Here is a 70,342-nt window from a genome sequence, read left to right as displayed (position 1 = left end):
CTCTCCCACCAAGACTGCTACATTCTCTCTCTCTCTCCCCCCCTCTCTCCCACAAAGACTGCTCCATTCTCTCCCTTCCCCCCCACCAAGACTGCTCCATTCCCCCTCTCTCTCCCACCAAGACTGCTCCATTCTCTCTCTCTCTCTCCCACCAAGACTGCTCCATTCTCTCTCTCTCCCACCAAGACTGCTCCATTCTCTCTCTCTCTCTCTCTCTCCCCCACCAACACTGATCCATTCTCTCCCTCCCTCCCACCAAGACTGCTCCATTCTCTCTCTCTCTCTCTCTCTCCCACCAAGACTGCTCCATTCTCTCTCTCTCTCTCCCTCTCCCACCAAGACTGCTCCATTCTCTCTCTCTCCCCCTCCCACCAAGACTGCTCCATTCTCTCTCTCTCTCTCCCTCCCACCAAGACTGCTCCATTCACTCTCTATCTCTCCCTCCCACCAAGACTGCTCCATTTTCTCTATCTCTCCCTCTCTCCCACCAAGACTGCTACATTCTCTCTCTCTCTCTCTCCCTCCCACCAAGACTGCTCCATTCTCTCTCTCTCTTTCTCCCACCAAAACTGCTCCATTCTCTCTCTCTCCCTCCAACACGGCTTCATTCTCTCTCTCTCTCTCTGTTTCCCACCAAGACTGCTCCATTCTGTCTGTCTGTCTGTCTCTCTCTCTCCCACCAAGACTGCTCCATTCTCTCTCTCTCTCTAACACCAAGACTGCTACATTCTATCTCTCCCTCCCACCAAGACTGCTCCATTCTCTCTCTCTCTCTCTCTCTCTCCCACCAAGACTGCTCCATTCTCACTCTCTAACACACCCACCAAGACTGCTCCATTCTCTGTCTCCCTCTCTCTCTCTCTCTGTCTCCCACCAAGACTGCACCATTCTCTCTCTCTCTCCCACCAAGACTGCTCCATTCTCTCTCTCTATCTCCCCCAGCAAGACTGCTCCATTCTCTCTCTTTCTCTCTCTCTCCCACCCACCAAGACTGCTCCATTCTCTCTCTCTCCCAATAAGACTGCTCCATTCTCTCTCTCTCTCCCCCCCACCAAGACTGCTCCATTCTCTCTCTATCTCCCACCCACCAAGACTGCTTCATTCTCTCTCTCTCTCTATGTCTCCCACCAAGACGGCTCCATTCTCACTCTCTCACACACCCACCAAAACTGCTCCATTCTCTCTATCTCTCTCTCCCACCAAGACTGCTACATTCTCTCTCTCTCTCTCTCCCACCAAGACTGCTCCATTCTCTCTCTCTCTCCCACCAAAACTGCTCCATTCTCTCTCTCTCTCCCACCGACTGCTCCATTCTCTTTCTCCCTCCCTCCCTCCCTCCCTCCCTCCCTCTCACCAAGACTGCTCCATTCTCACTCTCTCACACTCCCAGCAAGACTGCTCCATTCTCTCTCTCTCTCTTTCCCACCAAGACCGCTCCATTCTCTCTCTCTTTCCCACCAAGACTGCTCCATTCTCTCTCTCTCCCACCAAGACTGCTCCATTCTCTTTCTCTCTCTCTCCCACCAAGACTGCTCCATTCTCTCTCTCTCTCTTTCTCTCTCTTCCACCAAGACAGCTCCATTCTCTCTCTCTCCCTCCCACCAAGATGGCTCCATTCTCTCTCTCTCTCTCCCACCAAGACTGCTCCATTCTCTCTCTCTCTCTTTCCCACCAAGACTGCTCCATTCTCTCTCTTTCTCCCCCACCAAAACTGCTCCATTCTCTCTATATCTCTCTCTCTCCCAAGACTGCTCCATTTTCTCTCTCTCTCTCTCTCCCCCACCAAGACTGTTCAATTCTCTTTCTCTCTCTCCCACCAAGACTGCTCCATTCTCTCTCTCTCTTACGAAGACTGCTCCATTCTCTCTCTCATTTTCTCTCTCTCTCTCTCCCAGCAAGACTGCTCCATTCTCTCTCGCTCTCTCACCAAGACTGCTCCATTCTCTCTCTCTCTATCCCACCAAGACTGCTCCATTCTCTCTCTTTCTCCCACCAAGACTGCTCCATTCTCTCTCTCTCTCCCACCAAGAATGCTCCATTATCTCTCTATCTCTCTCCTCCAGCAAGACTGCTCCATTCTCTCTCTCTCTCCCACCCACCAAGACTGCTCCATTCTCTCTTTCTCTCTCTCTGTCTCCCACCAAGACTGCTCCATTCTCACTCTCTCACACTCCCACCAAGACTGCTCCATTCTCTCTCTCTCTCTCTCCCACCAAGACAGCTCCATTCTCTCTCTCTCTCTCTCCCACCAAGACTGCTCCATTCTCTCTCTCTCTCTCCCACCAAGACTGCTCCATTATCTCTCTCTCTCCCCCCCACCAAGACTGCTCCACTCTCTCTCTCTCTCTCCCCCACCGACCAAGACTGCTCCATTCTCTCTCTCCCAAGACAGCTCCATTCTCTCTCTCTCTCTCCCCCCATCAAGACTGCTCCATTCTCTCTCTCTCTCCCACCCACCAAGACTGCTCCATTCTCTCTCTCTCTCTCTCTGTCTCCCATCAAGACGGCTCCATTCTCACTCTCTCACACACCCACCAAGACTGCTCCATTCCCTCTCTCTCTCCCTCCCACCAAGACTGCTCCATTATCTCTCTCTCTCTCTCCCACCAAGACTGCTCCATTCCCTCTCTCTCTCCCTCCCACCAAGACTGCTCCATTATCTCTCTCTCTCTCTCCCACCAAGACTGCTCCATTTTCTCTCTCTCTCTCCCACCAAGACTGTTCCATTCTCTCTCTCTCTCTCCCACCAAGACTGCTCCATTCTCTCTCTCTCTCTCTCCCACCAAGACTGCTCCATTCTCTCTCTCTCTCTCTCTCTCTCTCCCACCAAGACTGCTCCATTCTCTCTCTCTCTCTCCCACCAAGACTGCTCCATTCTCTCTCTCTCTCTCTCCCACCAAGACTGCTCCATTCTCTCTCTCTCTCTCTCTCTCTCTCCCACCAAGACTGCTCCATTCTCACTCTCTCACACACCGACCAAGACTGCTCCATTCCCTCTCTCTCTCTCTCTCCCCCACCAAGACGGCTCCATTCTTTCTCTCTCTCTCTCCCAAGACTGCTCCATTTTCTCTCTCTCTCTCTCTCTCTCTCTCCCACCGACTGCTCCATTTTCTCTCTCTCTCTCTCCCCCACCAAGACTGCTCCATTCTCTTTCTCTCTCTCCCTCTCTCTCCCACCAAGACTGCTCCATTCTCTCTCTCTGTGCCACCAACACTGCTCCATTCTCTCTCTCTGTCTCTCCCACCAAGTCTGCTCAATTCTCTCTGTCTCTCCCACCAAGACTGCTCCATTCTCTCTCTCTCTCTCCCACCAAGACTGCTCCATTCTCTCTCTCTCCCACCAAGACTGCTCCATTCTCTCTCGCTTTCCACCACCAAGACTGCTCCATTCTCTCTCTCTCTCTCTCCCACCCACCAAGACTGCTCCATTCTCTCTCTCTCTCTCCCACCAAGACTGCTCCATTCTCACTCTCTCACACACCCACCAAGACTGATCCATTCTCTCTATCTCTCTCTCCCACCAAGACTGCTCCATTCTCTCTCTCTCTCTCCCACCAAGACTGCTCCATTCTCTCTCTCTCTCTCTCTCTCCCCCACCAACACTGCTCCATTCTCTCCCTCCCTCCCACCAAGGCTGCTCCATTCTCTCTCTCTCTCTCTCCCACCAAGACTGCTCCATTTTCGCTCTCTCTCCCACCAACACTGCTCCATTCTCTCTCTCTCTTTCTCTCTCCCACCAAGACTGCTCCATTCTCTCTCTCTCTCTCTCTGTCTCTCTTTCTCTCTCCCCCACCAACACTGCTCCATTCTCTCCCTCCCTCCCACCAAGACTGCTTCATTCTCTCTCTCTCTCTCTCTCCCACCAAGACTGCTACATTCTCTCTCTCTCTCCCCCTCTCTCCCACAAAGACTGCTCCATTCTCTCTCTCTCTCCCCCCCACCAAGACTGCTCCATTCCCCCTCTCTCTCCCACCAAGACTGCTCCATTCTCTCTCTCTCTCCCACCAAGAGTGCTCCATTCTCTCTCTCTCCCACCAAGACTGCTCCATTCTCTCTCTCTCTCTCTCCCCCACCAACACTGATCCATTCTCTCCCTCCCTCCCACCAAGACTGCTCCATTCTCTCTCTCTCTCTCCCTCTCTCCCACCAAGACTGCTCCATTCTCTCTCTCTCTCCCTCCCACCAAGACTGCTCCATTCTCTCTCTCTCTCTCCCTCCCACCAAGACTGCTCCATTCTCTCTCTATCTCTCCCTCCCACCAAGACTGCTCCATTCTCTCTATCTCTCCCTCTCTCCCACCAAGACGGCTACATTCTCTCTCTCTCTCTCTCCCTCCCACCAAGACTGCTCCATTCTCTCTCTCTCTTTCTCCCACCAAAACTGCTCCATTCTCTCTCTCTCCCACCAACACGGCTTCATTCTCTCTCTCTCTCTCTGTTTCCCACCAAGACTGCTCCATTCTGTCTGTCTGTCTCTCTCTCTCCCACCAAGACTGCTCCATTCTCTCTCTCTCTCTCTCTCCCACCAAGACTGCTACATTCTATCTCTCCCTCCCACCAAGACTGCTCCATCCTCTCTCTCTCTCTCTCTCTCCCACCAAGACTGCTCCATTCTCACTCTCTAACACACCCACCAAGACTGCTCCATTCTTTGTCTCCCTCTCTCTCTCTCTCCCCCACCAAGACTGCTCCATTCTCTCTCTCTCTCTCTCCCAAGACTGCTCCATTTTTTCTCTCTCTCTCCCACCAAGACTGCTCCATTCTCTCTGTATCTCTCTCTCTTCCAAGACTGCTCCATTTTCTCTCTCTCTCTCTCTCCCTCCCACCAAGACTGCTCCAATCTCTCTCTCTCTACCACCAAGATTGCTCCATTCTCTCTCTCTCTCTCTCCCCCACCAAGACTGCTTCATTCTCACTCTCTCTCTCTCTGTTTCCCACCAAGACTGCTTCATTCTCTCTCTCTCTCTCTCTCTCTCTCTCTCCCCCACCAAGACTGCGCCATTCTCTCTCTCCCTCCCACCAAGACTGCTCCATTCTCTCTCTCTCTCTCTCCCACCAAGACTGCTCCATTCTCTCTCTCTCTCCCTCCCACCAAGACTGCTTCATTCTCTCTCTCTCTCTCTCCCACCAACACGGCTTCATTCTCTCTCTCTCTCTCTGTTTCCCACCAAGACTGCTCCATTCTGTCTGTCTGTCTGTCTGTCTGTCTCTCTCCCACCAAGACTGCTCCATTCTCTCTCTCTCTTTCCCACCAAGACTTCTACATTCTATCTCTCCCTCGCACCAAGACTGCTCCATTCTCTATCTCTCTCTCTCTCTCTCCCACCAAGACTGCTCCATTCTCACTCTCTCACACACCCACCAAGACTGCTCCATTCTCTGTCTCCCTCTCTCTCTCCCCCCCACCAAGACTGCTCCATTCTCTCTCTCTCTCTCCCAATACTGCTCCATTTTCTCTCTCTCTCTCTCTCCCACCAAGACTGCTCCATTCTGTCTGTATCTCTCTCTCTCCCAAGACTGCTCCATTTTCTCTCTCTCTCTCTCTCCCTCCCACCAAGACTGCTCCATTCTCTCTCTCTCTCTCCCACCAAGATTGCTCCATTCTCTCTCTCTCTCTCTCTCCCCCACCAAGACTGCTTCATTCTCACTCTCTCTCTCTCTGTTTCCCACCAAGACTGCTTCATTCTCTCTCTCTCTCTCTCTCCCCCACCAAGACTGCGCCATTCTCTCTCTCTCTCCCCCCCACCAAGACTGCTTCATTCTCTCTCTCTCTCTCCCCCCACTAAGACTGCTTCATTCTCTCTCTCTCTCTCCCACCAAGACTGCTCCATTCTCTCTCTCTCTCTCTCCCCCACCAAGACTGCTCCATTCTCTCAATCCCTCCCACCAAGACTGCTCCATTCTCTCTCTCTCTCTCCCTCCCACCAAGACTGCTCCATTCTCTCTCTCTCTCCCTCTCCAACCAAGACTGCTCCATTCTCTCTCTCTCTCTCTCTCTCTCTCTCCCACCAAGACTGCTCCATTCTCTCTCTCTCCCACCAAGACTGCTCGATTCTCTCTCTCTCTGTCTCCCACCAACACTGCTCCATTCTCTCTCTCTCTCTCTCTCCCACCAAGACTGCTCCATTCTCTCTCTCTCTCTCCCACCAAGACTGCTCCATTCTCTCTCTCTCTCTCTCCCACCAAGACTGCTCCATTCTCTCTCTCTCTCTCTCTCTCTCCGACCAAGACTGCTCCATTCTCTCTCTCTCTCTCCCACCAAGACTGCTCCATTCTCTCTCTCCCTCCCACCAAGACTGCTACATTCTCTCTCTCTCTCTCCCCCCACCAAGACTGCTCCATTCCCTCTCTCTCTCTCTCCCACCAAGGCTGCTCCATTCTCTCTCTCTCTCTCTCTCTCCCACCAAGACTGCTCCATTCTCTCTCTCTCTCCCACCAAAACTGCTCCATTCTCTCCCTCCCTCCCACCAAGACTGCTCCATTCTCTCTCTCTCTCTCTCCCACCAAGACTGCTCCATTCTCTCTCTCTCCCCCCACCAAGACTGCTCCATTCTCTCTCTCTCTCTCTCCCACCAAGACTGCTCAATTTTCGCTCTCTCTCCCACCAAGACTGCTCCATTCTCTCTCTCTCTTTCTCTCTCCCACCAAGACTGCTCCATTCTCTCTCTCTCTCTCTCTCTCTCTCTCCCCCACCAACACTGCTCCATTCTCTCCCTCCCTCCCACCAAGACTGCTTCATTCTCTCTCTCTCTCTCTCCCACCAAGACTGCTACATTCTCTCTCTCTCTCCCCCCCTCTCTCCCACAAAGACTGCTCCATTCTCTCTCTTCCCCCCCACCAAGACTGCTCCATTCCCCCTCTCTCTCCCACCAAGACTGCTCCATTCTCTCTCTCTCTCTCCCACCAAGACTGCTCCATTCTCTCTCTCTCCCACCAAGACTGCTCCATTCTCTCTCTCTCTCTCTCTCTCCCCCACCAACACTGATCCATTCTCTCCCTCCCTCCCACCAAGACTGCTCCATTCTCTCTCTCTCTCTCTCTCTCCCACCAAGACTGCTCCATTCTCTCTCTCTCTCTCCCTCTCCCACCAAGACTGCTCCATTTTCTCTCTCTCCCCCTCCCACCAAGACTGCTCCATTCTCTCTCTCTCTCTCCCTCCCACCAAGACTGCTCCATTCACTCTCTATCTCTCCCTCCCACCAAGACTGCTCCATTTTCTCTATCTCTCCCTCTCTCCCACCAAGACTGCTACATTCTCTCTCTCTCTCTCTCCCTCCCACCAAGACTGCTCCATTCTCTCTCTCTCTTTCTCCCACCAAAACTGCTCCATTCTCTCTCTCTCCCTCCAACACGGCTTCATTCTCTCTCTCTCTCTCTGTTTCCCACCAAGACTGCTCCATTCTGTCTGTCTGTCTGTCTCTCTCTCTCCCACTAAGACTGCTCCATTCTCTCTCTCTCTCTCCCACCAAGACTGCTACATTCTATCTCTCCCTCCCACCAAGACTGCTCCATTCTCTCTCTCTCTCTCTCTCTCTCCCACCAAGACTGCTCCATTCTCACTCTCTAACACACCCACCAAGACTGCTCCATTCTCTGTCTCCCTCTCTCTCTCTCTCTGTCTCCCACCAAGACTGCACCATTCTCTCTCTCTCTCCCACCAAGACTGCTCCATTCTCTCTCTCTATCTCCCCCAGCAAGACTGCTCCATTCTCTCTCTTTCTCTCTCTCTCCCACCCACCAAGACTGCTCCATTCTCTCTCTCTCCCAATAAGACTGCTCCATTCTCTCTCTCTCTCCCCCCCACCAAGACTGCTCCATTCTCTCTCTATCTCCCACCCACCAAGACTGCTTCATTCTCTCTCTCTCTCTATGTCTCCCACCAAGACGGCTCCATTCTCACTCTCTCACACACCCACCAAAACTGCTCCATTCTCTCTATCTCTCTCTCCCACCAAGACTGCTACATTCTCTCTCTCTCTCTCTCCCACCAAGACTGCTCCATTCTCTCTCTCTCTCTCCCACCAAAACTGCTCCATTCTCTCTCTCTCTCCCACCAAGACTGCTCCATTCTCTTTCTCCCTCCCTCCCTCCCTCCCTCCCTCCCTCTCACCAAGACTGCTCCATTCTCACTCTCTCACACTCCCAGCAAGACTGCTCCATTCTCTCTCTCTCTCTTTCCCACCAAGACCGCTCCATTCTCTCTCTCTTTCCCACCAAGACTGCTCCATTCTCTCTCTCTCCCACCAAGACTGCTCCATTCTCTTTCTCTCTCTCTCCCACCAAGACTGCTCCATTCTCTCTCTCTCTCTTTCTCTCTCTTCCACCAAGACAGCTCCATTCTCTCTCTCTCCCTCCCACCAAGATGGCTCCATTCTCTCTCTCTCTCTCCCACCAAGACTGCTCCATTCTCTCTCTCTCTCTTTCCCACCAAGACTGCTCCATTCTCTCTCTTTCTCCCCCACCAAAACTGCTCCATTCTCTCTATATCTCTCTCTCTCCCAAGACTGCTCCATTTTCTCTCTGTCTCTCTCTCCCCCACCAAGACTGTTCAATTCTCTTTCTCTCTCTCCCACCAAGACTGCTCCATTCTCTCTCTCTCTCACGAAGACTGCTCCATTCTCTCTCTCATTTTCTCTCTCTCTCTCTCCCAGCAAGACTGCTCCATTCTCTCTCGCTCTCTCACCAAGACTGCTCCATTCTCTCTCTCTCTATCCCACCAAGACTGCTCCATTCTCTCTCTTTCTCCCACCAAGACTGCTCCATTCTCTCTCTCTCTCCCACCAAGAATGCTCCATTATCTCTCTATCTCTCTCCTCCAGCAAGACTGCTCCATTCTCTCTCTCTCTCCCACCCACCAAGACTGCTCCATTCTCTCTTTCTCTCTCTCTGTCTCCCACCAAGACTGCTCCATTCTCACTCTCTCACACTCCCACCAAGACTGCTCCATTCTCTCTCTCTCTCTCTCCCACCAAGACAGCTCCATTCTCTCTCTCTCTCTCTCCCACCAAGACTGCTCCATTCTCTCTCTCTCTCTCCCACCAAGACTGCTCCATTATCTCTCTCTCTCCCCCCCACCAAGACTGCTCCACTCTCTCTCTCTCTCTCCCCCACCGACCAAGACTGCTCCATTCTCTCTCTCCCAAGACAGCTCCATTCTCTCTCTCTCTCTCCCCCCATCAAGACTGCTCCATTCTCTCTCTCTCTCCCACCCACCAAGACTGCTCCATTCTCTCTCTCTCTCTCTCTGTCTCCCATCAAGACGGCTCCATTCTCACTCTCTCACACACCCACCAAGACTGCTCCATTCCCTCTCTCTCTCCCTCCCACCAAGACTGCTCCATTATCTCTCTCTCTCTCTCCCACCAAGACTGCTCCATTTTCTCTCTCTCTCTCCCACCAAGACTGTTCCATTCTCTCTCTCTCTCTCCCACCAAGACTGCTCCATTCTCTCTCTCTCTTTCACTCTCTCTCCCACCAAGACTGCTCCATTCTCTCTCTCTCTCTCTCCCACCAAGACTGCTCCATTCTCTCTCTCTCTCTCTCTCTCTCCCACCAAGACTGCTCCATTCTCACTCTCTCACACACCGACCAAGACTGCTCCATTCCCTCTCTCTCTCTCTCTCCCCCACCAAGACGGCTCCATTCTCTCTCTCTCTCTCTCCCAAGACTGCTCCATTTTCTCTCTCTCTCTCTCTCTCTCTCTCTCCCACCGACTGCTCCATTTTCTCTCTCTCTCTCTCCCCCACCAAGACTGCTCCATTCTCTTTCTCTCTCTCCCTCTCTCTCCCACCAAGACTGCTCCATTCTCTCTCTCTGTGCCACCAACACTGCTCCATTCTCTCTCTCTGTCTCTCCCACCAAGTCTGCTCAATTCTCTCTGTCTCTCCCACCAAGACTGCTCCATTCTCTCTCTCTCTCTCCCACCAAGACTGCTCCATTCTCTCTCTCTCCCACCAAGACTGCTCCATTCTCTCTCGCTTTCCCCCACCAAGACTGCTCCATTCTCACTCTCTCACACACCCACCAAGACTGATCCATTCTCTCTATCTCTCTCTCCCACCAAGACTGCTCCATTCTCTCTCTCTCTCTCCCACCAAGACTGCTCCATTCTCTCTCTCTCTCTCTCTCTCCCCCACCAACACTGCTCCATTCTCTCCCTCCCTCCCACCAAGGCTGCTCCATTCTCTCTCTCTCTCTCTCCCACCAAGACTGCTCCATTTTCGCTCTCTCTCCCACCAACACTGCTCCATTCTCTCTCTCTCTTTCTCTCTCCCACCAAGACTGCTCCATTCTCTCTCTCTCTCTCTCTGTCTCTCTTTCTCTCTCCCCCACCAACACTGCTCCATTCTCTCCCTCCCTCCCACCAAGACTGCTTCATTCTCTCTCTCTCTCTCTCTCCCACCACGACTGCTACATTCTCTCTCTCTCTCCCCCTCTCTCCCACAGACTGCTCCATTCTCTCTCTCTCTCCCCCCCCACCAAGACTGCTCCATTCCCCCTCTCTCTCCCACCAAGACTGCTCCATTCTCTCTCTCTCTCCCACCAAGAGTGCTCCATTCTCTCTGTCTCCCACCAAGACTGCTCCATTCTCTCTCTCTCTCTCTCCCCCACCAACACTGATCCATTCTCTCCCTCCCTCCCACCAAGACTGCTCCATTCTCTCTCTCTCTCTCTCTCTCTCCCTCTCTCCCACCAAGACTGCTCCATTCTCTCTCTCTCTCCCTCCCACCAAGACTGCTCCATTCTCTCTCTCTCTCTCCCTCCCACCAAGACTGCTCCATTCTCTCTCTATCTCTCCCTCCCACCAAGACTGCTCCATTCTCTCTATCTCTCCCTCTCTCCCACCAAGACGGCTACATTCTCTCTCTCTCTCTCTCCCTCCCACCAAGACTGCTCCATTCTCTCTCTCTCTTTCTCCCACCAAAACTGCTCCATTCTCTCTCTCTCCCACCAACACGGCTTCATTCTCTCTCTCTCTCTCTGTTTCCCACCAAGACTGCTCCATTCTGTCTGTCTGTCTCTCTCTCTCCCACCAAGACTGCTCCATTCTCTCTCTCTCTCTCTCTCCCACCAAGACTGCTACATTCTATCTCTCCCTCCCACCAAGACTGCTCCATCCTCTCTCTCTCTCTCTCCCACCAAGACTGCTCCATTCTCACTCTCTAACACACCCACCAAGACTGCTCCATTCTTTGTCTCCCTCTCTCTCTCTCTCCCCCACCAAGACTGCTCCATTCTCTCTCTCTCTCTCTCCCAAGACTGCTCCATTTTTTCTCTCTCTCTCCCACCAAGACTGCTCCATTCTCTCTGTATCTCTCTCTCTTCCAAGACTGCTCCATTTTCTCTCTCTCTCTCTCTCCCTCCCACCAAGACTGCTCCAATCTCTCTCTCTCTACCACCAAGATTGCTCCATTCTCTCTCTCTCTCTCTCCCCCACCAAGACTGCTTCATTCTCACTCTCTCTCTCTCTGTTTCCCACCAAGACTGCTTCATTCTCTCTCTCTCTCTCTCTCTCTCTCTCCCCCACCAAGACTGCGCCATTCTCTCTCTCCCCCCCACCAAGACTGCTTCATTCTCTCTCTCTCTCTCTCCCCCCACCAAGACTGCTTCATTCTCTCTCTCTCTCTCCCACCAAGACTGCTCCATTCTCTCTCTCTCTCTCTCTCCCCCACCAAGACTGCTCCATTCTCTCTCTCTCTCTCCCCCACCAAGACTGCTTCTTTCTCTCTCTCTCTCTCCCCCACCAAGACTGCTTCATTCTCTATCTCTCTCTCTCTCCACCCAAGACTGCTCCATTCTCTCTCTCTCTCTCTCCCACCAAGACTGCTCCATTCTCTCTCTCTCTCCCACCAAGACTGCTCCATTCTCTCTCTCTCTCTCTCTCTCTCCCACCAAGACTGCTCCATTCTCTCTCTCTCTCTCTCTCCCACCAAGACTGCTCCATTCTGTCTGTCTGTCTCTCTCTCTCCCACCAAGACTGCTCCATTCTCTCTCTCTCTCCCACCAAGACTGCTCGATTCTCTGTCTCTCTCCCTCCCACCAAGACTGCTCCATTCTCTCTCTCTCTCTCCCACCAAGACGGCTCCATTCTCTCTCTCTCTCTCTCTCCCACCAAGACTGCTCCATTCTATCTCTCTCCCACCAAGACTGCTCGATTCTCTCTCTCTCTCTCTCTCTCTCTGTCTCCCACCAACGTTGCTCCATTCTCTCTCTCTCTCTCTCCCACCAAGACTGCTCCATTCTCTCTCTCTCTCTCCCACCAAGACTGCTCCATTCTCTCTCTCTCTCCCACCAAGACTGCTCCATTCTCTCTCTCTCTCTCTCTCTCCCCCACCAAGACTGCTTCATTCTCACTCTCTCTCTCTCTGTTTCCCACCAAGACTGCTTCATTCTCTCTCTCTCTCTCCCCCACCAAGACTGCGCCATTCTCTCTCTCTCTCCCTCCCCACCAAGACTGCTTCATTCTCTCTCTCTCTCTCTCTCTCTCTCTCTCTCTCTCCCTCCCACCAAGACTGCTCCATTCTCTCTCTCTCTCTCCCACCAAGATTGCTCCATTCTCTCTCTCTCTCTCTCCCCCACCAAGACTGCTTCATTCTCACTCTCTCTCTCTCTGTTTCCCACCAAGACTGCTTCATTCTCTCTCTCTCTCTCCCCCACCAAGACTGCGCCATTCTCTCTCTCTCTCCCTCCCCACCAAGACTGCTTCATTTCTCTCTCTCTCTCTCTCTCTCTCTCTCTCTCTCTCTCTCCCTCCTCCACCAACAGTGCTCCATTCTCTCCCTCCCTCCCACCAAGACGGCTCCATTCTCTCTCTCTCTCTCCCACCAAGACTGCTCCATTCTCTCTCTCTCTTTCTCCCTCCCACCAAGAGTGCTCCATTCTCTCTCTCTCTCTCCCTCTCCCACCAAGACTGCTCCATTCTCTCTCTCCCTCCCACCAAGACTGCTTCATTCTCTCTCTCTCTCTCTCCCCCACCAAGACTGCTCCATTCTCTCTCTGTCCCTCCCACCAAGACTGCTTCATTCTCTCTCTCTCTCTCTCTCTCTCTCTCTCTCTCTCTCTCTCTCTCCCCCTCCCACCAACACGGCTTCATTCTCTCTCTCTCTCTCACTCTCTGTTTCCCTCCAAGACTGCTCCATTCTGTCTGTCTGTCTCCCTCTCTATCTCCCACTAAGACTGCTCCATTCTCTCTCTTTCTCTCCCACCAAGACTGCTCCATTCTCTTTCTCTCTCTCTCTATCTTCCACCAAGACTGCTCCATTCTCTCTCTCTCTCCCACCAAGACTGCTCCATTCTCTCTCTCTCTCTCTCTCTCTCTCCCACAAAGACTGCTCCATTCTCACTCTCTCACACACCCACCAAGACTGCTCCATTCCCTCTCTCTCTCCCAAAACTGCTCCATTTTCTCTCTCTCTCTCTCTCCCACCAAGACTGCTCCATTTTCTCTCTCTCTCTCCCCCACCAAGACTGCTCCATTCACTCTCTCTCTCTCTCTCTCTCACCAAGACTGCTACATTCTCTCTCTTTCTCTCTCTCTCCCACCAAGACTGCTCTATTCTCTCTCTCTCTCCCACCAAGACTGCTCCATTCTCTCTCTCTCTCCATTCTCTATCTCTCTCTCCCACCAAGACTGCTCCATTCTCTCTCTTTCTCTCCCACCAAGACTGCTCCATTCTCTCTCTCTCTCTCCCCCACCAAGACTGCTCCATTCTCTCTCTCTCTCTCTCTCTCTCTCCCACCAAGACAGCACCATTCTCTCTCTCTCTCCCACCAAGACTGCTCCATTCTCTCTGTCTCTCCCTCCCACCAAGACTGCTCCATTCTCTCTCTCTCTCCCAAGACTGCTCCATTTTCTCTCTCTCTCTCTCTCTCCCACCAAGACTGCTCCATTCTCTCTCTCTCTCTCTCCCACCAAGACTGCTAAATTCTCTCTCTCCCCCACTAAGACTGCTCCATTCTCTCTCTTTCTCTCTCTCTCCCACCAAGACTACTCCATTCTCTCTCTCTCTCTCCCACCAAGACTGCTCCATTTTCTCTCTTTCTCTCTCACCCCCACCAAGACTGCTCCATTCTCTCTCTCTCTCTCTCTCTCTCCCCCACCAAGACTGCTCCATTCTCTCTCTTTCTCTCTCTCTCCCACCAAGACTGCTCCATTCTCTCTCTCTCTCCCACCAAGACTGCTCCATTCTCTCTCTCTCTTTTTCTCTCTCTCTCTCCCACCAAGACTGCTCCATTCTCTCTCTCTCTCACCAAGACTGCTCCATTCTCTCTCTTTCTCTCTCTCTCCCACCAAGACTGCTCCATTCTCTCTCTATCTCCCACCAAGACTGCTCCATTCTCTCACTCTCTCTCTCCCACCAAGACTGCTCCATTCGCTCTATCACTCTCGATCCCAAAAAGACTGCTCCATTCTCTTTCTCTTTCTCCCCCCTCTCTCTCTCCCACCAAGACTGCTCCATTCTCACTCTCTCACACACACACCAAGACTGCTCCATTCTCTCTCTCTCTCTCCCACCAAGACTGCTCCTCTCTCTCTCTCTCTCCCACCAAGACTGCTCAATTCTCTCTCTCTCCCTATCCCACCAAGACTGCTCTATTCTCTTTCTCTTTCTCCCTCCCTCTCTCTCTCTCTCCCAAGACTGCTCCATTCTCTCTCTCTCTCCCACCAAAACTGCTCCATTCTTTTTCTCTCTGTCTCCCACCAAGACTGCTCCATTCCCACTCTCTCACACACCCACAAAGACTGCTCCATTCTCTACCCCCTCTCTCTCCCACCAAGACTGCTCCATTCTCTTTCTCTCTCTCTCTTTCCCACCAAGACTGCTCCATTCTCTCTCTCTCTCTCTCCCTCTCTCTCTCTCTCTCTCCCACGAAGACTGCTCCATTCTCTTTCTCTTTCTCCCTCTCTCCCACCAAGACTGCTCCATTCTCACTCTCTCACACACCCACCAAGACTGCTCCATTATCTCTCTCTTTCTCTCCGAACAAGAGTGCTCCATTCTCTCTCTCTCTCCCAAGACTGCTCCATTCTCTCTTTCTCTCTCTCTCTCCCACCAAGACTGCTCCATTCTCTCTCTCTCTCCCACCAAGACTGCTACATTCTCTCTCTCCCTCCCACCAAGACTTCTCCATTCTCTCTCTCTCTCTCCCTCCCTCCCACCCACTAAGACTGCTCCATTCTCTCTCTCTCTCTCTCTTTCTCTCTCTCTCTCTCCCACCAAGACTGCTCCATTTTCTCTCTCTCTCTCCCACCAAGACTGCTCCATTCTCTCTCTCTCTCTCTCTCCCACCAAGACTGCTCCATTCTCTTTCTCTCTCTCTCTCTCTCTCCCACCAAGACTGCTCCATTGTCTCTCTCTCTCCGACCAAGACTGCTCCATTCTCTCTCTCTCTCTCTCCCACCAAGACTGCTACATTCTCTCTCTCCCTCCCACCTAGACTGCTCCATTCTCTCTGTCTCTCTCTCTCTCCCACCAAGACTGCTCCATTCTCTCTCTCTCTCACCCACCAAGACTGCTTCATTCTCTCTCTCTCTCTCTGTTTCCAACCAAGACTGCTTCATTCTCTCTCTCTCTCTCTCTCTCTCTGTTTCCCACCAAGACTGCTCCATTCTGTCTGTCTGTCTCTCTCTCTCTCCCACCAAGACTGCTCGATTCTCTCTCTCTCTCCCACCAAGACTGCTCGATTCTCTCTCTCTCTCTCTCTCTGTCTGCCACCAAGACTGCTCCATTCTCTCTCTCTCTCACTCACTCTCTCCCACCAAGACTGCTCCATTCTCTCTCTCTCCCACCAAGATTGCTCCATTCTCTCTCTCTCTCTCTCGCACCAAGACTGCTCCACTCTCTATCTCTCTCTCTCCCACCAAGAATGCTCCATTCTCTCTCTCCCTCCCACCAAGACTGCTCCATTCTCTCTCTCTCCCCCCCACCAAGACTGCTCGATTCCACCCTCTCTCTCCCACCAAGACTGCTCCATTCTCTCTCTCTTTCTCTCCCACCAAGACTGCTCCATTCTCTCTCTCTCCCCCACCAACACTGCTCCATTCTCTCCCTCCCTCCCACCAAGACTGCTCCATTCTCTCTCTCTCTCTCTCTCTCTCTCTCCCACCAAGACTGCTCCATTCTCTCTCTCTCCCTCTCTCCCACCAAGACTGCTCCATTCTCTCTCTCTCTCCCTCTCTCCCACCAAGACTGCTCCATTCTCTCTCTCTCTCTCCCTCCCACCAAGACTGCTCCATTCTCTCTCTATCTCTCCCTCCCACCAAGACTGCTCCATTCTCTCTCTCTCTCTCTCCCACCAAGACTGCTCCATTCTCTCTCTCTCTCCCTCCCACCAAGACTGCTTCATTCTCTCTCTCTCTCCCTCCCACCAAGACGGCTCCATTCTCTCTCTCTCTCTCTCCCACCAAGACTGCTCCATTCTCTCTCTCTCTCCCCCCCACCAAGACTGCTTCATTCTCTCTCTCTCTCTCTCCCACCAACACGGCTTCATTCTCTCTCTCTCTCTCTGTTTCCCACCAAGACTGCTCCATTCTGTCTGTCTGTCTGTCTGTCTCTCTCTCTCCCACCAAGACTGCTCCATTCTCTCTCTCTCTCTCCCACCAAGACTGCTACATTCTATCTCTCCCTCCCACCAAGACTGCTCCATTCTCTATCTCTGTCTCTCTCTCTCCCACCAAGACTGCTCCATTCTCACTCTCTCACACACCCACCAAGACTGCTCCATTCTCTGTCTCCCTCTCTCTCTCCCCCCCCACCAAGACTGCTCCATTCTCTCTCTCTCTCTCTCCCAAGACTGCTCCATTTTCTCTCTCTCTCTCTCTCCCACCAAGACTGCTCCATTCTGTCTGTATCTCTCTCTCTCCCAAGACTGCTCCATTTTCTCTCTCTCTCTCTCTCCCTCCCACCAAGACTGCTCCATTCTCTCTCTCTCTCTCCCACCAAGATTGCTCCATTCTCTCTCTCTCTCTCTCCCCCACCAAGACTGCTTCATTCTCACTCTCTCTCTCTCTGTTTCCCACCAAGACTGCTTCATTCTCTCTCTCTCTCTCTCCCCCACCAAGACTGCGCCATTCTCTCTCTCTCCCCCCCACCAAGACTGCTTCATTCTCTCTCTCTCTCTCCCCCCCCACTAAGACTGCTTCATTCTCTTTCTCTCTCTCCCACCAAGACTGCTCCATTCTCTCTCTCTCTCTCTCTCTCTCTCTCTCTCTCTCTCTCTCTCTCTCTCTCTCTCTCTCTCTCTCTCCCCCACCAAGACTGCTCCATTCTCTCAATCCCTCCCACCAAGACTGCTCCATTCTCTCTCTCTCTCTCCCTCCCACCAAGACTGCTCCATTCTCTCTCTCTCTCCCTCTCCAACCAAGACTGCTCCATTCTCTCTCTCTCTCTCTCTCCCACCAAGACTGCTCCATTCTCTCTCTCTCCCACCAAGACTGCTCGATTCTCTCTCTCTCTCTCTCCGACCAAGACTGCTCCATTCTCTCTCTCTCTCTCTCTCTCTCCCACCAAGACTGCTCCATTCTCTCTCTCTCTCCCACCAAGACCGCTCCATTCTCTCTCTCCCTCCCACCAAGACCGCTACATTCTCTCTCTCTCTCTCCCCCCACCAAGACTGCTCCATTCCCTCTCTCTCTCTCTCCCACCAAGGCTGCTCCATTCTCTCTCTCTCTCTCTCCCACCAAGACTGCTCCATTCTCTCTCTCTCTCCCACCAAGACTGCTCCATTCTCTCCCTCCCTCCCACCAAGACTGCTCCATTCTCTCTCTCTCTCTCTCCCACCAAGACTGCTCCATTCTCTCTCTCTCCCCCCACCAAGACTGCTCCATTCTCTCTCTCTCTCTCTCTCTCTCTCTCCCACCAAGACTGCTCAATTTTCGCTCTCTCTCCCACCGACTGCTCCATTCTCTCTCTCTCTTTCTCTCTCCCACCAAGAGTGCTCCATTCTCTCTCTCTCTCTCTCTCTCTCTCTCTCTCTCTCTCTCTCTCCCCCACCAACACTGCTCCATTCTCTCCCTCCCTCCCACCAAGACTGCTTCATTCTCTCTCTCTCTCTCTCTCTCCCACCAAGACTGCTACATTCTCTCTCTCTCTCTCCCCCTCTCTCCCACAAAGACTGCTCCATTCTCTCTCTCTCCCCCCCACCAAGACTGCTCCATTCCCCCTCTATCTCCCACTAAGACTGCTCCATTCTCTCTCTCTCTCCCACCAAGACTGCTCCATTCTCTCTCTCTCCCACCAAGACTGCTCCATTCTCTCTCTCTCTCCCCCACCAACACTGATCCATTCTCTCCCTCCCTCCCACCAAGACTGCTCCATTCTCTCTCTCTCTCTCTCCCACCAAGACTGCTCCATTCTCTCTCTCTCTCTCTCCCTCTCTCCCACCAAGACTGCTCCATTCTCTCTCTCTCTCCCTCCCACCAAGACTGCGCCATTCTCTCTCTCTCTCTCCCTCCCACCAAGACTGCTCCATTCACTCTCTATCTCTCCCTCCCACCAAGACTGCTCCATTCTCTCTATCTCTCCCTCTCTCCCACCAAGACTGCTACATTCTCTCTCTCTCTCTCTCTCTCCCTCCCACCAAGACTGCTCCATTCTCTCTCTCTCTTTCTCCCACCAAAACTGCTCCATTCTCTCTCTCTCCCACCAACACGGCTTCATTCTCTCTCTCTCTCTCTGTTTCCCACCAAGACTGCTCCATTCTGTCTGTCTGTCTGTCTCTCTCTCTCCCACCAAGACTGCTCCATTCTCTCTCTCTCTCTCCCACCAAGACTGCTACATTCTATCTCTCCCTCCCACCAAGACTGCTCTATTCTCTCTCTCTCTCTCTCTCTCTCCCACCAAGACTGCTCCATTCTCACTCTCTAACACACCCACCAAGACTGCTCCATTCTCTGTCTCCCTCTCTCTCTCTCTCTGTCTCCCACCAAGACTGCACCATTCTCTCTCTCTCTCCCACCAAGACTGCTCCATTCTCTCTCTCTATCTCCCCCAGCAAGACTGCTCCATTCTCTCTCTCTCTCTCTCCCACCCACCAAGACTGCTCCATTCTCTCTCTCTCCCAATAAGACTGCTCCATTCTCTCTCTCTCTCCCCCCCACCAAGACTGCTCCATTCTCTCTCTATCTCCCACCCACCAAGACTGCTTCATTCTCTCTCTCTCTCTCTGTCTCCCACCAAGACGGCTCCATTCTCACTCTCTCACACACCCACCAAAACTGCTCCATTCTCTCTATCTCTCTCTCCCACCAAGACTGCTACATTCTCTCTCTCTCTCTCCCACCAAGACTGCTCCAGTCTCTCTCTCTCTCCCACCAAGACTGCTCCATTCTCTTTCTCCCTCCCTCCCTCCCTCCCTCCCTCTCACCAAGACTGCTCCATTCTCACTCTCTCACACACCCAGCAAGACTGCTCCATTCTCTCTCTCTCTCTTTCCCACCAAGACCGCTCCATTCTCTCTCTCTTTCCCACCAAGACTGCTCCATTCTCTCTCTCTCCCACCAAGACGGCTCCATTCTCTCTCTCTCTCTCTCTCTCTCACCAAGACTGCTCCATTCTCTCTCTCTCTCTTTCTCTCTCTTCCACCAAGACTGCTCCATTCTCTCTCTCTCCCTCCCACCAAGATGGCTCCATTCTCTCTCTCTCTCTCCCACCAAGACTGCTCCATTCTCTCTCTCTCTCTTTCCCACCAAGACTGCTCCATTTTCTCTCTCTTTTTCCCCCACCAAAACTGCTCCATTCTCTCTCTATCTCTATCTCTCCCAAGACTGCTCCATTTTCTCTCTCTCTCTCTCTCCCCCACCAAGACTGTTCAATTCTCTTTCTCTCTCTCCCACCAAGACTGCTCCATTCTCTCTCTTTCTCTCTCTCTCTCCCACCAAGACTGCTCCATTCTCTCTCTCTCACCAAGACTGCTCCATTCTCTCTCTCATTTTTTCTCTCTCTCTCTCTCCCAGCAAGACTGCTCCATTCTCTCTCTCTCTCTCACCAAGACTGCTCCATTCTCTCTCTCTCTCTCCCACCAAGACTGCTCCATTCTCTCTCTTTCTCCCACCAAGACTGCTCCATTCTCTCTCTCTCTCCCACCAAGAATGCTCCATTATCTCTCTATCTCTCTCCTCCAGCAAGACTGCCCCATTCTCTCTCTCTCTCCCACCCACCAAGACTGCTCCATTCTCTCTTTCTCTCTCTCTGTCTCCCACCAAGACTGCTCCATTCTCACTATCTCACACTCCAACAAAGACTGCTCCATTCTCTCTCTCTCTCCCACGAAGACTGCTCCATTCTCTCTCTCTCTCTCTCCCACCAAGACAGCTCCATTCTCTCTCTCTCTCCCACCAAGACTGCTCCATTCTCTCTCTCTCTCCCACCAAGACTGCTCAATTTTCTCTCTCTCTCTCCCACCAAGACTGCTCCATTATCTCTCTCTCTCCCCCCCACCAAGACTGCTCCACTCTCTCTCTCTCTCTCCCCCACCCACCAAGACTGCTCCATTCTCTCTCTCCCAAGACATCTCCATTCTCTCTCTCTCTCTCCCCCCCATCAAGACTGCTCCATTCTTTCTCTCTCTCCCACCCACCAAGACTGCTCCATTCTCTCTCTCTCTCTCCCACCAAGACGGCTCCATTCTCACTCTCTCACACACCCACCAAGACTGCTCCATTCCCTCTCTCTCTCCCTCCCACCAAGACTGCTCCATTATCTCTCTCTCTCTCTCCCACCAAGACTGCTCCATTCTCTCTCTCTCTCTCCCCCACCAAAACTGCTCCATTCTCTCTCTCTCTCCCACCAAAACTGCTCCATTCTCTTTCTCTTTCTCCCTCCCTCCCTCTCTCTCTCTCTCTCTCTCACCAAGACTGCTCCTTTCTCAGTCTCTCACCCACCCACCAAGACTGTTCCATTCTCTCTCTCTCTCCCACCAAGACTGCTCCATTCTCTCTCTCTCTCTTTCACTCTCTCTCCCACCAAGACTGCTCCATTCTCTCTCTCTCTCTCTCCCACCAAGACTGCTCCATTCTCACTCTCTCACACACCCACCAAGACAGCTCCATTCCCTCTCTCTCTCTCTCCCCCACCAAGACGGCTCCATTCTCTCTCTCTCTCTCCCAAGACTGCTCCATTTTCTCTCTCTCTCTCTCTCCCACCGACTGCTCCATTTTCTCTCTCTCTCTCTCCCCCACCAAGACTGCTCCATTCTCTTTCTCTCTCTCCCTCTCTCTCCCACCAAGACTGCTCCATTCTCTCTCTCTCTGCCACCAAGACTGCTCCATTCTCTCTCTCTGTCTCTCCCACCAAGACTGCTCCATTCTCTCTCTCTCTCCCACCAAGACTGCTCCATTCTCTCTCTCTCTCCCACCAAGACTGCTCCATTCTCTCTCTCTTTCCCCCACCAAGACTGCTCCATTCTCTCTCTCTCTCTCTCCCACCCACCAAGACTGCTCCATTCTCTCTCTCTTTCCCCCACCAAGACTGCTCCATTCTCTCTCTCTCTCTCTCCCACCCACCAAGACTGCTCCATTCTCTCTCTCTCTCTCTCTCCCTGTCTCCCACCAAGACTGCTCCATTCTCACTCTCACACTCCAACCAAGACTGCTCCATTCTCTCTCTCTCTCTCTCCCATCAAGACTGCTCCATTCTCTCTCTCTCTCTCTCTCCCACCAAGACCGCTCCATTCTCCCTCTCTCTGTCTCTCCCACCAAGGCCGCTCCATTCTCTCTCTCTCTCCCACCAAGACTGCTCCATTCTCTCTCTCTCTCTCCCACCAAGACTGCTCCATTCTCACTCTCTCACACACCCACCAAGACTGCTCCATTCTCTCTATCTCTCTCTCCCACCAAGACTGCTCCATTCTCTCTCTCGCTCTCTCCCACCAAGACTGCTCCATTCTCTCTCTCTCTCTCCCACCAAAACTGCTCCATTCTCTCCCTCTCTCCCACCAAGACTGATCCATTCTCTTTCTCTTTCTCCCTCCCTCCCTCTATCTCACCAAGACTGCTCCATTCTCACTCTCTCACACACCCAGCAAGACTGCTACATTCTCTCTCTCTCTCTCTCCCACCGACTACTCAATTCTCTTTCTCTCTCCCACCAAGACTGCTCCATTCTCTCTCTCTCTCTCTCTCCCACCAAGACTGCTCCATTCTCTCTCTCTCTCCCACCAAGACTGCTCCATTCTCTCTTTCTACCACCAAGACTGCTCCATTCTCTCTCTCTCTCCCACCAAGACTGCTCCATTCTCTCTCTCTCTCTCCCACCAAGACTGCTCCATTCTCTCTCTCTCTCCCACCAAGATTCCATTCTCTCTCTCTCTCCCCCTCCAAGACTGCTCCATTATCTCTCTCTCTCTCTCCCACTCATCAAGACTGCTCCATTCTCTCTCTCTCTCTCTCTCTCTCTCTCTCCCTGTCTCCCACCAAGACTGCTCCATTCTCACTCTCTCACACTCCAACCAAGACTGCTCCATTCTCTCTCTCTCTCTCTCCCATCAAGACTGCTCCATTCTCTCTCTCTCTCTCTCTCCCACCAAGACCGCTCCATTCTCCCTCTCTCTGTCTCTCCCACCAAGGCCGCTCCATTCTCTCTCTCACTCCCACCAAGACTGCTCCATTCTCTCTCTCTCCCCCACCAAGACTGCTCCATTCTCTCTCTTTCTCTCTCTCCCACCCACCAAGACTGCTCCATTCTCTCTCTCTCTCCCAACAAGACTGCTCCATTCTCTCTCTCTCTCCCCCAACAAGACTGCTCCATTCTCTCTCTCTCTCCCACCCACCAAGACTGCTCCATTCTCTCTCTCTCTCTCTCTCTCTCTCTGTCTCCCACCAAGACGGCTCCATTCTCACTCTCTCACACACCCACCAAGACTGCTCCATTCTCTCTCTCTCTCTCTCCCACCAAGACTGCTCCATTCTCTCTCTCTCTCTCTCCCACAAAAACTTCTCCATACTCTCTCTCCCACCAAGACTGCTCCATTCTCTTTCTCTTTCTCCCTCCCTCTCTCTCACCAAGACTGCTCCATTCTCACTCTCTCACACACCCACCAAGACTGCTCCATTCTCTCTCTCTCGCTCTCCCACCAAGACTGCTCCATTCTCTTTCTCTCTCTCCCTCTCTCCCACCAAGACTGCTCCATTCTCTCTCTCCCACCAAGACTGCTCCATTCTCTCTCTCTCTCTCCCACCAAGACTGCTCCATGCTCTCTCTCTCTCCCCCTCCAAGACTGCTCCATTATCTCTCTCTCTCTCTCCCACCCATCAAGACTGCTCCATTCTCTCTCTCTCTCTCTCTCTCTCTCTCTCTCTCTCTCTCTCTCTCTCTCTCTCTCTCCCTGTCTCCCACCAAGACTGCTCCATTCTCACTCTCTCACACTCCAACCAAGACTGCTCCATTCTCTCTCTCTCTCTCTCTCCCATCAAGACTGCTCCATTCTCTCTCTCTCTCTCTCTCCCACCAAGACCGCTCCATTCTCCCTCTCTCTGTCTCTCCCACCAAGGCCGCTCCATTCTCTCTCTCACTCCCACCAAGACTGCTCCATTCTCTCTCTCTCTCCCACCAAGACTGCTCCATTCTCTCTCTTTCTCTCTCTCCCACCCACCAAGACTGCTCCATTCTCTCTCTCTCTCCCAACAAGACAGCTCCATTCTCATTCTCCCCCCCCCACCAAGACTGCTCCATTCTCTCTCTCTCTCCCACCCACCAAGACTGCTCCATTCTCTCTCTCTCTCTCTCTCTGTCTCCCACCAAGACGGCTCCATTCTCACTCTCTCACACACCCACCAAGACTGCTCCATTCTCTCTCTCTCTCTCTCCCACCAAGACTGCTCCATTATCTCTCTTTCTCTCTCCCACCAAGACTGCTCCATTCTCTCTCTCTCTCTCTCCCACCGACTACTCAATTCTCTTTCTCTCTCCCACCAAGACTGCTCCATTCTCTCTCTCTCTCTCTCTCCCACCAAGACTGCTCCATTCTCTCTCTCTCTCCCACCAAGACTGCTCCATTCTCTCTTTCTACCACCAAGACTGCTCCATTCTCTCTCTCTCCCACCAAGACTGCTCCATTCTCTCTCTCTCTCTCCCACCAAGACTGCTCCATTCTCTCTCTCTCTCCCACCAAGATTCCATTCTCTCTCTCTCTCCCCCTCCAAGACTGCTCCATTATCTCTCTCTCTCTCTCCCACTCATCAAGACTGCTCCATTCTCTCTCTCTCTCTCTCTCTCTCTCTCTCTCTCTCTCTCTCTCTCTCTCCGTCTCCCACCAAGACTGCTCCATTCTCACTCTCTCACACTCCAACCAAGACTGCTCCATTCCTCTCTCTCTCTCTCTCCCATCAAGACTGCTCCATTCTCTCTCTCTCTCTCTCTCCCACCGCTCCATTCTCCCTCTCTCTGTCTCTCCCACCAAGGCCGCTCCATTCTCTCTCTCACTCCCACCAAGACTGCTCCATTCTCTCTCTCTCTCCCACCAAGACTGCTCCATTCTCTCTCTTTCTCTCTCTCCCACCCACCAAGACTGCTCCATTCTCTCTCTCTCTCCCAACAAGACTGCTCCATTCTCTCTCTCTCTCCCCCACCAAGACTGCTCCATTCTCTCTCTCTCTCCCACCCACCAAGACTGCTCCATTCTCTCTCTCTCTCTCTCTCTCTCTCTCTCTCTCTGTCTCCCACCAAGACGGCTCCATTCTCACTCTCTCACACACCCACCAAGACTGCTCCATTCTCTCTCTCTCTCTCTCCCACCAAGACTGCTCCATTCTCTCTCTCTCTCTCTCCCACCAAAACTTCTCCATACTCTCTCTCCCACCAAGACTGCTCCATTCTCTTTCTCTTTCTCCCTCCCTCTCTCTCACCAAGACTGCTCCATTCTCACTCTCTCACACACCCACCAAGACTGCTCCATTCTCTCTCTCTCGCTCTCCCACCAAGACTGCTCCATTCTTTCTCTCTCTCCCTCTCTCCCACCAAGACTGCTCCATTCTCTCTCTCCCACCAAGACTGCTCCATTCTCTCTCGCTCTCTCCCACCAAGAATGCTCCATTCTCTCTCTCTCTCCCACCAAGACTGCTCCATTCTCTCTCTCTCTCCCCCTCCAAGACTGCTCCATTATCTCTCTCTCTCTCTCCCACCCATCAAGACTGCTCCATTCTCTCTCTCTCTCTCTCTCTCTCTCTCTCTCTCTCTCTCTTTCCCTGTCTCCCACCAAGACTGCTCCATTCTCACTCTCTCACACTCCAACCAAGACTGCTCCATTCTCTCTCTCTCTCTCTCTCCCATCAAGACTGCTCCATTCTCTCTCTCTCTCTCTCTCCCACCAAGACCGCTCCATTCTCCCTCTCTCTGTCTCTCCCACCAAGGCCGCTCCATTCTCTCTCTCACTCCCACCAAGACTGCTCCATTCTCTCTCTCTCTCCCACCAAGACTGCTCCATTCTCTCTCTTTCTCTCTCTCCCACCCACCAAGACTGCTCCATTCTCTCTCTCTCCCAACAAGACAGCTCCATTCTCATTCTCCCCCCCCACCAAGACTGCTCCATTCTCTCTCTCTCTCCCACCCACCAAGACTGCTCCATTCTCTCTCTCTCTCTCTCTCTGTCTCCCACCAAGACGGCTCCATTCTCACTCTCTCACACACCCACCAAGACTGCTCCATTCTCTCTCTCTCTCTCTCCCACCAAGACTGCTCCATTATCTCTCTTTCTCTCTCCCACCAAGACTGCTCCATTCTCTCTCTCTCTCTCTCCCACCAAAACTTCTCCATACTCTCTCTCTCCCACCAAGACTGCTCCATTCTCTTTCTCTTTCTCCCTCCCTCCCTCTCTCTCACCAAGACTGCTCCATTCTCTTTCTCTCTCTCCCTCTCTCCCACCAAGACTGCTCCATTCTCTCTCTCCCACCAAGACTGCTCTATTTTCTCTCTCTCTCTCTCTCCCACCAAGACTGCTCCATTCTCTCTCTACCTCCCACCAAGACTGCTCCATTCTCTCTCTCTCTCTCTCCCACCACGACTGCTCCATTCTCTCTCTCTCTCTCCCCCACCAAGATTGCTCCATTCTCTCTCTCTCTCTCTCACCAAGACTGCACCATTCTCTCTCTCTCTCCCACCAAGACTGCTCCATTCTCTCTCTCTATCTCCCCCAGCAAGACTGCTCCATTCCCTCTCTTTCTCTCTCTCTCCCACCCACCAAGACTGCTCCATTCTCTCTCTCTCCCACCAAGACTGCTCCATTCTCTCTCTCTCTCTCCCACCAAGACTGCTCCATTCTCTCTCTCTCTCTCTCCCCCACCAACACTGCTCCATTCTCTCCCTCCCTCCCACCAAGACTGCTCCATTCTCTCTCTCTCTCTCTCTCTCTCTCTCTCCCAGCAAGACTGCTGCATTCTCTCTCTCTCCCTCTCTCCCACCAAGACTGCTCCATTCTCTCTCTCTCTCCCTCTCTCCCACCAAGACTGCTCCATTCTCTCTCTCTCTCTCCCTCCCACCAAGACTGCTCCATTCTCTCTCTATCTCTCCCTCCCACCAAGACTGCTCCATTCTCTCTCTCTCTCTCTCTCTCCCACCAAGACTGCTCCATTCTCTCTCTCTCTCCCTCCCACCAAGACTGCTTCATTCTCTCTCTCTCTCTCTCCCTCCCACCAAGACTGCTCCATTCTCTCTCTCTCTCTCTCCCACCAAGACTGCTCCATTCTCTCTCTCTCTCCCTCCCACCAAGACTGCTTCATTCTCTCTCTCTCTCTCTCCCACCAACACGGCTTCATTCTCTCTCTCTCTCTCTGTTTCCCACCAAGACTGCTCCATTCTGTCTGTCTGTCTGTCTGTCTGTCTCTCTCCCACCAAGACTGCTCCATTCTCTCCCTCTCTTTCCCACCAAGACTTCTACATTCTATCTCTCCCTCGCACCAAGACTGCTCCATTCTCTATCTCTCTCTCTCTCTCTCCCACCAAGACTGCTCCATTTTCACTCTCTCACACACCCACCAAGACTGCTCCATTCTCTGTCTCCCTCTCTCTCTCCCCCCCACCAAGACTGCTCCATTCTCTCTCTCTCTCTCCCAATACTGCTCCATTTTCTCTCTCTCTCTCTCTCCCACCAAGACTGCTCCATTCTGTCTGTATCTCTCTCTCTCCCAAGACTGCTCCATTTTCTCTCTCTCTCTCTCTCCCTCCCACCAAGACTGCTCCATTCTCTCTCTCTCTCTCCCACCAAGATTGCTCCATTCTCTCTCTCTCTCTCTCTCCCCCACCAAGACTGCTTCATTCTCACTCTCTCTCTCTCTGTTTCCCACCAAGACTGCTTCATTCTCTCTCTCTCTCTCTCTCCCCCACCAAGACTGCGCCATTCTCTCTCTCTCTCCCCCCCCACCAAGACTGCTTCATTCTCTCTCTCTCTCTCCCCCCACTAAGACTGCTTCATTCTCTCTCTCTCTCTCCCACCAAGACTGCTCCATTCTCTCTCTCTCTCTCTCTCTCCCCCACCAAGACTGCTCCATTCTCTCAATCCCTCCCACCAAGACTGCTCCATTCTCTCTCTCTCTCTCCCTCCCACCAAGACTGCTCCATTCTCTCTCTCTCTCCCTCTCCAACCAAGACTGCTCCATTCTCTCTCTCTCTCTCTCTCTCTCTCTCCCACCAAGACTGCTCCATTCTCTCTCTCTCCCACCAAGACTGCTCGATTCTCTCTCTCTCTGTCTCCCACCAACACTGCTCCATTCTCTCTCTCTCTCTCTCTCCCACCAAGACTGCTCCATTCTCTCTCTCTCTCTCCCACCAAGACTGCTCCATTCTCTCTCTCTCTCTCTCCCACCAAGACTGCTCCATTCTCTCTCTCTCTCTCTCTCCGACCAAGACTGCTCCATTCTCTCTCTCTCTCTCCCACCAAGACTGCTCCATTCTCTCTCTCCCTCCCACCAAGACTGCTACATTCTCTCTCTCTCTCTCCCCCCACCAAGACTGCTCCATTCCCTCTCTCTCTCTCTCCCACCAAGGCTGCTCCATTCTCTCTCTCTCTCTCTCTCCCACCAAGACTGCTCCATTCTCTCTCTCTCTCCCACCAAAACTGCTCCATTCTCTCCCTCCCTCCCACCAAGACTGCTCCATTCTCTCTCTCTCTCTCTCCCACCAAGACTGCTCCATTCTCTCTCTCTCCCCCCACCAAGACTGCTCCATTCTCTCTCTCTCTCTCTCCCACCAAGACTGCTCAATTTTCGCTCTCTCTCCCACCAAGACTGCTCCATTCTCTCTCTCTCTTTCTCTCTCCCACCAAGACTGCTCCATTCTCTCTCTCTCTCTCTCTCTCCCCCACCAACACTGCTCCATTCTCTCCCTCCCTCCCACCAAGACTGCTTCATTCTCTCTCTCTCTCTCTCTCCCACCAAGACTGCTACATTCTCTCTCTCTCTCCCCCCCTCTCTCCCACAAAGACTGCTCCATTCTCTCTCTTCCCCCCCACCAAGACTGCTCCATTCCCCCTCTCTCTCCCACCAAGACTGCTCCATTCTCTCTCTCTCTCTCCCACCAAGACTGCTCCATTCTCTCTCTCTCCCACCAAGACTGCTCCATTCTCTCTCTCTCTCTCTCTCTCCCCCACCAACACTGATCCATTCTCTCCCTCCCTCCCACCAAGACTGCTCCATTCTCTCTCTCTCTCTCTCTCTCCCACCAAGACTGCTCCATTCTCTCTCTCTCTCTCCCTCTCCCACCAAGACTGCTCCATTCTCTCTCTCTCCCCCTCCCACCAAGACTGCTCCATTCTCTCTCTCTCTCTCCCTCCCACCAAGACTGCTCCATTCACTCTCTATCTCTCCCTCCCACCAAGACTGCTCCATTTTCTCTATCTCTCCCTCTCTCCCACCAAGACTGCTACATTCTCTCTCTCTCTCTCTCCCTCCCACCAAGACTGCTCCATTCTCTCTCTCTCTTTCTCCCACCAAAACTGCTCCATTCTCTCTCTCTCCCTCCAACACGGCTTCATTCTCTCTCTCTCTCTCTGTTTCCCACCAAGACTGCTCCATTCTGTCTGTCTGTCTGTCTCTCTCTCTCCCACCAAGACTGCTCCATTCTCTCTCTCTCTCTCCCACCAAGACTGCTACATTCTATCTCTCCCTCCCACCAAGACTGCTCCATTCTCTCTCTCTCTCTCTCTCTCTCCCACCAAGACTGCTCCATTCTCACTCTCTAACACACCCACCAAGACTGCTCCATTCTCTGTCTCCCTCTCTCTCTCTCTCTGTCTCCCACCAAGACTGCACCATTCTCTCTCTCTCTCCCACCAAGACTGCTCCATTCTCTCTCTCTATCTCCCCCAGCAAGACTGCTCCATTCTCTCTCTTTCTCTCTCTCTCCCACCCACCAAGACTGCTCCATTCTCTCTCTCTCCCAATAAGACTGCTCCATTCTCTCTCTCTCTCCCCCCCACCAAGACTGCTCCATTCTCTCTCTATCTCCCACCCACCAAGACTGCTTCATTCTCTCTCTCTCTCTCTCTGTCTCCCACCAAGACGGCTCCATTCTCACTCTCTCACACACCCACCAAAACTGCTCCATTCTCTCTATCTCTCTCTCCCACCAAGACTGCTACATTCTCTCTCTCTCTCTCTCCCACCAAGACTGCTCCATTCTCTCTCTCTCTCTCCCACCAAAACTGCTCCATTCTCTCTCTCTCTCCCACCAAGACTGCTCCATTCTCTTTCTCCCTCCCTCCCTCCCTCCCTCTCACCAAGACTGCTCCATTCTCACTCTCTCACACTCCCAGCAAGACTGCTCCATTCTCTCTCTCTCTCTTTCCCACCAAGACCGCTCCATTCTCTCTCTCTTTCCCACCAAGACTGCTCCATTCTCTCTCTCTCCCACCAAGACTGCTCCATTCTCTTTCTCTCTCTCTCCCACCAAGACTGCTCCATTCTCTCTCTCTCTCTTTCTCTCTCTTCCACCAAGACAGCTCCATTCTCTCTCTCTCCCTCCCACCAAGATGGCTCCATTCTCTCTCTCTCTCTCCCACCAAGACTGCTCCATTCTCTCTCTCTCTCTTTCCCACCAAGACTGCTCCATTCTCTCTCTTTCTCCCCCACCAAAACTGCTCCATTCTCTCTATATCTCTCTCTCTCCCAAGACTGCTCCATTTTCTCTCTCTCTCTCTCTCCCCCACCAAGACTGTTCAATTCTCTTTCTCTCTCTCCCACCAAGACTGCTCCATTCTCTCTCTCTCTCACGAAGACTGCTCCATTCTCTCTCTCATTTTCTCTCTCTCTCTCTCCCAGCAAGACTGCTCCATTCTCTCTCGCTCTCTCACCAAGACTGCTCCATTCTCTCTCTCTCTATCCCACCAAGACTGCTCCATTCTCTCTCTTTCTCCCACCAAGACTGCTCCATTCTCTCTCTCTCTCCCACCAAGAATGCTCCATTATCTCTCTATCTCTCTCCTCCAGCAAGACTGCTCCATTCTCTCTCTCTCTCCCACCCACCAAGACTGCTCCATTCTCTCTTTCTCTCTCTCTGTCTCCCACCAAGACTGCTCCATTCTCACTCTCTCACACTCCCACCAAGACTGCTCCATTCTCTCTCTCTCTCTCTCCCACCAAGACAGCTCCATTCTCTCTCTCTCTCTCTCCCACCAAGACTGCTCCATTCTCTCTCTCTCTCTCCCACCAAGACTGCTCCATTATCTCTCTCTCTCCCCCCCACCAAGACTGCTCCACTCTCTCTCTCTCTCTCCCCCACCGACCAAGACTGCTCCATTCTCTCTCTCCCAAGACAGCTCCATTCTCTCTCTCTCTCTCCCCCCATCAAGACTGCTCCATTCTCTCTCTCTCTCCCACCCACCAAGACTGCTCCATTCTCTCTCTCTCTCTGTCTCCCATCAAGACGGCTCCATTCTCACTCTCTCACACACCCACCAAGACTGCTCCATTCCCTCTCTCTCTCCCTCCCACCAAGACTGCTCCATTATCTCTCTCTCTCTCTCCCACCAAGACTGCTCCATTTTCTCTCTCTCTCTCCCACCAAGACTGTTCCATTCTCTCTCTCTCTCTCCCACCAAGACTGCTCCATTCTCTCTCTCTCTCTTTCACTCTCTCTCCCACCAAGACTGCTCCATTCTCTCTCTCTCTCTCTCCCACCAAGACTGCTCCATTCTCTCTCTCTCTCTCTCTCTCTCTCTCCCACCAAGACTGCTCCATTCTCACTCTCTCACACACCGACCAAGACTGCTCCATTCCCTCTCTCTCTCTCTCTCCCCCACCAAGACGGCTCCATTCTCTCTCTCTCTCTCTCCCAAGACTGCTCCATTTTCTCTCTCTCTCTCTCTCTCTCTCCCACCGACTGCTCCATTTTCTCTCTCTCTCTCTCCCCCACCAAGACTGCTCCATTCTCTTTCTCTCTCTCCCTCTCTCTCCCACCAAGACTGCTCCATTCTCTCTCTCTGTGCCACCAACACTGCTCCATTCTCTCTCTCTGTCTCTCCCACCAAGTCTGCTCAATTCTCTCTGTCTCTCCCACCAAGACTGCTCCATTCTCTCTCTCTCTCTCCCACCAAGACTGCTCCATTCTCTCTCTCTCCCACCAAGACTGCTCCATTCTCTCTCGCTTTCCCCCACCAAGACTGCTCCATTCTCTCTCTCTCTCTCTCCCACCCACCAAGACTGCTCCATTCTCTCTCTCTCTCTCCCACCAAGACTGCTCCATTCTCACTCTCTCACACACCCACCAAGACTGATCCATTCTCTCTATCTCTCTCTCCCACCAAGACTGCTCCATTCTCTCTCTCGCTTTCTCCCACCAAGACTGCTCCATTCTCTCTCTCTCTCTCCCACCAAAACTGCTCCATTCTCTCCCTCTCTCCCACCAAGACTGCTCCATTATCTTTCTCTTTCTCCCTCCCTCCCTCTCTCTCACCAAGACTGCTCCATTCTCACTCTCTCACACACCCAGCAAGACTGCTACATTCTCTCTCTCTCTCTCTCTCCCACCAAGACTGCTCCATTCTCTTTCTCTCTCTCTCCCACCAAGACTGCTCCATTCTCTCTCTCTCTCTCTCCCACCAAGACTGCTCCATTTTCTCTCTCTCTCTCTCTCCCACCAAGACTGCTCAATTCTCTTTCTCTCTCCCACAAAGACTGCTCCTTTCTCTCTCTCTCTCTCTCCCACCAAGACGGCTCTATTCTCTCTCTCTCTCTCCCACCAAGACTGCTCCATTCTCTCTTTCTACCACCAAGACTGCTCCATTCTCTCTCTCTCTCCCACCAAGACTGCTCCATTCTCTCTCTCTCTCTCCCACCAAGACTGCTCCATTCTCTCTCTCTCTCCCACCAAGACTGCTCCATTCTCTCTCTCTCTCCCCCACCAAGACTGCTCCATTATCTCTCTCTCTCTCTCCCACCCATCAAAACTGCTCCATTCTCTCTCTCTCTCTCTCTCTCTCCCTGTCTCCCACCAAGACTGCTCCATTCTCACTCTCTCACACTCCAACCAAGACTGCTCCATTCTCTCTCTCTCTCTCTCCCATCAAGACTGCTCCATTCTCTCTCTCTCTCTCTCCCACCAAGACCGCTCCATTCTCCCTCTCTCTGTCTCTCCCACTAAGGCCGCTCCATTCTCTCTCTCACTCCCACCAAGACTGCTCCATTCTCTCTCTCTCTCCCACCAAGACTGCTCCATTCTCTCTCTTTCTCTCTCTCCCACCCACCAAGACTGCTCCATTCTCTCTCTCTCTCCCAACAAGACTGCTCCATTCTCTCTCTCTCCCCCCCACCAAGACTGCTCCATTCTCTCTCTCTCTCCCACCCACCAAGACTGCTCCATTCTCTCTCTCTCTCTCTCTCTCTCTGTCTCCCACCAAGACGGCTCCATTCTCACTCTCTCACACACCCACCAAGACTGCTCCATTCTCTCTCTCTCGCTCTCCCACCAAGACTGCTCCATTCTCTTTCTCTCTCTCCCTCTCTCCCACCAAGACTGCTCCATTCTCTCTCTCCCACCAAGACTGCTCTATTTTCTCTCTCTCTCTCTCTCCCACCAAGACTGCTCCATTCTCTCTCTACCTCCCACCAAGACTGCTCCATTCTCTCTCTCTCTCCCACCAAGACTGCTCCATTCTCTCTCTCTCTCTCCCCCACCAAGACTGCTCCATTCTCTCTCTCCCACCAAGACTGCACCATTCTCTCTCTCTCTCCCACCAAGACTGCTCCATTCTCTCTCTCTCCCACCAAGACTGCTCCATTCTCTCTCTCTCTCTTTCTCTCTCTTCCACCAAGACGGCTCCATTCTCTCTCTCTCTCTCCCACCAAGACTGCTCCATTCTCTCTCTCTCTCTTTCGCACCAAGACTGCTCCATTTTCTCTCTCTTTCTCCCCCACCAAAACTGCTCCATTCTCTCTCTAACTCTCTCTCTCCCAAGACTGCTCCATTTTCTCTCTCTCTCTCTCCCCCACCAAGACTGTTCAATTCTCTTTCTCTCTCTCTCTCTCCCACCAAGACAGCTCCATTCTCTCTCTTTCTCTCTCTCTCTCCCACCAAGATTGCTCCATTCTCTCTCTCTCTCACCAAGACTGTTCCATTCTCTCTCTTTTCTCTCTCTCTCTCCCAGCAAGACTGCTCCATTCTCTCTCTCTCTCTCACCAAGACTGCTCCATTCTCTCTCTCTCTCTCCCACCAAGACTGCTCCATTCTCTCTCTTTCTCCCACCAAGACTGCTCCATTCTCTCTCTCTCTCCCACCAAGAATGCTCCATTATCTCTCTATCTCTCTCCCCCAGCAAGACTGCTCCATTCTCTCTCTCTCTCACACCCACCAAGACTGCTCCATTCTCTCTCTCTCTGTCTCCCACCAAGACTGCTCCATTCTCACTCTCTCACACTCCAACCAAGACTGCTCCATTCTCTCTCTCTCTCCCACCAAGACTGCTGCATTCTCTCTCTCTCTTTTTCCCACCAGGAGTGCTCCATTCTCTCTCTCTCTCCCAGCAAGACTGCTCCATTCTCTCTCTCTCTCTCTCCCCCCCCCCACCAAGACTGCTCCATTCTCTCTCTCTTTCTGTCTCCCACCCACCAAGACTGCTCCATTCTCTCTCTCTCTCTGTCTCCCACCAAGACTGCTCCATTCTCACTCTCTCACACTCCCACCAAGACTTCTCCATTCTCTCTCTCTCCCACCAAGACTGCTCCATTCTCTCTCTCTCTCTCTCCCACCAAGACTGCTCCATTCTCTCTCTCTCTCTCTCCCACCAAGAATGCTCCATTCTCTCTCTCTCTCCCACCAAGACTGCTCCATTCTCTCTCTCTCTCTCCCACCAAGACTGCTCCATTCTCTCTCTCTCTCCCCCCCACCAAGACTGCTCCACTCTCTCTCTCTCTCCCACCCACCAAGACTGCTCCATTCTCTCTCTCCCAACAAGACAGCTCCATTCTCTCTCTCTCTCTCCCCCCCACCAAGACTGCTCCATTCTCTCTCTCTCTCCCACCCACCAAGACTGCTCCATTCTCTCTCTCTCTCTCTCTCTCTGTCTCCCACCAAGACGGCTCCATTCTCACTCTCTCACACACCCACCAAGACTGCTCCATTCCCTCTCTCTCTCCCTCCCACCAAGACTGCTCCATTATCACTCTCTCTCTCTCCCACCAAGACTGCTCCATTCTCTCTCTCTTTCTCCCCCACCAAAACTGCTCCATTCTCTCTCTCTCTCCCACCAAAACTGCTCCATTCTCTTTCTCTTTCTCCCTCCCTCTCTCTCTCTCTCTCACCAAGAGTGCTCCTTTCTCAGTCTCTCACCCACCCACCAAGACTGTTCCATTCTCTCTCTCTCTCTCCCCCACCAAGACTGCTCCATTCTCTCTCTCTCTCTTTCACTCTCTCTCCCACCAAGACTGCTCCATTCTCTCTCTCTCTCCCATAAAGACTGCTCCATTCTCTCTCTCTCTCTCTCTCCCACCAAGACTGCTCCATTCTCTCTCTCTCTCTCTCTCTCTCCCACCAAGACTGCTCCATTCTCTCTCTCTCTCACCAAGACTGCTCCATTCTCTCTCTCTCTCTCTTTTCTCTCTCTCTCTCCCAGCAAGACTGCTCCATTCTCTCTCTCTCTCACCAAGACTGCTCCATTTTTTCTCTCTCTCTCCCACCAAGACTGCTCCATTCTCTCTCTTTCTCCCACCAAGACTGCTCCATTCTCTCTCTCTCCCACCAAGAATGCTCCATTATCTCTCTATCTCTCTCCCCCAGCAAGACTGCTCCATTCTCTCTCTCTCTCCCACCCACCAAGACTGCTCCATTCTCTCTCTCTCTCTCTCTCTGTCTCCCACCAAGACTGCTCCATTCTCACTCTCTCACACTCCAACCAAGACTGCTCCATTCTCTCTCTCACTCCCACCAAGACAGCTCCATTCTCTCTCTTTCTCCCACCAAGACTGCTCCATTCTCTCTCTCTCTCTCTCCCCCACCAAGACTGCTCCATTCTCTCTCTCTCTTTTTCCCACCAGGAGTGCTCCATTCTCTCTCTCTCTCTCCCACCAAGACTGCTTCATTCCCTCTCTCTCTCTCTCTCCCCCACCAAGACGGCTCCATTCTCTCTCTCTCTCTTTCCCAAGACTGCTCCATTTTCTCTCTCTCTCTCTCTCTCCCACCGACTGCTCCATTTTCTCTCTCTCTCTCTGCCCCACCAAGACTGCTCCATTCTCTTTCTCTCTCTCCCTCTCTCTCCCACCAAGACTGCTCCATTCTCTCTCTCTCTGCCACCAAGACTGCTCCATTCTCTCTCTCTGTCTCTCCCACCAAGACTGCTCCACTCTCTCTCTCTCTCTCTCTCCCCCACCCACCAAGACTGCTCCATTCTCTCTCTCCCAACAAGACGGCTCCATTCTCTCTCTCTCTCTCCCCCCCACCAAGACTGCTCCATTCTCTCTATCTCTCCCACCCACCAAGACTGCTCCATTCTCTCTCTCTCTTTCTCTGTCTCCCACCAAGACGGCTCCATTCTCACTCTCTCACACACCCACCAAGACTGCTCCATTCCCTCTCTCTCTCCCTCCCACCAAGACTGCTCCATTATCTTTCTCTCTCTCTCCCACCAAGACTGCTCCATTCTCTCTCTCTCTCTCTCCCACCAAAACTGCTCCATTCTCTCTCTCTCCCACCAAGACTGCTCCATTCTCTTTCTCCCTCCCTCCCTCCCTCCCTCTCACCAAGACTGCTCCATTCTCTCTCTCTCTTTCCCACCAAGACCGCTCCAATCTCTCTCTCTCTCCCACCAAGACTGCTCCAATCTCTCTCTCTCCCACCAAGACTGCTCCATTCTCTCTCTCTCTCTCTCTTTCTCTCTCTTCCACCGACGGCTCCATTCTCTCTCTCTCCCTCCCACCAAGACGGCTCCATTCTCTCTCTCTCTCTCCCACCAAGACGGCTCCATTCTCTCTCTCTCTCTTTCGCACCAAGACTGCTCCATTTTCTCTCTCTTTCTCCCCCACCAAAACTGCTCCATTCTCTCTCTAACTCTCTCTCTCCCAAGACTGCTCCATTTTCTCTCTCTCTCTCTCCCCCACCAAGACTGTTCAATTCTCTTTCTCTCTCTCTCTCTCCCACCAAGACTGCTCCATTCTCTCTCTTTCTCTCTCTCTCTCCCACCAAGACTGCTCCATTCTCTCTCTCTCACCAAGACTGCTCCATTCTCTCTCTTTTCTCTCTCTCTCTCTCTCCCAGCAAGACTGCTCCATTCTCTCTCTCTCTCACCAAGACTGCTCCATTCTCTCTCTCTCTCTCCCACCAAGACTGCTCCATTCTCTCTCTTTCTCCAACCAAGACTGCTCCATTCTCTCTCTCTCCCACCAAGAATGCTCCATTATCTCTCTATCCTCTCCCCCAGCAAGACTGCTCCATTCTCTCTCTCTCTCACACCCACCAAGACTGCTCCGTTCTCTCTCTCTCTGTCTCCCACCAAGACTGCTCCATTCTCACTCTCTCACACTCCAACCAAGACTGCTCCATTCTCTCTCTCTCTCCCACCAAGACTGCTCCATACTCTCTCTCTCTCTCGCTCTCCCACCAAGACAGCTCCATTCTCTCTCTTTCTCCCACCAAGACTGCTCCATTCTCTCTCTCTCTCTCTCCCCCACCAAGACTGCTGCATTCTCTCTCTCTCTTTTTCCCACCAGGAGTGCTCCATTCTCTCTCTCTCTCCCACCAAGACTGCTCCATTCTCTCTCTCTCTCCCCCCCCACCAAGACTGCTCCATTCTCTCTCTCTTTCTCTCTCCCACCCACCAAGACTGCTCTATTCTCTCTCTCTCTCTGTCTCCCACCAAGACTGCTCCATTCTCACTCTCTCACACTCCCACCAAGACTGCTCCATTCTCTCTCTCTCCCACCAAGACTGCTCCATTCTCTCTCTCTCTCTCTCCCACCAAGACTGCTCCATTCTCTCTCTCTCTCTCCCACCAAGAATGCTCCATTTTCTCTCTCTCTCCCCCCCACCAAGACTGCTCCACTCTCTCTCTCTCTCTCTCTCTCCCCCACCCACCAAGACTGCTCCATTCTCTCTCTCCCAACAAGACAGCTCCATTCTCTCTCTCTCTCCCCCCCCACCAAGACTGCTCCATTCTCTCTCTCTCTCCCACCCACCAAGACTGCTCCATTCTCTCTCTCTCTCTCTCTGTCTCCCACCAAGACGGCTCAATTCTCACTCTCTCACACACCCACCAAGACTGCTCCATTCCCTCTCTCTCTCCCTCCCACCAAGACTGCTCCATTATCTCTCTCTCTCTCTCCCACCAAGACTGCTCCATTCTCTCTCTCTTTCTCCCCCACCAAAACTGCTCCATTCTCTCTCTCTCTCAAACCAAAACTGCTCCATTCTCTTTCTCTTTCTCCCTCCCTCTCTCTCTCTCTCACCAAGACTGCTCCTTTCTCAGTCTCTCACCCACCCACCAAGACTGTTCCATTCTCTCTCTCTCTCCCCCACCAAGACTGCTCCATTCTCTCTCTCTCTCTTTCACTCTCTCTCCCACCAAGACTGCTCCATTCTCTCTCTCTCTCTCTCTCCCACCAAGACTGCTCCATTCTCTCTCTCTCTCTCCCACCAAGACTGCTCCATTCTCTCTCTCTCTCCCCCCCACCAAGACTGCTCCACTCTCTCTCTCTCTCTCTCTCCCCCACCCACCAAGACTGCTCCATTCTCTCTCCCCCAACAAGACAGCTCCATTCTCTCTCTCTCTCTCCCCCCCACCAAGACTGCTCCATTCTCTCTCTCTCTCCCACCCACCAAGACTGCTCCATTCTCTCTCTCTCTCTCTCTGTCTCCCACCAAGACGGCTCCATTCTCACTCTCTCACACACCCACCAAGACTGCTCCATTCCCTCTCTCTCTCCCTCCCACCAAGACTGCTCCATTATCTCTCTCTCTCTCTCCCACCAAGACTGCTCCATTCTCTCTCTCTTTCTTCCCCACCAAAACTGCTCCATTCTCTCTCTCTCCCCCACCAAAACTGCTCCATTCTCTTTCTCTTTCTCCCTCCCTCTCTCTCTCTCACCAAGACTGCTCCTTTCTGAGTCTCTCACCCACCCACCAATACTGTTCCATTCTCTCTCTCTCTCTCCCCCACCAAGACTGCTCCATTCTCTCTCTCTCTGCCACCAAGACTGCTCCATTCTCTCTCTCTGTCTCTCCCACCAAGACTGCTCAATTCTCTCTGTCTCTCCCACCAAGACTGCTCCATTCTCTCTCTGTCTCTCCCACCAAGACTGCTCCATTCTCTCTCTCTCTCACCAAGACTGCTCCATTCTCTCTCTCTCTTTTCTCTCTCTCTCTCTCCCAGCAAGACTGCTCCATTCTCTCTCTCTCTCACCAAGACTGCTCCATTTTCTCTCTCTCTCTCCCACCAAGACTGCTCCATTCTCTCTCTTTCTCCAACCAAGACTGCTCCATTCTCTCTCTCTCTCCCACCAAGAATGCTCCATTATCTCTCTATCTCTCCCCCCCAGCAAGACTGCTCCATTCTCTCTCTCTCTCCCACCCACGAAGACTGCTCCATTCTCTCTCTCTCTCTCTCTCTCTGTCTCCCACCAAGACTGCTCCATTCTCACTCTCTCACACTCCAACCAAGACTGCTCCATTCTCTCTCTCACTCCCACCAAGACAGCTCCATTCTCTCTCTTTCTCCCACCAAGACTGCTCCATTCTCTCTCTCTCTCTCTCCCCCACCAAGACTGCTCCATTCTCTCTCTCTCTTTTTCCCACCAGGAGTGCTCCATTCTCTCTCTCTCTCCCACCAAGACTGCTTCATTCCCTCTCTCTCTCTCTCTCCCCCACCAAGACCGCTCCATTCTCTCTCTCTCTCTCCCAAGACTGCTCCATTTTCTCTCTCTCTCTCTCTCTCCCACCGACTGCTCCATTTTCTCTCTCTCTCTCTGCCCCACCAAGACTGCTCCATTCTCTTTCTCTCTCTCCCTCTCTCTCCCACCAAGACTGCTCCATTCTCTCTCTCTCTGCCACCAAGACTGCTCCATTCTCTCTCTCTGTCTCTCCCACCAAGACTGCTCCACTCTCTCTCTCTCTCTCTCCCCCACCCACCAAGACTGCTCCATTCTCTCTCTCCCAACAAGACGGCTCCATTCTCTCTCTCTCTCCCCCCCCCACCAAGACTGCTCCATTCTCTCTATCTCTCCCACCCACCAATACTGCTCCATTCTCTCTCTCTCTCTCTCTGTCTCCCACCAAGACGGCTCCATTCTCACTCTCTCACACACCCACCAAGACTGCTCCATTCCCTCTCTCTCTCCCTCCCACCAAGACTGCTCCATTATATCTCTCTCTCTCTCCCACCAAGATTGCTCCATTCTCTCTCTCTCTCCCACCAAAACTGCTCCATTCTCTTTCTCTTTCTCCCTCCCTCCCTCCCTCTCTCTCTCTCACCAAGACTGCTCCTTTCTCAGTCTCTCACCCACCCACCAAGACTGCTCCATTCTCTCTCTCTCTCTCCCACCAAGACTGCTCCATTCTCTTTCTCTCTCTTTCACTCTCTGTCCCACCAAGACTGCTCCATTCTCTCTCTCTCTCTCTCCCACCAAGACTGCTCCATTTTCTCTCTCTCTCTCTCCCACCAAGACTGCTCCATTCTCTCTCTCTCTCCCACAAAGACTGCTCCATTCTCTCTCTCTCTCTCTCCCACCAAGACTGCTCCATTCTCACTCTCTCACACACCCACCAAGACTGCTCCATTCCCCCCCTCTCTCTGTCTCCCCCACCAAGACGGTTCCATTCTCTCTCTCTCTCTCTCCCAAGACTGCTCCATTTTCTCTCTCTCTCTCTCTCCCTCCGACTGCTCCATTTTCTCTCTCTCTCTCTCCCCCACCAAGACTGCTCCATTCTCTTTCTCTCTCTCCCTCTCTCTCCCACCAAGACTGCTCCATTCTCTCTCTCTTTCTCTCTCTCTCTCTCTGCCACCAAGACTGCTCCATTATCTCTCTCTCTCTCTCCGACCAAGACTGCTCCATTCTCTCTCTCTCTCTCCCCCCACCAAAACTGCTCCATTCTCTCTCTCTCTCCCACCAAAACTGCTCCATTCTCTTTCTCTTTCTCCCTCCCTCCCTCTCTCTCTCTCTCTCTCACCAAGACTGCTCCTTTCTCAGTCTCTCACCCACCCACCAAGACTGTTCCATTCTCTCTCTCTCTCTCCCACCAAGACTGCTCCATTCTCTCTCTCTCTCTTTCACTCTCTCTCCCACCAAGACTGCTCCATTCTCTCTCTCTCTCTCTCCCACCAAGATTGCTCCATTCTCTCTCTCTCTCTCTCTCTCTCCCACCGACTGCTCCATTCTCACTCTCTCACACACCCACCAAGACTGCTCCATTCCCCCTCTCTCTCTCTCTCCCCCACCAAGACGGCTCCATTCTCTCTCTCTCTCTCTCCGAAGACTGCTCCATTTTCTCTCTCTCTCTCTCTCTCTCCCACCGACTGCTCCATTTTCTCTCTCTCTCTCTCCCCGACCAAGACTGCTCCATTCTCTTTCTCTCTCTCCCTCTCTCTCCCACCAAGACTGCTCCATTCTCTCTCTCTCTGCCACCAAGACTGCTCCATTCTCTCTCTCTTTCTCTCCCACCAAGACTGCTCAATTCTCTCTGTCTCTCCCACCAAGACTGCTCCATTCTCTCTCTCTCTCTCCCACCAAGACTGCTCCATTCTCTCTCTCTCTCCCACCAAGACTGCTCCATTCTCTCTCTCTTTCCCCCACCAAGACTGCTCCATTCTCTCTCTCTCTCTCTCCCACCCACCAAGACTGCTCCATTCTCTCTCTCTCTCTCTCCCTGTCTCCCACCAAGACTGCTCCATTCTCACTCTCACACTCCAACCAAGACTGCTCCATTCTCTCTCTCTCTCTCTCCCATCAAGACTGCTCCATTCTCTCTCTCTCTCTCTCTCCCACCAAGACCGCTCCATTCTCCCTCTCTCTGTCTCTCCCACGAAGGCCGCTCCATTCTCTCTCTCTCTCCCACCAAGACTGCTCCATTCTCTCTCTCTCTCTCCCACCAAGACTGCTCCATTCTCACTCTCTCACACACCCACCAAGACTGCTCCATTCTCTCTATCTCTCTCTCCCACCAAGACTGCTCCATTCTCTCTCTCGCTCTCTCCCACCAAGACTGCTCCATTCTCTCTCTCTCTCTCCCACCAAAACTGCTCCATTCTCTCCCTCTCTCCCACCAAGACTGCTCCATTCTCTTTCTCTTTCTCCCTCCCTCCCTCTCACCAAGACTGCTCCATTCTCACTCTCTCACACACCCAGCAAGACTGCTCCATTCTCTCTCTCTCTCTCTCTCCCACCAAGACTGCTCCATTCTCTCTCTCTCTCCCACCAAGACTGCTCCATTTTCTCTCTCTCTCTCTCTCCCACCAAGACTGCTCAATTCTCTTTCTCTCTCCCACAAAGACTGCTCCTTTCTCTCTCTCTCTCTCTCTCCCACCAAGACTGCTCCATTCTCTCTCTCTCTCTCCCACCAAGACTGCTCCATTCTCTCTTTCTACCACCAAGACTTCTCCATTCTCTCTCTCTCTCCCACCAAGACTGCTCCATTCTCTCTCTCTCTCTCCCACCAAGACTGCTCCATTCTCTCTCTCTCTCCCACCAAGACTGCTCCATTCTCTCTCTCTCTCCCCCACCAAGACTGCTCCATTATCTCTCTCTCTCTCTCCCACCCATCAAGACTGCTCCATTCTCTCTCTCTCTCTCTCTCTCTCTCTCTCCCTGTCTCCCACCAAGACTGCTCCATTCTCACTCTCTCACATTCCAACCAAGACTGCTCCATTCTCTCTCTCTCTCTCTCCCATCAAGACTGCTCCATTCTCTCTCTCTCTCTCTCTCCCACCAGGACCGCTCCATTCTCCCTCTCTCTGTCTCTCCCACCAAGGCCGCTCCATTCTCTCTCTCACTCCCACCAAGACTGCTCCATTCTCTCTCTCTCTCCCACCAAGACTGCTCCATTCTCTCTCTTTCTCTCTCTCCCACCCACCAAGACTGCTCCATTCTCTCTCTCTCTCCCAACAAGACTGCTCCATTCTCTCTCTCTCCCCCCCACCAAGACTGCTCCATTCTCTCTCTCTCTCCCACCCACCAAGACTGCTCCATTCTCTCTCTCTCTCTCTCTGTCTCCCACCAAGACGGCTCCATTCTCACTCTCTCACACACCCACCAAGACTGCTCAATTCTCTCTCTCTCTCTCTCCCACCAAGACTGCTCCATTATCTCTCTTTCTCTCTCCCACCAAGACTGCTCCATTCTCTCTCTCTCTCTCTCTCCCACCAAAACTTCTCCATACTCTCTCTCTCCCACCAAGACTGCTCCACTCTCTTTCTCTTTCTCCCTCCCTCCCTCTCTCTCACCAAGACTGCTCCATTCTCACTCTCTCACACACCCACCAAGACTGCTCCATTCTCTCTCTCTCGCTCTCCCACCAAGACTGCTCCATTCTCTTTCTCTCTCTCCCTCTCTCCCACCAAGACTGCTCCATTCTCTCTCTCCCACCAAGACTGCTCTATTTTCTCTCTCTCTCTCTCTCCCACCAAGACTGCTCCATTCTCTCTCTACCTCCCACCAAGACTGCTCCATTCTCTCTCTCTCTCCCACCAAGACTGCTCCATTCTCTCTCTCTCTCTCCCCCACCAAGACTGCTCCATTCTCTCTCTCTCTCTCCCACCAAGACTGCACCATTCACTCTCTCTCTCCCACCAAGACTGCTCCATTCTCTCTCTCTATCTCCCCCAGCAAGACTGCTCCATTCTCTCTCTTTCTCTCTCTCTCTCCCACCCACCAAGACTGCTCCATTCTCTCTCTATCCCCCACCCACCAAGACTGCTTCATTCTCTCTCTCTCTCTCTGTCTCCCACCAAGACGGCTCCATTCTCACTCTCTCACACACCCACCAAAACTGCTCCATTCTCTCTATCTCTCTCTCCCACCAAGACTGCTACATTCTCTCTCTCTCTCTCTCCCACCAAGACTGCTCCATTCTCTCTCTCTCTCCCACCAAAACAGCTCCATTCTGTCTCTCTCTCCCACCAAGACTGCTCCATTCTCTTTCTCCCTCCCTCCCTCCCTCCCTCCCTCTCACCAAGACTGCTCCATTCTCACTCTCTCTTTCCCACCAAGACCGCTCCATTCTCTCTCTCTCTCCCACCAAGATTGCTCCATTCTCTCTCTCTCCCACCAAGACTGCTCCATTCTCTCTCTCTCTCTTTCTCTCTCTTCCACCAAGACGGCTCCATTCTCTCTCTCTCCCTCCCACCAAGACGGCTCCATTCTCTCTCTCTCTCTCCCACCAAGACTGCTCCATTCTCTCTCTCTCTCTTTCGCACCAAGACTGCTCCATTTTCTCTCTCTTTCTCCCCCACCAAAACTGCTCCATTCTCTCTCTAACTCTCTCTCTCCCAAGACTGCTCCATTTTCTCTCTCTCTCTCTCCCCCACCAAGACTGTTCAATTCTCTTTCTCTCTCTCTCTCTCTCGCACCAAGACTGCTCCATTCTCTCTCTTTCTCTCTCTCTCTCCCACCAAGACTGCTCCATTCTCTCTCTCTCTCTCTCCCCCACCAAGACTGCTGCATTCTCTTTCTTTCTCCCACCAAGACTGCTCCATTCTCTCTCTCTCTCTCTCCCCCACCAAGACTGCTGCATTCTCTCTCTCTCTCTCCCCCCCCACCAAGACTGCTCCATTCTCTCTCTCCCAACAAGACAGCTCCATTCTCTCTCTCTCTCTCCCCCCCACCAAGACTGCTCCATTCTCTCTCTCTCCCACCCACCAAGACTGCTCCATTCTCTCTCTCTCTCTCTCTGTCTCCCACCAAGACGGCTCCATTCTCACTCTCTCACACACCCACCAAGACTGCTCCATTCCCTCTCTCTCTCCCTCCCACCAAGACTGCTCCATTATCTCTCTCTCTCTCTTCCACCAAGACTGCTCCATTCTCTCTCTCTCTCTCCCCCACCAAAACTGCTCCATTCTCTCTCTCTCTCCCACCAAAACTGCTCCATTCTCTTTCTCTTTCTCCCTCCCTCTCTCTCTCTCTCTCTCTCACCAAGACTGCTCCTTTCTCAGTCTCTCACCCAACCAACAAAACTGTTCCATTCTCTCTCTCTCTCTCCCCCACCAAGACTGCTCCATTCTCTCTCTCTCTCTTTCACTCTCTCTCCCACCAAGACTGCTCCATTCTCTCTCTCTCTCTCTCCCACCAAGACTGCTCCATTCTCTCTCTCTCTCCCATAAAGACTGCTCCATTCTCTCTCTCTCTCCCACCAAGACTGCTCCATTCTCTCTCTCTCTCTCTCTCTCCCAGCAAGACTGCTCCATTCTCTCTCTCTCTCACCAAGACTGCTCCATTTTCTCTCTCTCTCTCCCACCAAGACTGCTCCATTCTCTCTCTTTCTCCCACCAATACTGCTCCATTCTCTCTCTCTCTCCCACCAAGAATGCTCCATTATCTCTCTATCTCTCTCCCCGAGCAAGACTGCTCCATTCTCTCTCTCTCTCCCACCCACCAAGACTGCTCCATTCTCTCTCTCTCTCTCTCTGTCTCCCACCAAGACTGCTCCATTCTCACTCTCTCACACTCCAACCAAGACTGCTCCATTCTCTCTCTCACTCCCACCAAGACAGCTCCATTCTCTCTCTTTCTCCCACCAAGACTGCTCCATTCTCTCTCTCTCTCTCTCCCCCACCAAGACTGCTCCATTCTCTCTCTCTCTTTTTCCCACCAGGAGTGCTCCATTCTCTCTCTCTCTCCCACCAAGACTGCTTCATTCCCTCTCTCTCTCTCTCTCCCCCACCAAGACGGCTCCATTCTCTCTCTCTCTCTCTCCCAAGACTGCTCCATTTTCTCTCTCTTTCTCTCTCTCCCACCGACTGCTCCATTTTCTCTCTCTCTCTCTCCCCCACCAAGACTGCTCCATTCTCTTTCTCTCTCTCCCTCTCTCTCCCACCAAGACTGCTCCATTCTCTCTCTCTTTCTCTCTCTCTCTGCCACCAAGACTGCTCCATTCTCTCTCTCTCTCTCTCCCACCAAGACTGCTCCACTCTCTCTCTCTCCCCCATCCACCAAGACTGCTCCATTCTCTCTCTCCCAAGACAGCTCCATTCTCTTTCTCTCTCTCCCCCCCATCAAGACTGCTCCATTCTCTCTCTCTCTCCCACCCACCAAGATTACTCCATTTTCTCTCTCTCTCTCTCTCTCTCTTTCTCCCACCAAGACGGCTCCATTCTCACTCTCTCACACATCCACCAAGACTGCTCCATTCCCTCTCTCTCTCTCCCTCCCACCAAGACTGCTCCATTATCTCTCTCTCTCTCTCCCACCAAGACTGCTCCATTCTCTCTCTCTCTCTCCCCCACCAAAACTGCTCCATTCTCTTTCTCTTTCTCCCTCCCTCCCTCTCTCTCTCTCTCTCTCTCTCTCTCTCTCACCAAGACTGCTCCTTTCTCAGTCTCTCACCCACCCACCAAGACTGTTCCATTCTCTCTCTCTCTCTCCCCCACCAAGATTGCTCCATTCTCTCTCTCTCTCTTTCACTCTCTCTCCCACAAAGACTGCTCCATTCTCTCTCTCTCTCTCTCCCACCAAGACTGCTCCATTCTCTCTCTCTCTCTCTCCCACCAAGACTGCTCCATTCTCTCTCTCTCTCTCTCTCCCTCCCATCAAGACTGCTCCATTCTCACTCTCTCACACACCCACCAAGACTGCTCCATTCCCTCTCTCTCTCTCTCTCCCCCACCAAGACGGCTCCATTCTCTCTCTCTCTCCCACCAAGACTGCTCCATTCTCTCTCTCTTTCCCCCACCAAGACTGCTCCATTCTCTCTCTCTCTCTCTCCCACCCACCAAGACTGCTCCATTCTCTCTCTCTCTCTCTCCCTGTCTCCCACCAAGACTGCTCCATTCTCACTCTCTCACTCTCCAACCAAGACTGCTCCATTCTCTCTCTCTCTCTCTCCCATCAAGACTGCTCCATTCTCTCTCTCTCTCCCACCAAGACCGCTCCATTCTCCCTCTCTCTGTCTCTCCCACCAAGGCTGCTCCATTCTCTCTATCTCTCTCTCCCACCAAGACTGCTCCATTCTCTCTCTCTCTCTCTCCCATCAAGACTGCTCCATTCTCTCTCTCTCTCCCACCAAGACTGCTCCATTCTCACTCTCTCACACACCCACCAAGACTGCTCCATTCTCTCTATCTCTCTCTCCCACCAAGACTGCTCCATTCTCTCTCTCGCTCTCTCCCACCAAGACTGCTCCATTCTCTCTCTCTCTCCCCCACCAAAACTGCTCCATTCTCTCCCTCTCTCCCACCAAGACTGCTCCATTCTCTTTCTCTTTCTCCCTCCCTCCCTCCCTCCCTCCCTGTCTCTCACCAAGACTGCTCCATTCTCACTCTCTCACACACCCAGCAAGACTGCTACATTCTCTCTCTCTCTCTCTCCCACCAAGACTGCTCCATTCTCTCTCTCTCTCTCTCCCACCAAGACTGCTCCATTCTCTCTCTCTCTCTCTCTCCCACCAAGACTGCTCCATTTTCTCTCTCTCTCTCTCTCCCACCAAGACTGCTCAATTCTCTTTCTCTCTCCCACAAAGACTGCTCCTTTCTCTCTCTCTCTCTCTCCCACCAAGACTGCTCCATTCTCTCTCTCTCTCTCCCACCAATACTGCTCCACTCTCTTTCTACCAACAAGACTGCTCCATTCTCTCTCTCTCTCCCACCAAGACTGCTCCATTCTCTCTCTCTCTCTCCCACCAAGACTGTTCCATTCTCTCTCTCTCTCTCCCACCAAGACTGCTCCATTCTCTCTCTCTCTCCCCCACCAAGACTGCTCCATTCTCTCTCTCTCTCTCTCCCACCCATCAAGACTGCTCCATTCTCTCTCTCTCTCTCTCTCTCCCTGTCTCCCACCAAGACTGCTCCATTCTCACTCTCTCACACTCCAACCAAGACTGCTCCATTCTCTCTCTCTCTCTCTCCCATCAAGACTGCTCCATTCTCTCTCTCTCTCTCTCTCCCACCAAGACCGCTCCATTCTCCCTCTCTCTGTCTCTCCCACCAAGGCCGCTCCATTCTCTCTCTCACTCCCACCAAGACTGCTCCATTCTCTCTCTCTCTCCCACCAAGACTGCTCCAATCTCTCTTTTTCTCTCTCTCCCACCCACCAAGACTGCTCCATTCTCTCTCTCTCTCCCAACAAGACTGCTCCATTCTCTCTCTCTCCCCCCCACCAAGACTGCTCCATTCTCTCTCTCTCTCCCACCCACCAAGACTGCTCCATTCTCTCTCTCTCTCTCTCTCTCTCCCACCAAGACGGCTCCATTCTCTCTCTCTCACACACCCACCAAGACTGCTCCATTCTCTCTCTCTCTCTCTCCCACCAAGACTGCTCCATTATCTCTCTTTCTCTCTCCCACCAAGACTGCTCCATTCTCTCTCTCTCTCTCTCCCACCAAGACTGCTCCATTCTCTCTCTCTCTCACCAAGACTGCTCCATTCTCTCTCTCTCTCTCTTTTCTCTCTCTCTCTCCCAGCAAGACTGCTCCATTCTCTCTCTCTCTCACCAAGACTGCTCCATTTTCTCTCTCTCTCTCCCACCAAGACTGCTCCATTCTCTCTCTTTCTCCCACCAAGACTGCTCCATTCTCTCTCTCTCCCACCAAGAATGCTCCATTATCTCTCTATCTCTCTCCCCCAGCAAGACTGCTCCATTCTCTCTCTCTCTCCCACCCACCAAGACTGCTCCATTCTCTCTCTCTCTCTCTCTCTGTCTCCCACCAAGACTGCTCCATTCTCACTCTCTCACACTCCAACCAAGACTGCTCCATTCTCTCTCTCACTCCCACCAAGACAGCTCCATTCTCTCTCTTTCTCCCACCAAGACTGCTCCATTCTCTCTCTCTCTCTCTCTCCCCCACCAAGACTGCTCCATTCTCTCTCTCTCTTTTTCCCACCAGGAGTGCTCCATTCTCTCTCTCTCTCTCCCACCAAGACTGCTTCATTCCCTCTCTCTCTCTCTCTCCCCCACCAAGACGGCTCCATTCTCTCTCTCTCTCTTTCCCAAGACTGCTCCATTTTTTCTCTCTCTCTCTCTCTCCCACCGACTGCTCCATTTTCTCTCTCTCTCTCTGCCCCACCAAGACTGCTCCATTCTCTTTCTCTCTCTCCCTCTCTCTCCCACCAAGACTGCTCCATTCTCTCTCTCTCTGCCACCAAGACTGCTCCATTCTCTCTCTCTGTCTCTCCCACCAAGACTGCTCCACTCTCTCTCTCTCTCTCTCTCCCCCACCCACCAAGACTGCTCCATTCTCTCTCTCCCAACAAGACGGCTCCATTCTCTCTCTCTCTCTCCCCCCCACCAAGACTGCTCCATTCTCTCTATCTCTCCCACCCACCAAGACTGCTCCATTCTCTCTCTCTCTCTCTCTGTCTCCCACCAAGACGGCTCCATTCTCACTCTCTCACACACCCACCAAGACTGCTCCATTCCCTCTCTCTCTCCCTCCCACCAAGACTGCTCCATTATCTTTCTCTCTCTCTCCCACCAAGACTGCTCCATTCTCTCTCTCTCTCTCTCCCACCAAAACTGCTCCATTCTCTCTCTCTCCCACCAAGACTGCTCCATTCTCTTTCTCCCTCCCTCCCTCCCTCCCTCCCTCTCACCAAGACTGCTCCATTCTCTCTCTCTCTTTCCCACCAAGACCGCTCCAATCTCTCTCTCTCTCCCACCAAGACTGCTCCAATCTCTCTCTCTCCCACCAAGACTGCTCCATTCTCTCTCTCTCTCTTTCTCTCTCTTCCACCGACGGCTCCATTCTCTCTCTCTCCCTCCCACCAAGACGGCTCCATTCTCTCTCTCTCTCTCCCACCAAGACGGCTCCATTCTCTCTCTCTCTCTTTCGCACCAAGACTGCTCCATTTTCTCTCTCTTTCTCCCCCACCAAAACTGCTCCATTCTCTCTCTAACTCTCTCTCTCCCAAGACTGCTCCATTTTCTCTCTCTCTCTCTCCCCCACCAAGACTGTTCAATTCTCTTTCTTCTCTCTCTCTCCCACCAAGACTGCTCCATTCTCTCTCTTTCTCTCTCTCTCTCCCACCAAGACTGCTCCATTCTCTCTCTCTCACCAAGACTGCTCATTCTCTCTCTTTTTTCTCTCTCTCTCTCTCCCAGCAAGACTGCTCCATTCTCTCTCTCTCTCACCAAGACTGCTCCATTCTCTCTCTCTCTCTCCCACCAAGACTGCTCCATTCTCTCTCTTTCTCCAACCAAGACTGCTCCATTCTCTCTCTCTCCCACCAAGAATGCTCCATTATCTCTCTATCCTCTCCCCCAGCAAGACTGCTCCATTCTCTCTCTCTCTCACACCCACCAAGACTGCTCCGTTCTCTCTCTCTCTGTCTCCCACCAAGACTGCTCCATTCTCTCTCTCTCTCCCACCAAGACTGCTCCATTCTCTCTCTCTCTCTCGCTCTCCCACCAAGACAGCTCCATTCTCTCTCTTTCTCCCACCAAGACTGCTCCATTCTCTCTCTCTCTCTCTCCCCCACCAAGACTGCTGCATTCTCTCTCTCTCTTTTTCCCACCAGGAGTGCTCCATTCTCTCTCTCTCTCCCACCAAGACTGCTCCATTCTCTCTCTCTCTCCCCCCCCACCAAGACTGCTCCATTCTCTCTCTCTTTCTCTCTCCCACCCACCAAGACTGCTCTATTCTCTCTCTCTCTCTGTCTCCCACCAAGACTGCTCCATTCTCACTCTCTCACACTCCCAACAAGACTGCTCCATTCTCTCTCTCTCCCACCAAGACTGCTCCATTCTCTCTCTCTCTCTCTCCCACCAAGACTGCTCCATTCTCTCTCTCTCTCTCCCACCAAGAATGCTCCATTTTCTCTCTCTCCCCCCCACCAAGACTGCTCCACTCTCTCTCTCTCTCTCTCTCCCCCACCCACCAAGACTGCTCCATTCTCTCTCTCCCAACAAGACAGCTCCATTCTCTCTCTCTCTCCCCCCCCACCAAGACTGCTCCATTCTCTCTCTCTCTCCCACCCACCAAGACTGCTCCATTCTCTCTCTCTCTCTCTCTGTCTCCCACCAAGACGGCTCAATTCTCACTCTCTCACACACCCACCAAGACTGCTCCATTCCCTCTCTCTCTCCCTCCCACCAAGACTGCTCCATTATCTCTCTCTCTCTCTCCCACCAAGACTGCTCCATTCTCTCTCTCTTTCTCCCCCACCAAAACTGCTCCATTCTCTCTCTCTCTCAAACCAAAACTGCTCCATTCTCTTTCTCTTTCTCCCTCCCTCTCTCTCTCTCTCACCAAGACTGCTCCTTTCTCAGTCTCTCACCCACCCACCAAGACTGTTCCATTCTCTCTCTCTCTCCCCCACCAAGACTGCTCCATTCTCTCTCTCTCTCTCTCACTCTCTCTCCCACCAAGACTGCTCCATTCTCTCTCTCTCTCTCTCTCCCACCAAGACTGCTCCATTCTCTATCTCTCTCCCACCAAGACTGCTCCATTCTCTCTCTCTCTCCCCCCCACCAAGACTGCTCCACTCTCTCTCTCTCTCTCTCTCTCCCCCACCCACCAAGACTGCTCCATTCTCTCTCTCCCAACAAGACAGCTCCATTCTCTCTCTCTCTCTCCCCCCCCACCAAGACTGCTCCATTCTCTCTCTCTCTCCCACCCACCAAGACTGCTCCATTCTCTCTCTCTCTCTCTCTGTCTCCCACCAAGACGGCTCCATTCTCACTCTCTCACACACCCACCAAGACTGCTCCATTCCCTCTCTCTCTCCCTCCCACCAAGACTGCTCCATTATCTCTCTCTCTCTCTCCCACCAAGACTGCTCCATTCTCTCTCTCTTTCTTCCCCACCAAAACTGCTCCATTCTCTCTCTCTCCCCCACCAAAACTGCTCCATTCTCTTTCTCTTTCTCCCTCCCTCTCTCTCTCTCACCAAGACTGCTCCTTTCTGAGTCTCTCACCCACCCACCAATACTGTTCCATTCTCTCTCTCTCTCTCCCCCACCAAGACTGCTCCATTCTCTCTCTCTCTGCCACCAAGACTGCTCCATTCTCTCTCTCTGTCTCTCCCACCAAGACTGCTCAATTCTCTCTGTCTCTCCCACCAAGACTGCTCCATTCTCTCTCTGTCTCTCCCACCAAGACTGCTCCATTCTCTCTCTCTCTCACCAAGACTGCTCCATTCTCTCTCTCTCTTTTTTCTCTCTCTCTCTCCCAGCAAGACTGCTCCATTCTCTCTCTCTCTCACCAAGACTGCTCCATTTTCTCTCTCTCTCTCCCACCAAGACTGCTCCATTCTCTCTCTTTCTCCAACCAAGACTGCTCCATTCTCTCTCTCTCTCCCACCAAGAATGCTCCATTATCTCTCTATCTCTCTCCCCCAGCAAGACTGCTCAATTCTCTCTGTCTCTCCCACCAAGACTGCTCCATTCTCTCTCTGTCTCTCCCACCAAGACTGCTCCATTCTCTCTCTCTCTCACCAAGACTGCTCCATTCTCTCTCTCTCTTTTTTCTCTCTCTCTCTCCCAGCAAGACTGCTCCATTCTCTCTCTCTCTCACCAAGACTGCTCCATTTTCTCTCTCTCTCTCCCACCAAGACTGCTCCATTCTCTCTCTTTCTCCAACCAAGACTGCTCCATTCTCTCTCTCTCTCCCACCAAGAATGCTCCATTATCTCTCTATCTCTCTCCCCCAGCAAGACTGCTCCATTCTCTCTCTCTCTCCCACCCACGAAGACTGCTCCATTCTCTCTCTCTCTCTCTCTCTCTCTCTGTCTCCCACCAAGACTGCTCCATTCTCACTCTCTCACACTCCAACCAAGACTGCTCCATTCTCTCTCTCACTCCCACCAAGACAGCTCCATTCTCTCTCTTTCTCCCACCAAGACTGCTCCATTCTCTCTCTCTCTCTCTCCCCCACCAAGACTGCTCCATTCTCTCTCTCTCTTTTTCCCACCAGGAGTGCTCCATTCTCTCTCTCTCTCCCACCAAGACTGCTTCATTCCCTCTCTCTCTCTCTCTCCCCCACCAAGACGGCTCCATTCTCTCTCTCTCTCTCCCAAGACTGCTCCATTTTCTCTCTCTCTCTCTCTCTCCCACCGACTGCTCCATTTTCTCTCTCTCTCTCTGCCCCACCAAGACTGCTCCATTCTCTTTCTCTCTCTCCCTCTCTCTCCCACCAAGACTGCTCCATTCTCTCTCTCTCTGCCACCAAGACTGCTCCATTCTCTCTCTCTGTCTCTCCCACCAAGACTGCTCCACTCTCTCTCTCTCTCTCTCCCCCACCCACCAAGACTGCTCCATTCTCTCTCTCCCAACAAGACGGCTCCATTCTCTCTCTCTCTCTCCCCCCCACCAAGACTGCTCCATTCTCTCTATCTCTCCCACCCACCAATACTGCTCCATTCTCTCTCTCTCTCTCTCTGTCTCCCACCAAGACGGCTCCATTCTCACTCTCTCACACACCCACCAAGACTGCTCCATTCCCTCTCTCTCTCCCTCCCACCAAGACTGCTCCATTATATCTCTCTCTCTCTCCCACCAAGATTGCTCCATTCTCTCTCTCTCTCTCCCACCAAAACTGCTCCATTCTCTCTCTCTCTCCCACCAAAACTGCTCCATTCTCTTTCTCTTTCTCCCTCCCTCCCTCCCTCTCTCTCTCTCACCAAGACTGCTCCTTTCTCAGTCTCTCACCCACCCACCAAGACTGCTCCATTCTCTCTCTCTCTCTCCCACCAAGACTGCTCCATTCTCTTTCTCTCTCTTTCACTCTCTGTCCCACCAAGACTGCTCCATTCTCTCTCTCTCTCTCTCCCACCAAGACTGCTCCATTTTCTCTCTCTCTCTCTCCCACCAAGACTGCTCCATTCTCTCTCTCTCTCCCACAAAGACTGCTCCATTCTCTCTCTCTCTCTCTCCCACCAAGACTGCTCCATTCTCACTCTCTCACACACCCACCAAGACTGCTCCATTCCCCCCCTCTCTCTGTCTCCCCCACCAAGACGGTTCCATTCTCTCTCTCTCTCTCTCCCAAGACTGCTCCATTTTCTCTCTCTCTCTCTCTCCCTCCGACTGCTCCATTTTTTCTCTCTCTCTCTCCCCCACCAAGACTGCTCCATTCTCTTTCTCTCTCTCCCTCTCTCTCCCACCAAGACTGCTCCATTCTCTCTCTCTTTCTCTCTCTCTCTCTCTGCCACCAAGACTGCTCCATTATCTCTCTCTCTCTCTCCGACCAAGACTGCTCCATTCTCTCTCTCTCTCTCCCCCACCAAAACTGCTCCATTCTCTCTCTCTCTCCCACCAAAACTGCTCCATTCTCTTTCTCTTTCTCCCTCCCTCCCTCTCTCTCTCTCTCTCTCACCAAGACTGCTCCTTTCTCAGTCTCTCACCCACCCACCAAGACTGTTCCATTCTCTCTCTCTCTCTCCCACCAAGACTGCTCCATTCTCTCTCTCTCTCTTTCACTCTCTCTCCCACCAAGACTGCTCCATTCTCTCTCTCTCTCTCTCCCACCAAGATTGCTCCATTCTCTCTCTCTCTCTCTCTCTCTCCCACCGACTGCTCCATTCTCACTCTCTCACACACCCACCAAGACTGCTCCATTCCCTCTCTCTCTCTCTCTCCCCCACCAAGACGGCTCCATTCTCTCTCTCTCTCTCTCCGAAGACTGCTCCATTTTCTCTCTCTCTCTCTCTCTCTCCCACCGACTGCTCCATTTTCTCTCTCTCTCTCTCCCCGACCAAGACTGCTCCATTCTCTTTCTCTCTCTCCCTCTCTCTCCCACCAAGACTGCTCCATTCTCTCTCTCTCTGCCACCAAGACTGCTCCATTCTCTCTCTCTTTCTCTCCCACCAAGACTGCTCAATTCTCTCTGTCTCTCCCACCAAGACTGCTCCATTCTCTCTCTCTCTCTCCCACCAAGACTGCTCCATTCTCTCTCTCTCTCCCACCAAGACTGCTCCATTCTCTCTCTCTTTCCCCCACCAAGACTGCTCCATTCTCTCTCTCTCTCTCTCCCACCCACCAAGACTGCTCCATTCTCTCTCTCTCTCTCCCTGTCTCCCACCAAGACTGCTCCATTCTCACTCTCACACTCCAACCAAGACTGCTCCATTCTCTCTCTCTCTCTCTCCCATCAAGACTGCTCCATTCTCTCTCTCTCTCTCTCTCTCCCACCAAGACCGCTCCATTCTCCCTCTCTCTGTCTCTCCCACCAAGGCCGCTCCATTCTCTCTCTCTCTCCCACCAAGACTGCTCCATTCTCTCTCTCTCTCTCCCACCAAGACTGCTCCATTCTCACTCTCTCACACACCCACCAAGACTGCTCCATTCTCTCTATCTCTCTCTCCCACCAAGACTGCTCCATTCTCTCTCTCGCTCTCTCCCACCAAGACTGCTCCATTCTCTCTCTCTCTCTCCCACCAAAACTGCTCCATTCTCTCCCTCTCTCCCACCAAGACTGCTCCATTCTCTTTCTCTTTCTCCCTCCCTCCCTCTCACCAAGACTGCTCCATTCTCACTCTCTCACACACCCAGCAAGACTGCTCCATTCTCTCTCTCTCTCTCTCTCCCACCAAGACTGCTCCATTCTCTCTCTCTCTCCCACCAAGACTGCTCCATTTTCTCTCTCTCTCTCTCTCCCACCAAGACTGCTCAATTCTCTTTCTCTCTCCCACAAAGACTGCTCCTTTCTCTCTCTCTCTCTCTCTCCCACCAAGACTGCTCCATTCTCTCTCTCTCTCTCCCACCAAGACTGCTCCATTCTCTCTTTCTACCACCAAGACTTCTCCATTCTCTCTCTCTCTCCCACCAAGACTGCTCCATTCTCTCTCTCTCTCTCCCACCAAGACTGCTCCATTCTCTCTCTCTCTCCCACCAAGACTGCTCCATTCTCTCTCTCTCTCCCCCACCAAGACTGCTCCATTATCTCTCTCTCTCTCTCCCACCCATCAAGACTGCTCCATTCTCTCTCTCTCTCTCTCTCTCTCTCTCTCCCTGTCTCCCACCAAGACTGCTCCATTCTCACTCTCTCACATTCCAACCAAGACTGCTCCATTCTCTCTCTCTCTCTCTCCCATCAAGACTGCTCCATTCTCTCTCTATCTCTCTCTCTCCCACCAGGACCGCTCCATTCTCCCTCTCTCTGTCTCTCCCACCAAGGCCGCTCCATTCTCTCTCTCACTCCCACCAAGACTGCTCCATTCTCTCTCTCTCTCCCACCAAGACTGCTCCATTCTCTCTCTTTCTCTCTCTCCCACCCACCAAGACTGCTCCATTCTCTCTCTCTCTCCCAACAAGACTGCTCCATTCTCTCTCTCTCCCCCCCACCAAGACTGCTCCATTCTCTCTCTCTCTCCCACCCACCAAGACTGCTCCATTCTCTCTCTCTCTCTCTCTGTCTCCCACCAAGACGGCTCCATTCTCACTCTCTCACACACCCACCAAGACTGCTCAATTCTCTCTCTCTCTCTCTCCCACCAAGACTGCTCCATTATCTCTCTTTCTCTCTCCCACCAAGACTGCTCCATTCTCTCTCTCTCTCTCTCTCCCACCAAAACTTCTCCATACTCTCTCTCTCCCACCAAGACTGCTCCACTCTTTTTCTCTTTCTCCCTCCCTCCCTCTCTCTCACCAAGACTGCTCCATTCTCACTCTCTCACACACCCACCAAGACTGCTCCATTCTCTCTCTCTCGCTCTCCCACCAAGACTGCTCCATTCTCTTTCTCTCTCTCCCTCTCTCCCACCAAGACTGCTCCATTCTCTCTCTCCCACCAAGACTGCTCTATTTTCTCTCTCTCTCTCTCTCCCACCAAGACTGCTCCATTCTCTCTCTACCTCCCACCAAGACTGCTCCATTCTCTCTCTCTCTCCCACCAAGACTGCTCCATTCTCTCTCTCTCTCTCCCCCACCAAGACTGCTCCATTCTCTCTCTCTCTCTCCCACCAAGACTGCACCATTCTCTCTCTCTCTCCCACCAAGACTGCTCCATTCTCTCTCTCTATCTCCCCCAGCAAGACTGCTCCATTCTCTCTCTTTCTCTCTCTCTCTCTCCCACCCACCAAGACTGCTTCATTCTCTCTCTCTCTCTCTGTCTCCCACCAAGACGGCTCCATTCTCACTCTCTCACACACCCACCAAAACTGCTCCATTCTCTCTATCTCTCTCTCCCACCAAGACTGCTACATTCTCTCTCTCTCTCTCTCCCACCAAGACTGCTCCATTCTCTCTCTCTCTCTCCCACCAAAACAGCTCCATTCTCTCTCTATCTCCCACCAAGACTGCTCCATTCTCTTTCTCCCTCCCTCCCTCCCTCCCTCCCTCTCACCAAGACTGCTCCATTCTCACTCTCTCTTTCCCACCAAGACCGCTCCATTCTCTCTCTCTCTCCCACCAAGATTGTTCCATTCTCTCTCTCTCCCACCAAGACTGCTCCATTCTCTCTCTCTCTCTTTCTCTCTCTTCCACCAAGACGGCTCCATTCTCTCTCTCTCCCTCCCACCAAGACGGCTCCATTCTCTCTCTCTCTCTCCCACCAAGACTGCTCCATTCTCTCTCTCTCTCTTTCGCACCAAGACTGCTCCATTTTCTCTCTCTTTCTCCCCCACCAAAACTGCTCCATTCTCTCTCTAACTCTCTCTCTCCCAAGACTGCTCCATTTTCTCTCTCTCTCTCTCCCCCACCAAGACTGTTCAATTCTCTTTCTCTCTCTCTCTCTCGCACCAAGACTGCTCCATTCTCTCTCTTTCTCTCTCTCTCTCCCACCAAGACTGCTCCATTCTCTCTCTCTCTCTCTCCCCCACCAAGACTGCTGCATTCTCTTTCTTTCTCCCACCAAGACTGCTCCATTCTCTCTCTCTCTCTCTCCCCCACCAAGACTGCTGCATTCTCTCTCTCTCTCTCCCCCCCCACCAAGACTGCTCCATTCTCTCTCTCCCAACAAGACAGCTCCATTCTCTCTCTCTCTCTCCCCCCCACCAAGACTGCTCCATTCTCTCTCTCTCCCACCCACCAAGACTGCTCCATTCTCTCTCTCTCTCTCTCTGTCTCCCACCAAGACGGCTCCATTCTCACTCTCTCACACACCCACCAAGACTGCTCCATTCCCTCTCTCTCTCCCTCCCACCAAGACTGCTCCATTATCTCTCTCTCTCTCTTCCACCAAGACTGCTCCATTCTCTCTCTCTCTCTCCCCCACCAAAACTGCTCCATTCTCTCTCTCTCTCCCACCAAAACTGCTCCATTCTCTTTCTCTTTCTCCCTCCCTCTCTCTCTCTCTCTCTCTCACCAAGACTGCTCCTTTCTCAGTCTCTCACCCAACCAACAAAACTGTTCCATTCTCTCTCTCTCTCTCCCCCACCAAGACTGCTCCATTCTCTCTCTCTCTCTTTCACTCTCTCTCCCACCAAGACTGCTCCATTCTCTCTCTCTCTCTCTCCCACCAAGACTGCTCCATTCTCTCTCTCTCTCCCATAAAGACTGCTCCATTCTCTCTCTCTCTCCCACCAAGACTGCTCCATTCTCTCTCTCTCTCTCTCCCAGCAAGACTGCTCCATTCTCTCTCTCTCTCACCAAGACTGCTCCATTTTCTCTCTCTCTCTCCCACCAAGACTGCTCCATTCTCTCTCTTTCTCCCACCAATACTGCTCCATTCTCTCTCTCTCTCCCACCAAGAATGCTCCATTATCTCTCTATCTCTCTCCCCGAGCAAGACTGCTCCATTCTCTCTCTCTCTCCCACCCACCAAGACTGCTCCATTCTCTCTCTCTCTCTCTCTCTCTCTGTCTCCCACCAAGACTGCTCCATTCTCACTCTCTCACACTCCAACCAAGACTGCTCCATTCTCTCTCTCACTCCCACCAAGACAGCTCCATTCTCTCTCTTTCTCCCACCAAGACTGCTCCATTCTCTCTCTCTCTCTCTCCCCCACCAAGACTGCTCCATTCTCTCTCTCTCTTTTTCCCACCAGGAGTGCTCCATTCTCTCTCTCTCCCCCACCAAGACTGCTTCATTCCCTCTCTCTCTCTCTCTCCCCCACCAAGACGGCTCCATTCTCTCTCTCTCTCTCTCCCAAGACTGCTCCATTTTCTCTCTCTTTCTCTCTCTCCCACCGACTGCTCCATTTTCTCTCTCTCTCTCTCCCCCACCAAGACTGCTCCATTCTCTTTCTCTCTCTCCCTCTCTCTCCCACCAAGACTGCTCCATTCTCTCTCTCTTTCTCTCTCTCTCTGCCACCAAGACTGCTCCATTCTCTCTCTCTCTCTCTCCCACCAAGACTGCTCCACTCTCTCTCTCTCCCCCATCCACCAAGACTGCTCCATTCTCTCTCTCCCAAGACAGCTCCATTCTCTTTCTCTCTCTCCCCCCCATCAAGACTGCTCCATTCTCTCTCTCTCTCCCACCCACCAAGATTGCTCCATTTTCTCTCTCTCTCTCTCTCTTTCTCCCACCAAGACGGCTCCATTCTCACTCTCTCACACATCCACCAAGACTGCTCCATTCCCTCTCTCTCTCTCCCTCCCACCAAGACTGCTCCATTATCTCTCTCTCTCTCTCCCACCAAGACTGCTCCATTCTCTCTCTCTCTCTCCCCCACCAAAACTGCTCCATTCTCTTTCTCTTTCTCCCTCCCTCCCTCTCTCTCTCTCTCTCTCTCTCACCAAGACTGCTCCTTTCTCAGTCTCTCACCCACCCACCAAGACTGTTCCATTCTCTCTCTCTCTCTCCCCCACCAAGATTGCTCCATTCTCTCTCTCTCTCTTTCACTCTCTCTCCCACAAAGACTGCTCCATTCTCTCTCTCTCTCTCTCCCACCAAGACTGCTCCATTCTCTCTCTCTCTCTCTCCCACCAAGACTGCTCCATTCTCTCTCTCTCTCTCTCTCCCTCCCACCAAGACTGCTCCATTCTCACTCTCTCACACACCCACCAAGACTGCTCCATTCCCTCTCTCTCTCTCTCTCCCCCACCAAGACGGCTCCATTCTCTCTCTCTCTCCCACCAAGACTGCTCCATTCTCTCTCTCTTTCCCCCACCAAGACTGCTCCATTCTCTCTCTCTCTCTCTCCCACCCACCAAGACTGCTCCATTCTCTCTCTCTCTCTCTCCCTGTCTCCCACCAAGACTGCTCCATTCTCACTCTCTCACTCTCCAACCAAGACTGCTCCATTCTCTCTCTCTCTCTCTCCCATCAAGACTGCTCCATTCTCTCTCTCTCTCCCACCAAGACCGCTCCATTCTCCCTCTCTCTGTCTCTCCCACCAAGGCTGCTCCATTCTCTCTATCTCTCTCTCCCACCAAGACTGCTCCATTCTCTCTCTCTCTCTCTCCCATCAAGACTGCTCCATTCTCTCTCTCTCTCCCACCAAGACTGCTCCATTCTCACTCTCTCACACACCCACCAAGACTGCTCCATTCTCTCTATCTCTCCCTCCCACCAAGACTGCTCCATTCTCTCTCTCGCTCTCTCCCACCAAGACTGCTCCATTCTCTCTCTCTCTCCCCCACCAAAACTGCTCCATTCTCTCCCTCTCTCCCACCAAGACTGCTCCATTCTCTTTCTCTTTCTCCCTCCCTCCCTCCCTCCCTCCCTCTCTCTCACCAAGACTGCTCCATTCTCACTCTCTCACACACCCAGCAAGACTGCTACATTCTCTCTCTCTCTCTCTCCCACCAAGACTGCTCCATTCTCTCTCTCTCTCTCTCCCACCAAGACTGCTCCATTCTCTCTCTCTCTCTCTCTCCCACCAAGACTGCTCCATTTTCTCTCTCTCTCTCTCTCCCACCAAGACTGCTCAATTCTCTTTCTCTCTCCCACAAAGACTGCACCTTTCTCTCTCTCTCTCTCTCCCACCAAGACTGCTCCATTCTCTCTCTCTCTCTCCCACCAAGACTGCTCCATTCTCTCTTTCTACCAACAAGACTGCTCCATTCTCTCTCTCTCTCCCACCAAGACTGCTCCATTCTCTCTCTCTCTCTCCCACCAAGACTGTTCCATTCTCTCTCTCTCTCTCCCACCAAGACTGCTCCATTCTCTCTCTCTCTCCCCCACCAAGACTGCTCCATTCTCTCTCTCTCTCTCTCCCACCCATCAAGACTGCTCCATTCTCTCTCTCTCTCTCTCTCTCCCTGTCTCCCACCAAGACTGCTCCATTCTCACTCTCTCACACTCCAACCAAGACTGCTCCATTCTCTCTCTCTCTCTCTCCCATCAAGACTGCTCCATTCTCTCTCTCTCTCTCTCTCCCACCAAGACCGCTCCATTCTCCCTCTCTCTGTCTCTCCCACCAAGGCCGCTCCATTCTCTCTCTCACTCCCACCAAGACTGCTCCATTCTCTCTCTCTCTCCCACCAAGACTGCTCCAATATCTCTTTTTCTCTCTCTCCCACCCACCAAGACTGCTCCATTCTCTCTCTCTCTCCCAACAAGACTGCTCCATTCTCTCTCTCTCCCCCCCACCAAGACTGCTCCATTCTCTCTCTCTCTCCGACCCACCAAGACTGCTCCATTCTCTCTCTCTCTCTCTCTCCCACCAAGACGGCTCCATTCTCTCTCTCTCACACACCCACCAAGACTGCTCCATTCTCTCTCTCTCTCTCTCCCACCAAGACTGCTCCATTATCTCTCTTTCTCTCTCCCACCAAGACTGCTCCATTCTCTCTCTCTCTCCCACCAAAACTTCTCCATACTCTCTCTCTCCCACCAAGACTGCTCCATTCTCTTTCTCTTTCTCCCTCCCTCCCTCTCTCTCACCAAGACTGCTCCATTCTCACTCTCTCACACACCCACCAAGACTGCTCCATTCTCTCTCTCTCTCTCTCCCCCACCAAGACTGCTCCATTCTCTTTCTCTCTCTCCCTCTCTCTCCCACCAAGACTGCTCCATTCTCTCTCTCTTTCTCTCTCTCTCTGCCACCAAGACTGCTCCATTATCTCTCTCTCTCTCTCCCACCAAGACTGCTCCATTCTCTCTCTCTCTCTCCCCCACCAAAACTGCTCCATTCTCTCTCTCTCCCACCAAAACTGCTCCATTCTCTTTCTCTTTCTCCCTCCCTCCCTCTCTCTCTCTCTCTCTCTCTCTCTCACCAAGACTGCTCCTTTCTCAGTCTCTCACCCACCCACCAAGACTGTTCCATTCTCTCTCTCTCTCTCTCCCACCAAGACTGCTCCATTCTCTCTCTCTTTCACTCTCTCTCCCACCAAGACTGCTCCATTCTCTCTCTCTCTCTCTCCCACCAAGACTGCTCCATTCTCTCTCTCTCTCCCACAAAGACTGCTCCATTCTCTCTCTCTCTCTCTCCCACCAAGACTGCTCCATTCATTCTCTCTCTCTCTCTCTCTCTCTCTCTCTCTCTCTCTCTCTCTCTCTCTCTCTCCACCAAGACTGCTCCATTCTCACTCTCTCACAGGCCCACCAAGACTGCTCCATTCCCTCTCTCTCTCTCTCTCCCCCACCAAGACGGCTCCATTCTCTCTCTCTCTCTCTCTCCCAAGACTGCTCCATTTTCTCTCTCTCTCTCTCTCTCCCACCGACTGCTCCATTTTCTCTCTCTCTCTCTCCCCCACCAAGACTGCTCCATTCTCTTTCTCTCTCTCCCTCTCTCTCCCACCAAGACTGCTCCATTCTCTCTCTCTCTGCCACCAAGACTGCTCCATTCTCTCTCTGTCTCTCCCACCAAGACTGCTCCACTCTCACTCTCTCTCTCTCTCCCCCACCCACCAAGACTGCTCCATTCTCTCTCTCCCAACAAGACGGCTCCATTCTCTCTCTCTCTCTCCCCCCCACCAAGACTGCTCCATTCTCTCTCTCTCTCCCACCCGCCAAGACTGCTCCATTCTCTCTCTCTCTCTCTCTCTGTCTCCCACCAAGATGGCTCCATTCTCACTCTCTCACACACCCACCAAGACTGCTCCATTCCCTCTCTCCCTCCCTCCCACCAAGACTGCTCCATTCTCTCTCTCTCTCTCTCCCACCAAGACTGCTCCATTCTCTCTCTCTCTCTCCCACCAAAACGGCTCCATTCTCTCTCTCTCTCTCCCACCAAAACTGCTCCATTCTCTTTCTCTTTCTCCCTCCCTCCCTCCCTCTTTCTCTCTCACCAAGACTGCTCCTTTCTCAGTCTCTCACCCACCCACCAAGACTGCTCCATTCTCTCTCTCTCTCTCTCCCACCAAGACTGCTCCATTCTCTTTCTCTCTCTTTCACTCTCTGTCCCACCAAGACTGCTCCATTCTCTCTCTCTCTCTCTCCCACCAAGACTGCTCCATTTTCTCTCTCTCTCTCTCCCACCAAGACTGCTCCATTCTTTCTCTCTCTCCCACAAAGACTGCTCCATTCTCTCTCTCTCTCCCTCCCACCAAGACTGCTCCATTCTCTCTCTCTCTCTCTCTCCCACCAAGACTGCTCCATTCTCACTCTCTCACACACCCACCAAGACTGCTCCATTCCATCCCTCTCTCTCTCTCTCCCCCACCAAGACGGCTCCATTCTCTCTCTCTCTCTCTCTCTCCCAAGACTGCTCCATTTTCTCTCTCTCTCTCTCTCCCTCCGACTGCTCCATTTTCTCTCTCTCTCTCTCCCCCACCAAGACTGCTCCATTCTCTTTCTCTCTCTCCCTCTCTCTCCCACCAAGACTGCTCCATTCTCTCTCTCTTTCTCTCTCTCTCTGCCACCAAGACTGCTCCATTCTCTCTCTCTTTCTCTCCCACCAAGACTGCTCCATTCTCTCTCTCTTTCTCTCTCTCTCTCCCACCAAGACTGCTCCATTCTCTCTGTCTCTCTCACCAAGACTGCTCCATTCTCTCTCTCCCACCAAGACTGCTCCATTCTCTCTCTCTATCTCCCCCAGCAAGACTGCTCCATTCTCTCTCTTTCTCTCTCTCTCCCACCCACCAAGACTGCTCCATTCTCTCTCTCCCAATAAGACTGCTCCATTCTCTCTCTCTCTCCCCCCACCAAGACTGCTCCATTCTCTCTCTATCTCCCACCCACCAAGACTGCTTCATTCTCTCTCTCTCTCTCTGTCTCCCACCAAGACGGCTCCATTCTCACTCTCTCACACACCCACCAAAACTGCTCCATTCTCTCTATCTCTCTCTCCCACCAAGACTGCTACATTCTCTCTCTCTCTCTCCCACCAAGACTGCTCCATTCTCTCTCTCTCTCTCCCACCAAAACTGCTCCATTCTCTCTCGCTCTCCCACCAAGACTGCTCCATTCTCTTTCTCCCTCCCTCCCTCCCTCTCACCAAGACTGCTCCATTCTCTCTCTCTGACACACCCAGCAAGACCGCTCCATTCTCTCTCTCTCTCTTTCCCACCAAGACCGCTCCATTCTCTCTCTCTTTCCCACCAAGACTGCTCCATTCTCTCTCTCTCTCTTTCTCTCTCTTCCACCAAGACGGCTCCATTCTCTCTCTCTCCCTCCCACCAAGATGGCTCCATTCTCTCTCTCTCTCTCCCACCAAGACTGCTCCATTCTCTCTCTCTCTCTTTCCCACCAAGACTGCTCCATTCTCTCTCTTTCTCCCCCACCAAAACTGCTCCATTATCTCTCTATCTCTCTCTCTCCCAAGACTGCTCCATTTTCTCTCTCTCTCTCTCTCCCCCACCAAGACTGTTCAATTCTCTTTCTCTCTCTCCCACCAAGACTGCTCCATTCTCTCTCTTTCTCTCTCTCTCCCACCAAGACTGCTCCATTCTCTCTCTCTCTCACCAAGACTGCTCCATTCTCTCTCTCTTTTTTCTCTCTCTCTCTCTCCCAGCAAGACTGCTCCATTCTCTCTCTCTCTGTCACCAAGACTGCTCCATTCTCTCTCTCTCTCTCCCACCAAGACTGCTCCATTCTCTCTCTTTCTCCCACCAAGACTGCTCCATTCTCTCTCTCTCTCCAACCAAGAATGCTCCATTATCTCTCTATCTCTCTCCCCCAGCAAGACTGCTCCATTCTCTCTCTCTCTCCCACCCACCAAGACTGCTCCATTCTCTCTCTCTCTCTCTCTCTGTCTCCCACCAAGACTGCTCCATTCTCACTCTCTAACACTCCAACCAAGACTGCTTCATTCTCTCTCTCTCTCCCACCAAGACTGCTCCATTCTCTCTCTCTCTCTCTCCCAACAAGACAGCTCCATTCTCTCTCTCTCTCCCACCAAGACTGCTCCATTCTCTCTCTCTCTCTCCCACCAAGACTGCTCCATTATCTCTCTCCCCCCCACCAAGACTGCTCCACTCTCTCTCTCTCTCTCCCCCACCCACCAAGACTGCTCCATTCTCTCTCTCCCAAGACAGCTCCATTCTCTCTCTCTCTCTCCCCCCCATCAAGACTGCTCCATTCTCTCTCTCTCTCCCACCCACCAAGACTGCTCCATTCTCTCTCTCTCTCTCTCTGTCTCCCACCAAGACGGCTCCATTCTCACTCTCTCACACACCCACCAAGACTGCTCCATTCCCTCTCTCTCTCCCTCCCACCAAGACTGCTCCATTATCTCTCTCTCTCTCCCACCAAGACTGCTCATTCTCTCTCTCTCTCTCCCCCACCAAAACTGCTCCATTCTCTCTCTCTCTCCCACCAAAACTGCTCCATTCTCTTTCTCTTTCTCCCTCCCTCCCTCTCTCTCTCTCTCTCACCAAGACTGCTCCTTTCTCAGTCTCTCACCCACCCACCAAGACTGTTCCATTCTCTCTCTCTCTCTCTCCCACCAAGACTGCTCCATTCTCTCTCTCTCTCTTTCACTCTCTCTCCCACCAAGACTGTTCCATTCTCTCTCTCTCCCACCAAGACTGCTCCATTCTCTCTCTCTCTCCCACAAAGACTGCTCCATTCTCTCTCTCTCTCCCACCAAGACTGCTCCATTCTCTCTCTCTCTCTCTCCCACCAAGACTGCTCCATTCTCACAATCTCACACACCCACCAAGACTGCTCCATTCCCTCTCTCTCTCTCTCTCCCCCACCAAGACGGCTCCATTCTCTCTCTCTCTCTCTCCCACCAAGACTGCTCCATTATCTCTCTCTCTCTCTCCCACCAAGACTGCTCCATTCTCTCTCTCTCTCTCTCCCACCAAAACTGCTCCATTCTCTCTCTCTCTCTCACCAAAACTGCTCCATTCTCTTTCTCTTTCTCCCTCCCTCCCTCCCTCTCTCTCACCAAGACTGCTCCTTTCTCAGTCTCTCACCCACCCACCAAGACTGCTCCATTCTCTCTCTCTCTCTCTCCCACCAAGACTGCTCCATTCTCTTTCTCTCTCTTTCACTCTCTGTCCCACCAAGACTGCTCCATTCTCTCTCTCTCTCTCTCTCTCCCACCAAGACTGCTCCATTTTCTCTCTCTCTCTCTCCCACCAAGACTGCTCCATTCTCTCTCTCTCTCCCACAAAGACTGCTCCATTCTCTCTCTCTCTCCCTCCCACCAAGACTGCTCCATTCTCTCTCTCTCTCTCTCTCCCACCAAGACTGCTCCATTCTCACTCTCTCACACACCCACCAAGACTGCCCAATTCCCTCTCTCTCTCTCTCTCTCCCCCACCAAGACGGCTCCATTCTCTCTCTCTCTCTCTCCCAAGACTGCTCCATTTTCTCTCTCTCTCTCTCTCCCTCCGACTGCTCCATTTTCTCTCTCTCTCTCTCCCCCACCAAGACTGCTCCATTCTCTTTCTCTCTCTCCCTCTCTCTCCCACCAAGACTGCTCCATTCTCTCTCTCTTTCTCTCTCTCTCTGCCACCAAGACTGCTCCATTCTCTCTCTCTGTCTCTCCCACCAAGACTGCTCCATTCTCTCTCTCTCTTTCTCTCTGTCTCTCTCTCTCCCACCAAGACTGCTCCATTCTCTCTGTCTCTCTCACCAAGACTGCTCCATTCTCTCTCTCTCTCCCACCAAGACTGCTCCATTCTCTCTCTCTATCTCCCCCAGCAAGACTGCTCCATTCTCTCTCTTTCTCTCTCTCTCCCACCCACCAAGACTGCTCCATTCTCTCTCTCTCCCAATAAGACTGCTCCATTCTCTCTCTCTCCCCCCCACCAAGACTGCTCCATTCTCTCTCTATCTCCCACCCACCAAGACTGTTTCATTCTCTCTCTCTCTCTCTCTCTCTGTCTCCCACAAAGACGGCTCCATTCTCACTCTCTCACACACCCACCAAAACTGCTCCATTCTCTCTATCTCTCTCTCCCACCAAGACTGCTACATTCTCTCTCTCTCTCTCTCCCACCAAGACTGCTCCATTCTCTCTCTCTCTCTCCCACCAAAACTGCTCCATTCTCTCTCTCTCTCTCCCACCAAGACTGCTCCATTCTCTTTCTCCCTCCCTCCCTCCCTCCCTCTCACCAAGACTGCTCCATTCTTACTCTCTCACACACCCAGCAAGACTGCTCCATTCTCTCTCTCTCTCTTTCCCACCAAGACCGCTCCATTCTCTCTCTCTTTCCCACCAAGACTGCTCCATTCTCTCTCTCTCCCACCAAGACTGCTCCATTCTCTTTCTCTCTCTCTCCCACCAAGACTGCTCCATTCTCTCTCTCTCTCTTTCTCTCTCTTCCACCAAGACGGCTCCATTCTCTCTCTCTCCCTCCCACCAAGATGGCTCCATTCTCTCTCTCTCTCTCCCACCAAGACTGCTCCATTCTCTCTCTCTCTCTTTCCCACCAAGACTGCTCCATTCTCTCTCTCTTTCTCCCCCACCAAAACTGCTCCATTCTCTCTCTATCTCTCTCTCTCCCAAGACTGCTCCATTTTCTCTCTCTCTCTCTCTCCCCCACCAAGACTGTTCAATTCTCTTTCTCTCTCTCCCACCAAGACTGCTCCATTCTCTCTCTTTCTCTCTCTCTCTCCCACCAAGACTGCTCCATTCTCTCTCTCTCTCACGAAGACTGCTCCATTCTCTCTCTCTTTTTTTTCTCTCTCTCTCTCCCAGCAAGACTGCTCCATTCTCTCTCTCTCTCTCACCAAGACTGCTCCATTCTCTCTCTCTCTCCCACCAAGACTGCTCCATTCTCTCTCTCTCTCTCTCCCACCAAGACTGCTCCATTCTCACACTCTCACACACCCACCAAGACTGCTCCATTCCCTCTCTCTCTCTCTCTCCCCCACCAAGACGGCTCCATTCTCTCTCTCTCTCTCTCCCACCAAGACTGCTCCATTATCTCTCTCTCTCTCTCCCACCAAGACTGCTCCATTCTCTCTCTCTCTCTCTCCCACCAAAACTGCTCCATTCTCTCTCTCTCTCTCACCAAAACTGCTCCATTCTCTTTCTCTTTCTCCCTCCCTCCCTCCCTCTCTCTCACCAAGACTGCTCCTTTCTCAGTCTCTCACCCACCCACCAAGACTCCTCCATTCTCTCTCTCTCTCTCTCCCACCAAGACTGCTCCATTCTCTTTCTCTCTCTTTCACTCTCTGTCCCACCAAGACTGCTCCATTCTCTCTCTCTCTCTCTCTCTCCCACCAAGACTGCTCCATTTTCTCTCTCTCTCTCTCCCACCAAGACTGCTCCATTCTCTCTCTCTCTCCCACAAAGACTGCTCCATTCTCTCTCTCTCTCCCTCCCACCAAGACTGCTCCATTCTCTCTCTCTCTCTCTCTCCCACCAAGACTGCTCCATTCTCACTCTCTCACACACCCACCAAGACTGCCCAATTCCCTCTCTCTCTCTCTCTCTCCCCCACCAAGACGGCTCCATTCTCTCTCTCTCTCTCTCCCAAGACTGCTCCATTTTCTCTCTCTCTCTCTCTCCCTCCGACTGCTCCATTTTCTCTCTCTCTCTCTCCCCCACCAAGACTGCTCCATTCTCTTTCTCTCTCTCCCTCTCTCTCCCACCAAGACTGCTCCATTCTCTCTCTCTTTCTCTCTCTCTCTGCCACCAAGACTGCTCCATTCTCTCTCTCTGTCTCTCCCACCAAGACTGCTCCATTCTCTCTCTCTCTTTCTCTCTGTCTCTCTCTCTCCCACCAAGACTGCTCCATTCTCTCTGTCTCTCTCACCAAGACTGCTCCATTCTCTCTCTCTCTCCCACCAAGACTGCTCCATTCTCTCTCTCTATCTCCCCCAGCAAGACTGCTCCATTCTCTCTCTTTCTCTCTCTCTCCCACCCACCAAGACTGCTCCATTCTCTCTCTCTCCCAATAAGACTGCTCCATTCTCTCTCTCTCTCCCCCCCACCAAGACTGCTCCATTCTCTCTCTATCTCCCACCCACCAAGACTGTTTCATTCTCTCTCTCTCTCTCTCTCTGTCTCCCACAAAGACGGCTCCATTCTCACTCTCTCACACACCCACCAAAACTGCTCCATTCTCTCTATCTCTCTCTCCCACCAAGACTGCTACATTCTCTCTCTCTCTCTCTCCCACCAAGACTGCTCCATTCTCTCTCTCTCTCTCCCACCAAAACTGCTCCATTCTCTCTCTCTCTCTCCCACCAAGACTGCTCCATTCTCTTTCTCCCTCCCTCCCTCCCTCCCTCTCACCAAGACTGCTCCATTCTTACTCTCTCACACACCCAGCAAGACTGCTCCATTCTCTCTCTCTCTCTTTCCCACGAAGACCGCTCCATTCTCTCTCTCTTTCCCACCAAGACTGCTCCATTCTCTCTCTCTCCCACCAAGACTGCTCCATTCTCTTTCTCTCTCTCTCCCACCAAGACTGCTCCATTCTCTCTCTCTCTCTTTCTCTCTCTTCCACCAAGACGGCTCCATTCTCTCTCTCTCCCTCCCACCAAGATGGCTCCATTCTCTCTCTCTCTCTCCCACCAAGACTGCTCCATTCTCTCTCTCTCTCTTTCCCACCAAGACTGCTCCATTCTCTCTCTCTTTCTCCCCCACCAAAACTGCTCCATTCTCTCTCTATCTCTCTCTCTCCCAAGACTGCTCCATTTTCTCTCTCTCTCTCTCTCCCCCACCAAGACTGTTCAATTCTCTTTCTCTCTCTCCAACCAAGACTGCTCCATTCTCTCTCTTTCTCTCTCTCTCTCCCACCAAGACTGCTCCATTCTCTCTCTCTCTCACCAAGACTGCTCCATTCTCTCTCTCTTTTTTCTCTCTCTCTCTCTCCCAGCAAGACTGCTCCATTCTCTCTCTCTCTCTCACCAAGACTGCTCCATTCTCTCTCTCTCTCTCCCACCAAGACTGCTCCATTCTCTCTCTTTCTCCCACCAAGACTTCTCCATTCTCTCTCTCTCTCCCACCAAGAATGCTCCATTATCTCTCTATCTCTCTCCCCCAGCAAGACTGCTCCATTCTCTCTCTCCCTCCCACCCACCAAGACTGCTCCATTCTCTCTCTCTCTCTCTCTCTCTCTCTCTCTCTCTCTCTCTCTCTCCCACCAAGACTGCTCCATTCTCACTCTCTCACACTCCAACCAAGACTGCTCCATTCTCTCTCTCTCTCCCACCAAGACTGCTCCATTCTCTCTCTCTCTCTCCCACCAAGACAGCTCCATTCTCTCTCTCTCTCCCACCAAGACTGCTCCATTCTCTCTCTCTCTCTCCCACCAAGACTGCTCCATTATCTCTCTCTCCCCCCCACCAAGACTGCTCCACTCTCTCTCTCTCCCCCATCCACCAAGACTGCTCCATTCTCTCTCTCCCAAGACAGCTCCATTCTCTTTCTCTCTCTCCCCCCCATCAAGACTGCTCCATTCTCTCTCTCTCTCCCACCCACCAAGACTGCTCCATTCTCTCTCTCTCTCTCTCTCTTTCTCCCACCAAGACGGCTCCATTCTCACTCTCTCACACATCCACCAAGACTGCTCCATTCCCTCTCTCTCCCCCTCCCACCAAGACTGCTCCATTATCTCTCTCTCTCTCTCCCACCAAGACTGCTCCATTCTCTCTCTCTCTCTCCCCCACCAAAACTGCTCCATTCTC

General features: G+C 52.4%; 1 protein-coding gene across 1 annotated transcript; it reads right to left on the bottom strand.

Moving 5' to 3' along the window:
- Nucleotides 1-22,590: 22,590 nt before the first annotated feature.
- LOC128336008 (zinc finger CCCH domain-containing protein 13-like) lies at nt 22,591-60,699 on the bottom strand. Its single transcript, XM_053275052.1, has 2 exons — nt 60,325-60,699; nt 22,591-23,996 (listed from the first exon to the last, which is right to left on the bottom strand). The coding sequence occupies exons 1-2, from the start codon at nt 60,559-60,561 to the stop codon at nt 23,247-23,249; spliced, it is 987 nt and encodes a 328-aa protein (XP_053131027.1). The 5' UTR covers nt 60,562-60,699; the 3' UTR covers nt 22,591-23,246.
- Nucleotides 60,700-70,342: the final 9,643 nt, after the last annotated feature.

Source organism: Hemicordylus capensis, chromosome 12, assembly GCF_027244095.1.
Source record: "Hemicordylus capensis ecotype Gifberg chromosome 12, rHemCap1.1.pri, whole genome shotgun sequence".
In the NCBI taxonomy this organism is placed as follows: Eukaryota; Metazoa; Chordata; class Lepidosauria; order Squamata; family Cordylidae; genus Hemicordylus; species Hemicordylus capensis.
This window is presented reverse-complemented; position numbering and strand designations above follow the sequence as displayed.

What these genes read in the sequence shown, in the direction of transcription:
- LOC128336008 (XM_053275052.1), bottom strand. Translation starts at nt 60,561, where the DNA reads ATGGAGCAGTCTTGGTGGGGGAGAGAGAGAGAGAATGGAGCAGTCTTG. An exon ending in AGAGAGAGAGAGAGAGAAAG is followed by an intron (nt 23,997 to 60,324) that starts GTGCAGTCTTTG and finishes GGTGGTAGAAAG; the next exon opens with AGAGAATGGAGCAGTCTTGG.